This window comes from Ceratotherium simum, chromosome 29, assembly GCF_057802395.1.
Source record: "Ceratotherium simum simum isolate JZ-2026a chromosome 29, ASM5780239v1, whole genome shotgun sequence".
In the NCBI taxonomy this organism is placed as follows: Eukaryota; Metazoa; Chordata; class Mammalia; order Perissodactyla; family Rhinocerotidae; genus Ceratotherium; species Ceratotherium simum.
In genome coordinates, this window is record NC_141928.1 from 30,110,841 (window position 1) to 30,182,929 (window position 72,089).

At 36.8% G+C, this 72,089-nt stretch overlaps 2 protein-coding genes and 4 pseudogenes across 2 annotated transcripts; 3 read left to right on the forward strand and 3 right to left on the reverse strand.

Moving 5' to 3' along the window:
* Positions 1–7,396: 7,396 nt before the first annotated feature.
* Positions 7,397–8,335, reverse strand: LOC101401649 (olfactory receptor 2S2-like). Its single transcript, XM_004423283.2, has one exon. The coding sequence runs from the start codon at positions 8,333–8,335 to the stop codon at positions 7,397–7,399; it is 939 nt and encodes a 312-aa protein (XP_004423340.2).
* Positions 8,336–23,797: 15,462 nt separating this feature from the next.
* LOC101402507 (olfactory receptor 13C8-like) lies at positions 23,798–25,279 on the reverse strand (annotated as a pseudogene).
* A 512-nt stretch (positions 25,280–25,791) lies between these two features.
* On the forward strand, positions 25,792–26,862 carry LOC101401386 (olfactory receptor 13C9-like; annotated as a pseudogene).
* A 16,448-nt stretch (positions 26,863–43,310) lies between these two features.
* LOC101401122 (olfactory receptor 13C2-like) lies at positions 43,311–44,261 on the forward strand. Its single transcript, XM_004423282.3, has one exon. It carries the CDS (start codon positions 43,311–43,313, stop codon positions 44,259–44,261), a length of 951 nt encoding a protein of 316 aa, XP_004423339.3.
* A 14,352-nt stretch (positions 44,262–58,613) lies between these two features.
* On the forward strand, positions 58,614–59,491 carry LOC101402257 (olfactory receptor 13F1-like; annotated as a pseudogene).
* A 7,503-nt stretch (positions 59,492–66,994) lies between these two features.
* On the reverse strand, positions 66,995–67,933 carry LOC101400856 (olfactory receptor 13C9-like; annotated as a pseudogene).
* Between the last annotated feature and the right edge of the window lie 4,156 nt (positions 67,934–72,089).

Genomic DNA, 72,089 nt, shown 5'->3' on the forward strand with positions numbered 1-72,089 from the left:
GTTTTAGGCTGAATTGTGTCCCTCCAAAACTCTTATGTTGAAGCTCTAACCCCCTAGTACCTCAGAACTTGTCTGTTTTTGGAGATATGGCCTTTAAGGAGGTTGACAATTAAAAATGAGGCTGTTAGTGTGGGCCCTCATACAATCTGAGTTGTGTTATTGTAGGAAGAGGAAATTTGGATACACATAGGTACACCACGGATGCTCGCGCACAAAGGACATAGTGAGAAGGTGGCTGTCTGCAAGTCAAGGAGATGCCTCAGAAGAAATCCAACCTGCCAACACCTTGATCTTGGAATTTTAGCCTCTGGAGCTGTGAGCAAATAAATTTCTGTTGTTTAAGCCATCCAAGCTGTGGTATTTTGTTATGGTAGCCTCAGAAAACTAATACAACCTCTTTTTCAGCATAGTTAAGTTTAACAGAAATAATCAAATATTCTGTAAATGTGTAGCTGTGTTTTCCATGTGTGGACATATTTGTGCGTGCAGATATTTGTGTGTGATGTGTATGTCTATGTACAAATGTAAAAGGTCTGCACAAATATATCCTGAATAAAAGTGGGGTGGAGGAGTGCCTCTCAGGAAAAAAATATCGGAGTTCAGTAGTATGTTGTTGGTATTAGGATGCTGATGTTATTTTGTAAATTCAAAGAATCTACAAGGTGTTTCAGTGAAACTACTAGTACCCTTTTTTATTGTGCCCTTCCCTGACGCCTGGTTCCTTAAATTCAAGGGTATAAATGAACCCATTGCACTTAGAAAGAAAAGACACGATATCTATATTATAGAATTGATAATACCCCAAACCCATTAAGTTGGTATAAAATATTGAAATATATGAATATACCTTATTATATAAACCACAATATACAAAGAATTAAAAAATGTACTCTCAGCAGCTTTCATAGTGTTTCTATATCCCCTCTGGACCAGATGACTAAATGTGAAGTCGATGTGCAAAACTTATTTGCTCTTTATCATGGAGTTGTCACCAGAGTCAGTAGAATTGTTGTGATGGCTTGGACCCAGGTGAAGGTTGCCCACTGGTGTAGAAGAAACAGACAGAAGATGTTCTGGGATTAACTTCAGGGCATGTGAGAAAATCATACCAAAGATTTATCTAGTCTATCCAGAGGGTGACAACCTCTTCAAGGCAGTAGTTATATTGGGGTCAGTGTATTGATCATCATTATCCAATGAGAGTCCTTGAAAGCAATGATCTATGCTTACTGGAAGAGTAATAGAAGAGTGAGAGAATGGAGGTAACAGAAAGAAGAAGGAGGGTATGCATAAGTAACAGCTAACACAGTAATAAGACAATGCAACCAGTCATATTCACTAATTCTACCCTCATTCAAAGATTTGACCTTCACTGCTTGGATAATGGCAGGGTGAAACTGATCTATGGATGAGGAGGTAGAAAGTATTCAAGACTCATAAGCCTCTATTTCTATATGCAGCCTTTCTAAGTAAAGTTTGCATTCCTTTTAAAATATTCTGTTGTCTGGCCTTGGGTTTATTATCTCCAAGTGAGTACTTCTTTGCAATTGACTTCACTAACTACCTTTAAGCTTTTGGTGATGCCCTCACTTTATGAAGACCTCTTAGGACTTTTGAAAGGATCATAGGCATTAGTATTGTGGTTTGCTTCGCCTGATTTGTGTCCACTTCAGTAGCACGCACACTAGATCACCATGGATCTCTCATTCTTTTATTGCCTATGACTAGTTTTCATATTTCATAATTGGTTATTTTAATACGTGTAGTATCAGGATGGGATTAGCATTACTTATTACTTTTTAAACACGATGAAAAGGAGAGTGGTGAATTCCAGATTAATTGTATATTCCATATAAGAAATAATCAATGTCTTTTAAAGTCAAAACATAGAAGGCCTCTATATTGAAGAAGCAGTAGGAGCACAGCATGATAAATAAAAAGTTCGTGAACAAAGTGAAGAGCAGTGTTCATATGGTAACGGATATTATTTTTAAAAATCCTGTTTATTATCCTTTCCACTGAACCTTCATTAGTGCAATAAAGTGTATGACAACCAGGTTCTCAGTTAAAATCACAAAGCATATGATTCTACCTAATGTTCTACATATTCCCATTGAAAACAGAAAAAAATTGTGGAAAAAATATTCTCTTTTTCATTTACAATATCAATAATTGGCCAGTTAGTTGCTGCTGCAACAGGAGTGGTGATGTGATATTTTGAAAAATAATGGGCTTTAGAACCAAAGAACTAAAGACTGAATTCCTACTCTTCCACTTCTTATCTGTGTGACCTTGGAAAACTGAACTTGACCTCTCAGTATGTTCGTTACTTCATTTGGAGGATGGATATAGAAATGTCTACATGACAAGGTTGTTGTGACAATCAAATGAGAAAATAAATTTAAAACCAGCAACAAATTGCTACTAATATTTGTTATCAAAGGAAAGGGAAGGGAGAGATTCTCTCAGGACTACTAATTAGCATTCATTTAAAAGATGAAGGTGAAATAGTTTGAGGAGGCTAGATTTTCAAGAATCTTGTACTACTGAGCTTTATTCCGTAGACAATGGAAAGTCAGTGAAGATTTTCTTGCACTCCTGTGATGTGATCAGGTTAAGCTCTTAGGTTAGAAAGATTGGTCCTGTGACAGTAGGGAGGATTGATTGAGAATAGGAGAGATGACTTAGAGATGCACTGCAACAGCACCCATAGAGGCAACAAAGACTTAAACAGAAAGCAAAGGGATGAAGAAAATAGGATGAATATGGGAATTACAGGGTTACAGGATTGGATTTAACGATCTCTCAGATATGGACAGACAATCATCAAAGATGATTCCGTTGGTCTAAGTGAAGAACTTACCATGCAGCCATTGATTGGATGAGAGGAGAAGATTGATGATGACTTCACAAAGATAAGGATGTAAGTTGGTTGACTGGGTGACTATGTATTGTTGGTCAGACTTCCAGGTGAAGACAGTCTATTGAAGTCCAGGAGAGAAATCAGGACTAAAGCTATACGTTGGGAAGTCCTTTGCACAGAGATGAAAGTAGAGCCCTAGGTGTGGATGAAGTTGTCTAGGGAGAAGTTTAGGACAAATGTCTATAGAATGGTTGGCTATGTTTCCCTATAATTGGTCTGAGCTGTGGTATAGAGGAAAGAAGAGTACACTTGGGATCTGGAGTAAAGAATTTTGATTTGGTTTTTCTATACAAGCTGAGTGATCAGGCAATTTCTTAAACATCCTAGTCTAATTTTCTCTTCTATGGAATTGGAATAATTTATTTAATACATTTATACTTATTATTTTAATGTATTTATGATAATTATTTTAAAGTTTTTGCTTGCTAATTCCAAAAGACCACCTGTCAATCAGCTAGAGTAATGGGCTTACACTTTGATGCAATGACTTTTTGATATTTTTTCTAGCTAGACTCTAGTTTCATTTAGTTTGAATTTACCTGTTGTTTGAAATATATTGAGCAACATCTATTAGTGTATTACAAGGCTAGGCCTATCACTCTGCAGCATTTAGAGATAGAAGCATAAGGTACCCCAGGATCTTTCTCTCTCTCTCTCTCTTCCAGCTTTACTCTATAGCCATCCACACTAGAATATACTAAAAAAGTTCTTTTGGGGAAAACAGCCGAGGAGGATTTCTAATTCTGCTTCTGACCAGGATGGAGTAACAGGAATCAGAATTGCCCTTTTACCTGAAACAATAAAAATAAAACAGAACAAATACATGAAAAAATAATTTTAAGATATTGGACATCAAGCAACATAGGGCAATGATCCCTGAGAGATGAGAAACGAATGAAATGAGCCCTATAATTTTCTCAGTTTACTTCCTTGAGTGAGTTTCCAGGTAATAAGATAAGGAGAGGGAACCCATGTGGAGTCTCCCTGAGTTTAGAGGAAGGAGTTGAGTGGCCAAGGATGACAAGGAAGCTAGTTTTCAACACCAGAGAGAGGGAAGCTACAAAGAATAGAACTCTGGAGATCTAAGGGGATGCCCCTTGAGTCTTCAACTGAGTCTTGATCAGGGCAGGTGTGTGAGGAAATTAACTGGGGCCTGGAAAAGAATCACTCAAGAGAACTAGAGGAAATGATTTTCAGAGCTCACACCAGGCTGGGAATAAAATTAGCACATCATACACCTTTAAAAAGTCATGTTATAAAACCTAAGTAGATAAAATTTTTATTTGTTAATCCTACTTCAATAAAGCCAAAAAAAAACAAAGTAAATTTAAACTAAAACAGACACAGAAATGATGCTGATAGAATTACTAGGCAGGCACTAAAAAATTATTCTAACTATGTTCCATATGGTAAGAAGGTAGAGAAAAATGCAAGCATGTCATTTGAGATATAGAAGATTACATTTAGAGATAGAGAAGATATTTTAAAAAGACAAAATCTAAGATTTAGAAATGAAGAATACATCTAAATGAATATACCCAATATACCTTGGATGGAATAAAATAATTGGACGCTACAGAAGAAAATCTTGGTGAACTTGAAATCAGAGCAATAGTAACTCTTCAAAATGAAACACAGAGAGAAATAGACTCAAAAAAGTGAACATACCATTATTGCTGTCAGACAACTTTAAGTGGTCTGATATACATATAATTGGACACCAAAGGAGAAAGTGGTGGCAGACTAATATTTAAAGAAAGATGTAATGGATGGAAATTTTCTAAGTTTGCTGAGAACAATAAACATGCAGACACAAGAAGCTCAATAACCAAAAGAATAACAAACAGGAAGAACACTTCACCAAAGTACATCATAATCATAATTAAAATCAGAAAAAAAGATATGTTGTATTCTTCATAGAGATCTTTGTTCTTCTCTGGAATGATGGGAGTTCCCCTTGGACAGTGCACGCCAGAGCAGCATCATTATGTACTGAAAGAAAAACCTGTCAATGTAGAATTCTATACCCAATGTACCTGCCTTTCAAAATCAAGATTCTTCCCTTCACCGTTTCTAGAATCAGCCCTGGTTCCTTTTTAGTGGAAAACTGCATTTAGAAATCAAGATCAGGTAGCAGATCAGGTACAAGATCATGTACCAGATGTACAGTTAGTATTAGCACATCACTGCTCCCAGGCCCTCTCACTGGGCATATCTGGGCACTAAATGTATGATTTTATACGTATGTATGTATGTTATGTGTATACACACACACATTTACATCCATATTAATTTCTATATGTATACCTATATATAGCCATGATCTATATTTATCTTTCTATATGATATGTACATCACTCTATTATCTATATATACTGAAAACCATGAGCTCACTGTCTCTAATTCTAATCCAACACCACAGGTTTTATTCTAGTTTCCCCCCTTTCCATATTTGTAACTCCTCTGACAGTGAGAAACCTGGCTCTCATTATATCTAAGATGTTTACTTGTTTTTCCTTTTATCTCCTGTATGTAACTGATCTCCCATTTCTTTTGCTTCACATTACTCTCTATCACTCCACTCCACTAACATCCTTTCTAAGTTACTTGAGATCTGACACTTCAGTCAAGGTCGTCCCACTTCAAGGAAGCCTGCTTCAGCCTGATCTGGTGCTGACACACTTGACAATCTTCCCCTCCTCAGGTGTGCCCTTCTCACTCCACTCACTCACTCTTTCTTCAGAGACTTGCTCTACACGTCTCTCGGGCTTAGCCATCCATGATCTGAATCACTCCCCTGTGGACATCTTCCTAATCTACTCAGGCTCTGACAACTCACACCCAGCTACCTGCCCCACTCCTTTCCCTGGCAGCCTGATACTTTCCTTAACCTGCTGTGTTCTAATATGTTCTGCCAGATGCATTCCTTTGCACGTGATCCTCAACCAGGTGCTGGCATCCACACCCCTCTCTTGTGTGTATGCCCCTTTCATCCTGCTTGGGCTCTGACAACCTGAGCTGAGCCATTCCCTTCCATGTTAACATTTCACTCACTTCATTCATGATCCAAAGCATTGTGCTGGCCGGAACAAGCAAGGATGCCCTCCTGAACACTACTGGGTTACTAAAACCTTTGCTGGGTGGCCCTTGAGCATAGGTGCTCTCCTTACCCAGCTCAGGCTGTGACAATGTATCAGGTCAGCTCAACTATATATCACACAAATATATGTGATATGAGATTATACAAAAAGTGCAACCATATATTATTACTCACTAGCAATTTCAAGAGGATTTTGTTAAAGGAAAATATTTGAAATGAGATTATTGCTTCTGAAGGAGTGAAATTGTCAGTGTTCTTTAACAAGGGTTTATGCAATTGACATATTTTTCTCAGCAATCGCTTATTAAAGAATAAAATATAGTAATATGATTTTTGTCTTATCCAGCTCAAATGACCTGTTCAGTATATTTTATTCAATATTTTTTCTGCCCTTATTTTCCATACATTTAAAACCAGCTGATGGTTTACAAAAGCTTTTTGATTTGTCATTGGGTATGTGAAATAATACATAACTTAATGTTCACTTATCTCCCTGTATTATGTCAAGTACTTGGACTATATCTCACTATCCTTTTAAAGGTTTCATTTCTTAATTAATTTAACAGTTAACTATTGCCATTATTTTAATTAATTTGACATTGCGCTTCCTACAGAGAACAGTTAGTTCTGCCATTGGGAGATTTCAGAAGCTAACAAATGATTATAGTATGACAGGAAAATTGCTATAATGAAGATCAAGTTCAAGGCAGCTTAGGGGAAGGAATAACTAACTCTGGGTAAATTTTAGAAGGATTTTCAGAAGAAATAACACTTGAATTGTCTTCAATGAGTTTGCTAGGATGTCACCATAGAAGGAGAAATGTGATGATGGGGAGGAAGTGGCATATGCTATTGTCCTTAGGTGTGAAAGAACATGATGTAATTGGATAACTACATAGTGAATGGAGCGCAGCATGTGCAAAGGGGGTGGAGGAAGATTGGAGAGGGGAAAAAGAAGAGGAAATATGTACCTGAAAAATTAGCTTAGGGCCAGATCAAGTCCCCGGGTAAAAAAAACAATTCAATAATAAACAAACAACCAGAAAAACATGGACTCAAATAATTCTCTCAAAAAAGGGGAATGAAAAATACTAGTTAACCATGTATACTGGATTTTGTTGGAAAAGTTTAATTTCAATTTGTTTCTTGTTTCTAAAAGTTTACTCTTGCTTCTCAGACCAGCTCTCCATACATTTTTATAGGAGTCATTTTCATAAAAAGATAAAGTTAGATTATCATCTTGAAATTTCTTTCCAAATCTTGAGTTCTGTGATTCTACATATTACTTTTATTTCTTTTCTTCTCTTTATGGTAAAAACCTTTTCCTCCAATACATGAACTTATATTGCACATGAACTCAAAGACGAAGTTTCTCATCCTTTCCTCCAGAACCAGTATCTACTTATCAATTTTCTCATAGCTCCATGCACCTCTGTATTCCTTAGGCTATAGATGATAGGATTGAGCATGGGTGTCACTACTCCATAGAACAGGGCAATCAGTTTGTCAGAAGCAGAGTCTTTGGACTTTGGCTTCATATACATGATGAGGATTGTCCCATAAAACACAGTCACCACTGTTACGTGGGCTGAGCAGGTGGAAAAGCCTTTTTTTCTTCCTTCTGCTGAATTGATTCTTAATACAGTAGAAAGGATGAAAATATAGGAGATACAAATCAACAGTAATGGGGTAAACAAATATATTACATTGCCCAACATTATAGTAATCTCATTCAAGGAAATATCTGTGCAAGCCAGCTTGACTAAGGCCAATATTTCACAAACAAAATGATTAATGACATTTTTTCCACAGAAGGGTAACCATATTGCGAGAATAGTTTGTGTCAATGAATTGAGAAAACCCAATCCCCAAGAGATAGCCACCATCTGAATACAAAGTGCCTTGCTCATGATGATGGGGTATCTCAGAGGCTTGCAGATGGCCACGTAACGGTCATATGCCATCACTGCTAGGAGCACACACTCTGTGCACGCCATCGTGAAGGAGACAGACATCTGAACAACACATCTAGTGAAGGAGATGGTTTTTTTCTTGGATAGGAAGTGTATCATTGTTGAGGGAATAAAGGAGGATGTGTAACAAATGTCTAGGAAGGAAAGATTACCAAGGAAGAAGTACATGGGTGTGTGGAGGCGGGGATCCAGGAGAGTTAGGATGATCAAGGTGCTGTTCCCCAGGAGGATCACCAGGTATGTCACCAAGAACATCACAAAAAGGAGTTTTTCAGCTCTTGGGTACTCAGCAAGTCCCTGCAGAATGAACTCAATCTCAGTCCAATTGGTCCTTTCCATTTACTTTGGAGTAATTTCCACTACCTGGAGTAATTCAGAAGAGTAAACTGCATGTGAATTTAAGGAGTCTGTACAGTATTATCACATGAAGAAAGAGATCCCTGGAGTAGGAGGGGCAACAAGTATGTCAGCCCTACCTGGGGTGGTGGTCACAGCTGTGAATTTAGCTGTTCGGATTCCTCTTGTAGCTATTGAGGCAGGGGATTGAAGACAGATAATAATTACCTTGGTAGTTTACTAAAATACAGGCTTCTGTATTCCATTTCCAGAGATTGTGATGCACAAGTTCCAAGGCAGGGAAGAACTATTTGCATTTTTAACAAGCATCTGTTAATTCCAATTCAGTTGACGCACAGGCCCCACTTTGAATATCATTATGTTGTAGAGAGTGTCCTTAATCTGTTTTTAAAAATCCATTTGATTTGATACCATGCCAATCATTAACAATACCATTGGTTTATGGTTTTATAATTTATAAATATGTTCACACATATTACTCATTGTGTAATCTCTATAATTCTCTGAGGAAAATGAATTTCATAGATGTAAAATATAAATATAAATTGAGCTACTATTCAAATGTGCATTTTCTGACATTTAATCCCTTTTTTTTAAACTACACCTAACTGCTCTCCCAGAATTATGCATGATGTCTAAGGAGTGGGAATCAGGCATCTTTTTAAAATAATGCCCTCCAGGTGATTCTAATGTGTCACTCAGAAGGAGAACCAGCTGTCTTGTGGGGTGCGTCCAAATTTTAGTATACAGATGAATCACATGGGGAATCTTTGTAAAATATTCTGAATCAGTGGGTCTGAGGTGGGTTGTAAGATCTGCATTTATTACTGTGTTCCCAGGGCTGCTGATGCTGTTTGTCTATAGAATACACATGAGTAGCAAGACCTTTTAGACCATCTCTCCTCAACACCACTGGAGAGTGCTATTGGTGCTTCAGTGGTGTGTAGGATTGTAATTGAATAGTAGACAATGCAAAACTGAACATTCTGGTGTCACTTGGAGGTGAGATTTCTTTCTAAATGTATTGCAATCAGTTTTGTGTTTTTTAGATTTTTAGACATATGAGCAACCAAATTGCATACAGAAGAGCCTGCCTTTTATTTCTGTCCATATGAAAGTTATTCCTCTTCTAATTGTTGAATTTCCAAGTAGACTCAATATTTTCCAAAAAGGAAATTTGAGGTCAACTCAGGCATCTGAGTTGTGCACCAAAGAGCATGAAGGAAATGACTGTATTTTGAAAATATTTGAAGAGTAAATATTAGTAGGTGATATTCTTCTTTATAGTAAATAAGTCAAAGAATATAATTTAGAAAACACCTCTTCATCCTCAAGGTATTCTAGCTAGCTTTAAAAATATTCCCAGAGGAAAAAATAATTAATCCAATGGATGAGTTTCTACTTAGTGTTTTCAAACTATAGCTGTGTTTCTGGTATAGGATTTGCCATTTCTCTCTATGATAGTCATTTGCCAACAGGTTATGCTGCTTTCTATGAAAACTCCAGTTTACAATGGTGAGACAATTTAATCAGCATAATGGAATGTTAATATATCCGTTGGCTATGGAAAGGAAGATTCTCATCCATTTTAAGCTGCACCCTAATTCATAGGCATACATTCCAAAGAGGGTAGGAAGGGTTGCGTAGGGCAGGATACACTTCTATTTGGTGTTAAGTTTGGAATTTGATTGACTGTAGGGGCATATATCAACCTACTCAATCTGGGAATAAAATTATGATAGAAGATTTGCAGGAGCATCAGTGGTCTAGGGTCTGTACTGCAGGTTTTGCATGGATGATGTGAATCAGGTCAAATGCCCTCTCTTTCCTTTTCTAGGAATCTCCTAAAAGTTGATTCCTATTTGGGAATTACTTGCAGAAAATAATTATTATGTGCATTTGGTACCCTAACAGGCCAAGACAGTTGCTGCAAAAAAACATTTCACTTGTAAACACTTATAAGAGAAACCACTAATCCACTTTAATACTTTCAAAGGAGGGAAAAAAAGATAATGGACAGTATAGAGGAAATTATTTTCATTACTCTTGCAATGCTGGTGTAACTTTTAAGCATCAATCAACAAACACTCTGCTAAAGAGTATTCTGCCTGGAATTTCTTCTCCGTACAACTTTACTTCCCTAAAATTGATTCCAAAAATCTGGGAACAAGGGAATGAAGATTTTTCAGGTTCATGATACTTTCTAATAAATCACTTTCCACGGTATATGTATATTGGATAATTCCATTTTTTCTAGATCTTTGCCATTATTGGATATTATCTTTTAAAACAGTTTTTCATTCTTGGCTAATTCTAGGGAAATTGTTAAATAATCACAGTACACTCATTTGATGGGCCATTATGCACCTATTAATATGGCATTTGCGAGAAATTTGTGTTAACACAAAAATGATGTTTAAATTATGTTAAAATGATTAAGTGAAAACAGAAACAGAACAACAGTTACAGCATTGTTTGCAAAACCAAAACCAAAACCTAAACAGGAAAATCTAGACAGAACAGAAAGAACAGAAAGAAATATCTAGAACATTAATGATTATCTTAGAGATGGAGTTTTTTTACTTTTCTGAATTACTCAAATTCTAAAATAAATATGCATAAGGGAAAAATATATTAAAAAAGGAGAAAAGCCCTGAAGCAGGTGTCCAATTATGTTAGGAAGATTAACTCAGAGTAAAAAGTGTTAAATCACTTTAAATAGTACAGGGGTTGTCTTAAGTGTGTAGAGACTACACGTTCAGGCTGAGTTATACTGGTGTGCCCTGACCATGGGAAATACCATTTCTGGTGAACCTAGAACATTCATAATCTTCCAGATCATAGTGTTTATTGTTTTTAGGAGGTACACCAAGGCAAAGAACTTGACATCTTGACTTAATTGTATGATCTCAAAATAGATTGCATACCACTGATTCCTACTACACAATTGTCACTAGAAGATGAAATTCCTATTTGTAAAGGCATTGAACTGGCCTGGACACTAGACATCCTCTAATTCGTGTCTTCCAACCCTTGGTCTTTTGTAAGAAACAACCACTCTGTGGTTCAATACTCTGGGACTTCATCGGGGCACTGATTTCATGTTGTAATAGACCTAAGGAAACTTGGTGACTTTTTATCCAAGCCAGAAGTTAAGCTCTCTAAATTCCTGTAAGTTTTTTGTTTTGTGATTCTTCATTAATTTAGCTACTTTAAGATGTAATATTTAAAGTACTAAGTTTTTCAATGAAAAACACAAAGCATGGTACTCTAAATTCTCAATAGAGAAAATAATCCTGTTACCCTCTCCAATTCTTCTAAAATATCAATTAAGACAATTGATATTGTGCAAAGATTAATGGACTTGTGAAATCTCAATAGATAGATTTTTATGAACTCTAATCTTCAGTTAATATACCACGAGGAAAGATATATTATTTTAGCTCACTAAGAGAAGAGTAACTGACAACATGTGTGGTCCTGGTATCCTAGTATGTATAAGGCACTTCATAAAATTTTTGTCATTTAATCTTCAAAATAACCCAAATATTATTAAGAAATTTTTACCTTTAGGTAAGTTAATTTGAGATTTCAAAGGTGAAGTACAATTTTCCATATCTTATAGTTGGTAAATACCAGAACTATGATTTAAAACCTTATCTTTATGATCCCTAAACCCCTATTTTTACCACTATAATACGTTTAGTTATTTATAATGCCACAATTTAATATGATGCACTTAAGTTTCATCAAGGATGCATATGATAAATATACACGTAAAAATATATTTACCTCTTCTGGGGCGGGCCTGGTGGTGTAGTGGTTAAGTTCGCGTGCTCTGCTTCAGCAGCCCAGGGTTTGCAGGTTCGGATCCCCGGTGCGGACGTATGCACTGCTTATCATGCCATGCTGTGGCAGGCGTCCCACATATAAAGTAGAGGAAGATAGGCACAGATGTTAGCCCAGGGCCAGTCTTCCTCATAAAAAAGAGAAGGATTGGCAACAGAAATTAGCGCAGGGCTAATCTTCCTCACCAAAAAAATGTATGTGTGTGTGTATATATATATATATATATATATATATATATATATATATATATATATATATTTACCTCTTTTGAGAAAATTGAAGACATTAATTGTCTTCCACTTATGAAGATGGTATCCACAATAATGAATTCAAATGAAACATATGCCTCAAATCCTTTTGGGTGTGGTGTGGAGAATAAAGGTCTAGGACAGTGTTATTTGATTTAGTATATAAATGAGAATATTTTTTCCTTTGCCCTGGCTGCCTGGGACTCAGACTAACACTCAGTTATAATTACTTCTGCTCACTGTTACATATTTTTTGTTTCTATTCCGATTTTTACCCTAACCACCTTTAATTACATGTTTCCTCAAACACTTATTGTGCACAGTTTATGTGTCAATAATGTATAAATCACCATGAGCTCTTTCTCCAGATAATTTTTACTTAAAAGTTTAGTGAACCAGATACTTAAGTACAGTAGCCATTAGCCTATCATTTATAAGGGTCTGTTGCATTGCAAACAACTTTCCTTACTAGTCTTTTTCATGGACTATTTAGAATTAAAAAAATATTTCAAGAATATCCTTGTCTTGGCGATGATGCCTGGGGTTTTGTATTTTTTTCTTGATATACATATTTTTTTTGAAAATCCCACCAGCAATGATCACCTCAACTCAAAAATCTTTATATTTATTGATATGATGATTTTCTTTTGAAATAATTTTAATAAAAACTTCTCTCTTTCTCTTACCTCCTGATTTGTTTTTAAAATCATCTCCACCATTCCATTCTATTAAGTAATAGACAAATTCCTAGGAAGTTGAATTTCATTTGCATTTTTCAGATGAGACCAGAAGATTCTCAATTTGAAAGATGGTTGTTCCCCCTTCCTAAAAAGAAAAATGAGAAAGAAAAGCCACAATCAGAGAATTTGTCTGTACATGAATCTTCTTAAGAGGGTGTCAAGAAAACAAAATGTATTAAAAATAATTATCAATGATGCAACTCTAGTTTCCCATGATTTTTCCTAAAGTTGACGTTTACTCCAGAGAGACTTTTTTTGGAAGTCAACTTCGCACTCATTTTTACAAACATCTTCAGTCTCGAGGGTTGTGAGTCAGAGACTTAGGATTCTCTAGAGATAAAGTCCCTGACTTCTGCACATTCCAAAGACACAATTATCCTGACTTAAAGAAAACCTCCCCCAGACATACATTTCTTGGAGTATTCATTGAATATGTCTGTATTAGATGGCCTCAACATAAGTTGGGGCTGGAATCAAAGTAGATCCAAAAGTTCTCGGAATGTTGAACTTTCCCCAAGCATTTGTTTTCCTTTTATTCCACAAATAATACTAGACCTATCCTAATAGAATCTGAAATAAATCATTCCACCTCTTTAAACTCTTATCTTTCATATTTTTGTTAATTCTACACCACACACAATTTTTCTTTATACTGATATAAATGTAGTGCAGATAAATTTTAATTAGTATTTGCCACTTTATACCAATAATTTTCTGTGATTTTTCATAGTTTTGGTAATATTCCCTTTTAATATTTAAAGACTGTTTTATTAAGTGGAGTTAATATAATCTAGCCTACAATTTTAATATTATTGGATAATTTGATTCATTTCTAATTTTTTGAGATTTTGATATAATGACCATTGATATCTATGCATCAGGCTACCTAATCTGCTTTTCCTTGTACTGCAAATAACTTAATGTAAATATCTAGGAGGACCATAGAATGAAAGGATGTGAATGGTAAGTTCTTTGTACACATGTAAAAATATCTTTCAAAAATTAACAAAATTTACACTGCTACTGAAGTATTTGCACAAACAATTTTTTGGTATATTTTCTAGAACTTGACGTGTGTATTCTTTCATTTTTGCATAAATCATTACTTTATTTCAGGGCCAGCCCAGTGGCATAGTGGTTAAGTTAGGTGCAGTCCGCTTCAGTGGCCCGGGGTTGCTTGTTTGATCCTGGGCGCGGACCTACACCATTCATCAGGCCATGACTTGGCAGCGACCTATATACAAAATACAAAAAAAACAAACAACAAAAACCCCCAAAACTATTACTTTGTTTTAGTTTTTCATTTCTATGATTGCTAGTTAGACTGAAAATTTCCTCTATCGTTATTTATTACTTTTATTTTCTCTTTTGTTGTCCATCCACATCCTTTGCTTAACTGTCTCTTGGTAGTTTGATAGTTTTCCTCTTAATTTCTATGAACTCTTAATAGATTAACACCTTGACCTTCAAATTTTCTGCAAAACTTTTCCGACTTGTGGTTTTCTTTCTCTCTCTCTCTCTTTTTTTTTTTTGGTGAGGAAGATAAGCCCTGAGCTAACATCTGATGCCAATTCTCCTCTTTTTTGCTAAGGAAGACTGGCCCTGGGCTAACATCCATGCCCATCTTCCTCCACTTTATACGGGACACCGCCACAGCATGGCTTAACGAGCAGTGCGTCAGTGCACGCCCGGGATCCGAACCGGCGAACCCCGGGCTGCTGCAGTGGAGTATGCACACTTAACTGCTTGCGCCACCGGGCCGGCCCCTTCTTTCTCATTTTTGACATGCTTTTTAAATTTTCATTGAGGTAAGATTTTCATATGATTCCTGAAAAAAATATGAATGAAATTTTTTTCTATGACTTGATTTTTTTTGTTTAATCTGTATGATAACTATGTCATTATATGCTTAAGACATGGAACAGACTGATATTTGAAAAATATTAACTAATTTTTCCAAGATATGATATTCATTCACCAACTATTCATTGAGCACTTGTTATGGGCCAGGAATTATGGCCAACATGGAGGTGAACTTGGACATAGTTGATAGAAAAGTATAGGTTAAAAAATTTTAAAGATAAACATGAGAAGCGTTATATTATAGGATCTCTCTTTTGCATTATGTTTCTAGTTACTGATTTTTCCTGAATCCACAGGAGCAAAGCATTCTCTGTCAGTTAGGAGGCAGAAGGGTGAGATGGTTGAGAACATTGGATTCTGGAATTAGACAGCCCAGCTTTGTCAAACACTACGTCTGTGACCTCAGTGAAATCACTGCACCTCTCTAACACTCAGGTTCCATGTCTGTAAAATGAGGAAATAAAAATTCCTACCCGATGTTGTTAGTCTGAGAATTAATGAGGCAATGAGTATGAAGAATTTAATATAGTTATGGATGCGGAGTAGGTACTCAATAAAAGTGCTTGCAACTCTAATTATATTGGTGATTTCAAATATATGAATATATGAAATATGAATATATGAAAAAGTATGGCTTTGGAGTTGGATGCACCTGTGTTAGGATCCCAGTTTCCTGACTTGTAGCTTGTGAGCCTGACTAACCTATTTAAGCTGTAAAATCAGTATTATCGCCACCTTGTAGGGATGTTATGTGATAAAGAGTACTTATCTTGGTTCTTGGTATTTAATAGGCACCTTAAAAGACAGCATTATTATATTTGATTATGAATAAGTGAATCTTAGTCTAGGTTGCCTGCTGTTGACGCTACAAATAATCACTTCCACTTGGTTTTGGTAAATAAAACAGACATGCAATCATTCTGCTTCAAATGAAGCTATAAAAATCAATACAAATAGTATCATAATGAATCACTCCCACCAAGGAATGGAATCTATTCCTTAATGAGCTGGGGAAAATATGAATTGTTTGTAAGAGACAAAATTTTATGACATCAAATTTGATTACATGAAGTCTTGGCAAATCATTTAAGATAATTCCATCTAAGTTAGAGAGGGTCTTTTTCCTCATAAGTGTATTCAAGTCATTTTAACTCAATTGCACATTGGCAGACCAAAAAAAGCCATGGGAGAACAAAGATGAGTAATGCACAGCTCTGACAAGTCCAGGAAAGACTGCATTTCTGCACTAGCTTCCTAACTGGTCTCTCAGCTTCAATCTTGCCATCCTTCAGTATATTCTCCAGAGAGCAGCATGGTGAATCTTCTTAAAATGTGATACAGATCAAACCACTACTCTGCTTATAGCCTAATATGTCATTCCAGCTGGGTATCTATTCTATTCTATTTGATCTTGCCTATGCCTTATTTGTCAAATATTTTTTTGTATAGCATACCCTGTCAAGGCCCAGTTTCACATTCATACTAAACTGGGAAATGGTCACAACTTGATATCTTGTGAGGACTATCTTCTAGACAGTAAAGTTTGTCTTAAGATGAGAGAAGATGCTGAAGTTTGACTACATGTTCTCTACTTCCATGTGCAGCACAGGTTCCTAAAAAACAAACTGGAGAGTATTTGCAAGAAGCAGAGCTCATACCTTCAAGGGTCAGGGCTAGCATTCCCACGCTCATCTTTGGGTGTTTCATTTGCAGCCAGGGCTAAGGTCGCACATTTTACTTTTCCTGGAGCTTTGTGTGGAGTGGAGGTGGGTGAAGAGCAGGGTACGGCAGGAATAGAGGAGCTGGCAGGTCAGCATGGCCCAATTCCCTTCTCACTGCAGATGCCTCTGTCCAATGCTACCAGATACCAAAGGGACAGATGCTGATAAATTTTTAGTTGTGATGAGTGCTAGACAAAGTTAAAAATGACATGTTTATTTGAGACTTTCAAATATGAGTTCTCTAATATTACCAATTTTTACAATATTGCAAATTTGAGCAATCATGAAAAATCCCCAGGAAAAGACCAAGTGGTTTGATCAACTCTAGTGTCCTCACTCACATTTGTGTAATAGTCAGTACACATATACTCTCAATGGATCATCTCATGAATATCTAAGCATATAGCCACTGTTGGTAACCTTAGGCATCCACATATTAAATTTTCTGTAATAGATGCTCACATATCTAGATGCAGGTCAACAAATAGTTTGTTCATCTGTATCCCCCAAAAGACCCCTAAAAGAACCGGTTGCTCTTTCGGAGTGTTCATGACTATTCTACAGTGATTCTGCATCAACACGATGAACAGTCCCATTACAAAGATGTGCTGATTATTACGATTATTTATTTATCATTCTTTTAATTTCCATTTTTCATCTTATTGGCTCTGAGTTAAGCACTGCGTCATATTTAAATATCATTGTAGATTATGTAAATTCAAAGTTAGAAAACAAATCTTGATACTTATTGAATCCTGCTCTACATAGGATGATCCAACTAAGGATTCTTTTTATACTGTCTGGACCCGTGGTTGTCCTGGATTTACATGGAGAAAAAAAAAATTCTCCAATTCAACAATTAGATCATTCTATTTCCAAACAACTGTAATGATTTTTTGAAATCACAACATGAATTACATGGACCCTCAATTAATTTCCCAGGGTGAAAATGGACTATCTGCATGATTTCGTGTCTCTGGGAGTCACGAACTCAAAAATCTTCAGTGCTCTGCAGTGACTGTACTTGAGTACAACAAGCTGAGTAAAGCAATATGAAGGGGTGAGGACTGTGGCAAATCTCTTTAATTCTATGTGACTGAAGAACATGCTTCTGCTGTAATATTCCCTTTCCCACCAGTTTATTACCTCTGACTCTCTACTCAATGCTTCCATTAGAATGTCTTCTTTACCCTGTCCAGTTGCATTTTATGCATGACGGAGTGATGGCAGTGCATGGAGAAGTGCTTTCTTTTCACAGAATAAAATGATTCCACTTTTAGAATTTTCCACTTGATGATGTCATATACTCTTTTCTTTCCGGTTCAGTTTTAACTAAGGAGGAGAAATGAATCTGCTAGGGACGGCTCCAGATTCCTTCCAGAAAACATGTGGATGGAAAAGTGCTTTTGTTAAAAAGTTACAAGTTTACTTTAACAAGCTTGACTTTAGTCTGTTGAAGGCACATGGGATCCCATCCCTATGTAATCTATTTGGACTTTAATGTCAGAGAGAAGTGGATCAGTCAACTTTTAGTGATGTCCACTGAGATGTCATTCGCTGCTCAGGTGTAAATGTCAGACTGTGTTTTATCTTCCAGGAGATTACCAGGCTATGAGACAGCAAGTAGAAAAGAAATAGTGTCTTCCTAGGTCAACTGGCCTCTTTGGAACCACTGTGTTTTCATGGCTAGAGGTCATATAGGGCTGAAAATTGTCCTTTGTCTATTTGCTAAAGAGATGGATAGGAAAGTCTTTTAGCCACCAAAAAGACTGAGATATATGATGAGGTGACAGGAAGTGTATGGATTTTGGAGTCTGTTTGGCGCTCCAATCCCCAGTGTGCCACTTCCTAGCTGTGTGACCTAGGGCAATTTGTACAACTTTTTTGGGTCCACAATCCTTTTTGTATAAAATCATGTCTATCTTCAGGTTTTTATGAAGAATAAATTTATCATCAACGTAAGTGATGTTTAGTGTGTCCCCTTCCCTGAGCTACAGAAGACATTGGTCACTGAAGTGGTTGCTTCATTTTTGATTAATCTGTAACAGGCAAGGAGGCTCTTCCTTCCTTTTCCCATTTCTCTGGAAACCTCATGGGTGTTGTTCAGAGACAGTCATAAGAATTTCCCATCTGCGGTTAGTAAAATTATTGCTCTTTTATCTTTGTTTAGGGTCCTACTGATCCTCTGTCTACTTTGTCTACACTGGTGCCTCTCCAGCCTGCCCTAGAGGAGCCGTTCATGAACCAACTGGATCATTGGCCCTCTTCTCCACATTAATATCTCTGATATTGCCAAGGTCCCTATCTCCAATTTCCTTTCTTAGAGTTAGGATATTCCCTTTTAGGCTTCTTGAGGCCCTCCCTTTTGTGTTCTTGGTGACTCTACACAGACATGCCTCTCTTTCTACCTCTTGGGTGCCTACTTGCCTCCCCTTTTAGTGGTTCTATTTCTTTCTTCCCTAAAAAGTGAGGTGCAGTTAGTAATGGTTTCTCTGCTTTTCTCATATACTGGAAAGAGATTACCTATAGTATTTGCATCAAAAATCACGCTATCCACAGCATCAAATGGGATCATTAGTGTTTAAATTTGCATCTTCATATACTGCCTAGATGCCATTAACATGGCAATCCACCATCACCACAAGCAAATCTGGTTATAACTGAATTCTCTCTACTCCTCTGGCTCCTTGGTTTTCAAAGTAAGACCCTTTCTCTAGAGTGAGAGAACTGCTGTAGAATGTGAATGAATGAACTGATATATTTAATACTCACAACAAGTGGGACACTGAGGTTCAGAGAAATTAAATTACTTGCATAGGCTATATTAGTAAAGTAGATGTTGAGATGTGATCTTAATCTCAACAATTTCACTTTACATCCAGTCTCCTAACCAGTAATATTTCATGCCCCGTTGATAAATAAAAAATTCTTGCACCCTAAAAATTCATCTTCCTTAAAGTGCCTCACATTAAAAACCCATAACACTAGATTTATTAAGCAATTTTCTAGTTGGTTAAAGCACTTGGTTCCTGGTGATTAGTGTCTGTAACCTGCAAGTATAGGGATATCAATGAGTTTCTCAGGAGGATGATGCAACACTGGGCTCAAGACAAAGTCAAAGTACTATCCACTCTTAGCTCATGGACTTTGCCGCAATCATTGAGGACTTGATCATCATAGTCCCCTGAATTCACCTATATGTCCAGTTAACAGCTCTGGAGAAATTCTGAGGTTAAATCCAGTTGGGATATCTTAACTTTCTTGCCCTCTAATATTTTTGGATTAATTTTCCTGATTCAGATGGAACTGGACTTCAGGATATTTCCCTCCTGTAGAGGAGGCAGTAGAAGAAATATTGTCTGTGTAGAAAAAACTATGGTTTCAAAACTAGATTTCTCAGAACCTGCATGATCTTAACTTCTCTGCATCTTAGTCTCTTCATTTCTAAACTAAGAGCAGGGAGATATACCTTTTAAGATTATTGTGAAGATCTTGTAAGAAATGATTAGATGTAGCACAATGCCTGGCATATTGGCTTTGCATTCAAATTCTCTAGATAGTTCCTTATCCTTATCTTCCTTTTCTTTTTGTTTCCTTCCTTTTCTCTTCCTTATGAAGCCAAGTTTCCCATAGAATTTAAGTGTGAAATTTACCCACAAAGAATTTTTTGTTCTGTATCCAGTAAACTTTAATTTGCAATATTCAATTATATTTCATTTCTTAGCAGGGTTGCTATTTAAAATTTTACCAAGACTGTGGCACAGCTAACAACCAATCAGAAAGAACACTAACTACAAACAACCAGTACAGCTGTGCCATTGAGTACAAGCTCAGGACTTATTTTGGGGATGTAATTTTTTCTCTGATCTATAAGCAAAGCTGAAATTTAACTGGCATATGTTACTATGGCCACGTTGCTTGTTTATGGCAGGCGTTCTTTCTGATTTATTGGAGCACTTGCCACAGAAGTTGTTAAATATTTTGAATAGCACCACTAGTTATTAGTCATTTATAAGTATGTTTTAATTATCTCAGGTTATGGAGCTGTTTAATTAATTGCTGTTAATTTAATTGAGAGAATATGGATGGTTTAATATCATTTCTTTGAAACTTGCTGATTTTTTCTTTAAGCCTAACAAAATATCAATGTTTGTACACGTTCCATATGTGATTGGGAAGAATGTGTATTCCATATTGTTAGGTTGTTAAGATTGTTAATTGTTTTATTCAAATCAAAGACTTAGCACATCCAGGTTGTGACTTTGGATATTTCTACATTTCTGGAACTAGATTTTCTGTTGTGTAAAATTTGGGAAAATATGAGCTCCTTGAAGAGTTCTCATGAGGGTCCAAAATATGATCTTGATAAATCATTTTGGAAACTATATGTAGCCTCCTGAAGATACTTTTCATCCATTTATTTACTTATTTATGCATTAATTCAATAAATTTATAGAAATAGCATGTGGTGTGCCAGGCATAGAACCTAGGTGAGTGCTAGGTATGCCTTGGTGAAAGAAAAGAGTTATACCTACGTATTTACATACTTATGTATTTCTTTCTCTCAAGGTCCTAAGTTTATCCCTTCTCTCATGTATTTCAGGGTTTTGTAAACTTCCCAATGTTTTCCTTTCATATGATCACATGATTATTATGTCAGTTCCGAATATGCTAAAGAAATTTTCGCAATCTGCATTTTGGACACAAGAAAGCAACTGCAGAAGAAACACAAATGTCTTGCCCAGGACCTTCTATTATTTAGTTGTGTATGGAAATGATGGTCTGACAAAAAGTATTGCTTGTGCTCTATCTGATTCACTACATTTCTCAAGCAGAGAGTTGCATATTTCATTGCTTTTAAAGATACCTCAAGACAGAGTAAAGATTTGATGGGGCTGTTCATTTACCAGAAGTAAAAGCCGAGTGACAGATTCAAACCTCTGAGGATGTGGCACTGGTAGGCAACTCGTTCTGGGTCATGGTTACAGAAAAGAAGAAATAAAAACTGAAACCAATACTGGAAGCAGCTAAGGAGCTGCCTTGTCATTATGAGGAACCATAGCTGGGGTGACGCTGACAGGACAAGAAGCAAATATGGAGGCTCAAGTCCCTTGTCTTCATCCAACCTTCCACTTTCTCTCTAGAAACTCCTTTGGAAGAGTTTAACAGAAGCCTGCTAACAAAGGAGAAATGTAGTTTTCAGTGTCCCAATCCTAACTTGTAAAGCAGAGCATAAAAAATAAATGGATTTGAAGCTGAGAGACAATAAATTAACAACATCAAAATTACTCCATAAAAATTAAGGATGTGAGCCAACCATGATGGCCTAGTGGTTAAAGTTTCGCGCACACCACTTTGGCAGCTCTGATTCGCTTCCCGATCATGGAACCACACAACCTGTCTATCTGTTGCCCTGCTGTGGTGGCAGCTCACATAGAAGAACTAGAAAGAGTTACAACTAGCATTTACAACCGTATACTGGGACTTTGGGGAGCAAAAAAAAGTGGGGGGAGAGATCGGTAACACATGTTGGCTCAGGTTGACTCTTTCTCTGCAAAAAAATAAAATAAAATATGGATGGAAATCTTGTGCCTACTCAAAGCATTATAACCTATTAAAGTACACCCAACACTCTTAATAAAAAAAACAGCCAATTATTGGACGTTTAGGATGTTATAGGCACTATTTAGTGTTATGCGTGAATTAACTTTAATCTTATGAAGAAACCATAATTACCTGTTAACAAGAAAGGAAGATATTATGGGCTTACTTTTACAATTTGGAAGTAGCTATAGTCTTTTACTTTAGATTTGTGTTCTATATTTCAACTCTCATAGACTCCTCAAAGGGCTAGGAAAAAGGACTGATTTCCTCTATTGCCATATCTAACTCCATTCCTTGGGGCTTCCATTCCTTATGTTGGTACTGCTCCACATGGCTGCACTCTTTAGACAATAGAGATTATGTCATTTTGGGGCCATCTTTGTCTTATCCTCCAATGCCCCAAACGCTGTAGCTCCTCAGTTCATTAAACAACTTGACTCTTTCTCTTTTGCCACTTCTTATCCTCTTATTGCAGTTTTTGTCAGTTACCAGTTCTGTCTAGTTCTCCTACTGATTAGGAGCTGTATGGTCCAATGGAGAGAAGGAAAGAAGTCTTCATTACAACCTGATCTCAAAGTCCAAGAGGAATTCTCTGCTACCATGTCTCTATTTTATCTATTTTATCAGGTTAAAACTTAGAGTGTATTACTAGAGTACATTTCAGTTACCTTTGTTTCATTATATGCCAAATCCAGAAAAGTTATGGCAGCTAGTAAATAAAACCTGTTCCTCTACCTCATAATACACATCACACAGAAAAGAACAGGTAGCACTTTATTAAGGGAGTTCATATGACAAAATTCCAATCTAGTTTATCTAGAAAATATTTCTTTTGAATAATCTTTTTTTACCTCAGATATGGCAGATATACATTTCTATTTTATACATGCTATAGTTTAATTATTTATTCAAAAATATTTATTCAACATCTACTATGTGTCACACTCTATCTAGGTCTTTGGGATGTTGTAGGGTAAGAAACACACAAGTTCCTACTCTCAGAGAGCTTATATGTGTGGTGGACTCAGACAGTAAAAATAATGAACAAATTAAAAATGAATATACAATATATCATGTGCTGATTAACAATCACTTTGAATAATTAACTAATAATGTACTTATTTCAGGTTACAAAGTATTTTTTAGAACACCTTACTCCTTTAAGAATGATTATGTTTTGCTGGGACTTCCTAAGAGATTTTCAAATTTTTACATTTCCATAATAGTATTTCATAAAAGCACAAGCATGTTTTATTTCTTCAGTTAGAACAAAAACTAATAATAACAGCAACGAAAATATTTCTATCATATAATTTTGAATGACACATGAAAAACTTGTTTCCACAGGGTGATATTCTCTATTTGAATTTTGTGTCTACACGAGCTTTGAATACTGAATCACATGGTGTAAATCAGTATTCATATTCCCTCAGAGAAGTTTTTCCTACCCAGCATGTTCTTCACAGCAGCCTTTACATCCTTGTTTCTCAGATTACAGATGAGAGGATTGAGCATGGGGGTCACGACTCCATAAAGAAGAGTGAGATGAGGGCCTCAACCTTGTCTTGATTATCTGTACTAACAGAGCTTTTAGACTTGGGCTTTGTGTCCATGAAGAAGATGGTTCCATAGAATATAATCACCACTGTCAGGTGGGCGGAGCAGGTGGAGAAGGCCTTACGTTTTTCTTCAGTGGAAGGGATCCTTAGAATAGTGCAACAATAAAAATGTAAGAGATGGAAATTGCCAGCAATGGAATAACCAGAACGGTCAGATTTGACCCTGCCATACTGATCACATTGATTGAGATATCAGCACAGGCCAGTTTTAGGATAGCCAGAATTTCCCAGACAAAGTAGTTAATGACATTGTTAGCACAGCATGGTAATTGCATTCTGAGAGATGTCTGCACCACTGAGTCCACAAGCCCAGCAACCCAGGATCCAGCTGCCATGGGCACGTGGGTACCTTTGCTTGTGATGATAGGGTATCTCAGTGGGTAGCAGATGGCCATGTAGCAGTGAAGTGCCATCATGCCTAGAAGCACACACTCTGTGGCCCCCCCATGGTAAGGGAGAGAAGCATTTGCACCGTGCACCCAGAGAAGGAAACACTTTTCCTTCCTGTCAAGAAGCTGTCCAGAATTAGTGGGACAGAGGAACTTGTGACGCAAATGTCCAGGAAGGAAAGATTACAGAGGAAGAAATACATGGGGGTGTGCAAGTGAGAATCATAGTTGATTACTGAGAAGAGGACTCCATTTCCCAGTAGGATCAAAATAGCTTAGATTCATACCTTTTCAAGATACCTCAAGACAGACTAAAGAATGACAGGGCTGTTCATTTACCAGAATTAAAAGCCGAGTTATAGAGTCAAACCTCTGAGGAGGTGGAACTAGAAGAATCCAAATGTCATTCCACAGGTGAATAGATTAACAAACTGGAGAACATCTGTACAATGGAATACTACTCAGCAATAGCGACTTAGATGAATCTCAGAGGCTTTACGCTAAGTGAAAGAAGCCAGACACCAATGGCTCATATGATTCCATTTACATAACATTCTGGGAAAGGTAAAACTACAGGGATAAAAAGCATATTAGTCTTTGCCAGGATTTATGAGTGGGTGAAAGGGATAGCACAAGGGGGTTTTTAGGGTGATAGAAGAGTTCTATGTCCTGATTATGGTGATAATTGCATGAAGCTATACATGTTTTAAAATTCATAGGACTGTATTCTAAAAGAGACAAAATCAATTTTACTGTATGTTTACTGTATGATAATTTTTAAAATAAAGTTAAAATATTACTCTATAACCCAGCAAAAAAAAGGTATTAGCATTATAATGAGAAGACTTCAGATTATCGGGCTTTACATGAATTGCACCCAGTTTCTGGGCCATCAGGCAGTCAATAAACACTGGCTGGGTTTATTGCTGACCATTCTCCCATCAGATTGGCACACTTCTTTGAGGTGTTTTGATATATAATGGGTTACTGTTGAGTCTTCCTGATGTAGGAGCTAGGCTGCCTTTGTAGGTTAACTAGCCAAATCTCTGATATAATGCACTCAGTGTTGCTCTTACAGTTCATAAAAAAATCTCAGATAATTATGGACCACAAGCAGGCTTGAGTTTGAGCCTAGCCTTTGCTACAGGTTAATTGTATGACTTCAGGCTTGAACTCTCTTAGCTTAATTTAGTTAAGTTCCCTATCTTTAAAATGATAATAATTTGGGTGTTTAAATGAGGTAATATGTGAAAAAAAACTCACAAAGTTGCTGGCCCAGAAAGAGTGATCAACATGATAGCTTCTCCCTCATACTTCTCTTCCTGTATTGTTTATTTCTTCACTCCTTTCGCTTTTCTCCTCTTCCCCTTCCCTATTTTCTTTTTCCCTCCTTCTCATTGGGTTCATGGAAAATTTTTATACACGCGCATTGGTGAACTTGGACTTACCATATTTAGAAAATGATAATTATTTTGTTTTTAATTTCTTGAATGCTTACATGTAAAAGAGAGGAAGTAAAACAGAATAGGAAAACAAAACCTTTCCGGTAGAAACCGTTCTTTTCAAAGGGGATTTCTGGTGACCCAAGGCTTGAGCTATTCTTTTTTGTGCTCGTCTTAATAATGTATGTGGTCATCCTTCTGGGCAATGGCACCCTTATTTTAATCAGCATCTTGAACTTGCACAACCCTCTGTACTTCCTGGAGAACCTCCCTTGCTTAGACATCTAGTACACCACCACCTCCATTCCCTCTACACTGGTGAAGATCCTCTTGGAAAGAAAGAACATCTTCTCTGGCTGTGCAGTGCAGATATTCCTCGGCTTGTCCTCGGCTTGTCATGGGGAAAACAGAGTGTGTGCTCCTGGGCATGATGGCCTTTGACCGGTATGTGGCTAACTGCAACCCTCTGAGATAGTCTGTCAACCTGAGTAAGAATTCCTATGTGCCCGTGGCAGCTGGGTCCTGGTTTGCAGGAGTTGTCAACTGTGCAGTACAAGCTGCATTTGTGTCACAATTGACCTTCTGCAGGAAGAACATCATCAATCATTTCTGCTGTGAAATTCTGGCTGTCATGAAGATGGCTTGTGCTGACATCTCAGGCAATGAGTTTATCATGCTTGTGGCCACGACGCTGTTCACATTGATGCCACTGCTCTCGATTGTCATCTCTTACTCTTTAGTCATTTCCAGCACCCTCAAGATCCATACTTCTGAGGGGAGAAGCAAAGCCTTCTCCACCTGCTCAGCCCACCTGACTGTGGTGATAGTATTCTATGGAACCGTTCTCTTCAGGTACATGAATTCTGAGTCTAAAGAGACTCAATTCAGATGACTTTGATAATACTGAGAAACTTATATCCACATTCTATGGTGTGATGACTCCCATGATGTATCCTTTAAGCTACAGTCTCAGAAACAAGGGGGTGAAGGAGGTAATAAAATATCTGTTTAACAAAAGATTCTTTAGCAAGTGAATGGAAATGATATTGGATTGCAAATACATTAAACATTATTGAAACTTGAAAATTATGTTGTAATTTTTTTACTTTTACTTTTTTTGCGCTTTCATTTATTATTTAAAAATTTTTATAATGACATATAGGATGTCAGAATTATTGCATGCTCATTATAGGGAATTGGCAAGATACAAAACAGTAGGAGGAAGAAAAGAGAGAGATCATCTATTACTCTAACGTTAGGAGATGGCCACGTTTGAACATGTTGAACAGTATCTTTCATATTCTGTATTTATTCTAGCATTGGAATTGGGTGTTATATGTCTTTTTATGTTCACTTTTTTACATAACATTATATCATAGGCAACACCTCATTAAATCTTTCAAAATTAATAAAGCTCTCTGTTGTGAAAAAAGCAAAAGAGAAAAACCCTAAAACACAGCACCCACATTTTCCAGTGGAGAGCCTTGTGAGATAAGTTTCACATTAATCTCCAAATCCTCCTAAGCCATTAAATACTTTTCTTGTTCAATATTTAGAATATTTTTCCTGTGGAACTGTAAGGATGCTAGGCATTTAGGACTATTTAGAGAATGGGTAAGTGAGGCTTAAGGGCAGGGCCTATGCAATCACTGTAATATCCTTATTTTATCTCCTTTCTTTGTTTCAGTTTATTTGTTTGCTTTAGCATAAAGAAAATTTTGCAAAATTAAAACTGAGTTTGAAAACCAGTATACTGGTCCAGATAATAGTAGACAAGTGCTGGTTTGGATGGGGGGGGGTCATATCATTGCCCATTTAGAAGAAGCCAGATTTCTTAGATATCCTGAGGAAATTCCAATACTTTTCCAAATCTCAGAAGAATATCCAACCTCTTGATTTGTAGTGAGTAGACATGCATTCATGTCCTCTTTCTGTTACTAACTACCCTTGTGACTTTAGTGATCTGAGGAGCAGAGGACTGGGGGATGTCCGACAGGAAGTGACATTATTTGATTTTCCTTTGCTTTCTTTTCTAATTTTTACTCTATCTGAAGAACACTTCTAATTTACAGCCCAAGATGAATGAGAGAGTGTGTTCAGGAGTGAGCCGCGTTGTAGGAAATCCATTTGCCTGGATGAATTTTATGTTGATGGATCAGTGCAGTCAGAGGATGTTGTGCATAAATATATTTTACATAGACAAATAAGAGTTAAATGTTTGTGGAATTTTAGGTATATTGATTTAATTTTTCCAAAATCACTTTTTAATTTTAGTGGCAGGAATTTCAAACAGTCATGAACCATATTTAATTACCTCTAGCTTCCATCACAGTTATTCACAGATTAAATCTCATAGTAAAGGCCGAGACTTTGTATCAGATTCACACCCTGACAACATTGGCTATAAGAACCTATTAATTCTCATACACCAGACCACAGGATTTTTACCCTCTAGGAATTCCAGGAATGCAGAAGACCTCTGGAGTCAGACATGTTGTGTTTGACCCACAGGCCATCCTGGACACTCAGAGTCTAATTTTTTGTTATTTTTCTCACAGCTTAAGTCCAACTGCTTCTGCAAACTCTCTGGGATGACTGATCATCAAATTATTTTAAAATTTATGTCAGATTTATAACATTTGATAGAAAACTAATTAAAGCAAGTAGAAATTTTAATATGCATATTTTTCCTCACCAGAGAAGACTGGGAGTGTTTGTCCTCCCTCACAGGGTTGTAGAATCAAAGTCTGAAGAAAAGAAAGGCAAGTCACCTGTCTTGATATCCTCATGTATTCAGATTCTCTAGGCAAATACACTACTGTTATAATACTGATGTGCTTTATTTAATACTTTAGCTTCTAGAGGGCTTCTCATTCAGAAAATTTACTTTGAAAGCTTTTTATGTTTTTCTGATTTCTGACTTAATTTTTCTTAGGATTTGTGATTTGGAAAATATAAATTTTCTGAGAATTCTGGAAAGAAAGTACTGCCTGAAAACACTCCCAGACTATCAGTTAATAATAATACAAATGAAATAATTCTTTTCTGCTTAAACAATCCAGAGTGTATTCTGTTGTTTGTCACTCAGCCCTGGTTGACACTGATGGCATATGAGGCCCCCGTTGCTGTGGTCTGTTTAGTTTCATCTTCCACCAACCCCCATCTGCCTCTCTATGTTCCTGTGATGCTGCGTTTATTTTTATTTTCCTGCCTTCCTCATGCTATTTCTTGTCTTTCACCATTGGTGTTATGGTTTCCTCTTCCTGGAATATCCTTCCCTGTATTACTTGCCTCTCAATTTCTCACTCACAAATTCAGAATCAGTTCAGGTATCATCTCTCCTAGAAATTATTTCCTGATTCTGAGTTACTTGTCACTTATGCTTCCATAGCATGCTGCACCATCATTTTTATTGCACATTTACCAGCTTTTCTTGAAATCATCTGATTACATAGATATTTTTCTCACTACTTATGGGATTCTTGGAGGTAGGGACTGTATCATGGGCATTTTTATGTTCACAGAGATTCTTACTATGAGCTTCATTGAGTAGGTGTTCAATAAATTTCATTTAAACAGAGGTGATTAGAAAATCTAAATCACAAATAGAATTATGAGTAGAGGACATGAGTGTATAACACATATAAAGGAAAATACAGCTATTTAAGACACATAAAAAAGTTAAATATGTCTAATAATTAACAATGTCATTTAAAGCAATGTGAGGTATCATTTTAAGCCCTTTAGATTAGAAAAAAAATCTACACAATTGACAATATCCAATGACAATAAGAGCAAGAGAAAATCAGCAACACCATCCCACTGGTGGGAGCATGTTAGTATTATCTTTTGGATTCATAAAAATCTTCAATTATTTTTGACCCACTCATTTCACATCTAGAATTCAATCTGGACAAAATAATTTGAACTTATTTTGTTAAAAATAAATTTACGAGGAGAGGAAGTGAAGATGGTGGCGTAGGCAGACTCAACTCACCTCCTCCCGCGGACACAGCCAATTTACAGCTACTCATGGAAAAATTGCCCCTGAGACAGAACTGAAAACTGGATAAGAGGAACTCCTGCAACAATGGACAATCCTGGCTGAGGTGGAAGAGGCAGAGACTCCCTTCCAGAGAGGAAAAACGCTGCCTTCACAAGCCGCCAGCGTCACGGCTGCCCGGCAGCAGCCCAAAGGTACAAAGCCTCCTTGGAGGCGCGGGGACCGGAGCCAGGGAGCGCCCCCGCTGGGGGCATTTTGTGGACCCAGCATAATCGAGACGAGTGGCATAATATCTGACTTTGCCTGCTACTAAAACATTGGGGAGAACCCCCAGAAAAGCTGGTTCACAAAGAAATGAAAACCGGCTCTTAAAGGGCCCATGTGCAAACTCACCCGTTTGAGAAAGCAACCTAAAATCACCAGAAAGAAAGGTGCACAGTGCTTTGGTGAAAAGAGACTCACCTAATAGGCCCTGAGTGCATCTCGGTGAGGGGTGAGACCTCTCCAGGGACTGGGAGATTGGCGGCGGCCATTGTTGTGGCCTGGTGTGGGCGTGCTGACGCAGACACCATTGGAGTTCTCCCTGTGGCCTGCTAGCCCAGGGTCTGCCCCACCGGCTAGAGCACCGATTTAATCCAGCTCAGCCAGGGCAGGCAGCCCACCCTAGAGTCTGGCCCCACCCAACAACAAGCCCTCAGGCAACGTGTGGGCCTGCATAGATTGGTGACTGGATTCTCTGCAGCCTGGCAACTGAGCCAACTTCAGTGGGGCAGGGCATGCACAAGGAGCGGGTGGAGAGTGTGGGGTGGTGGTAGAGTGTGTGGGGCTCCCGCCATGGAGACTGGGTCTTCTTCAGGAGGTTGGGGCACGCACATGGGACAGGACTGTGTTGACTGTGTGTGTGGACCTGTGGGCGGCAGGGCTTGGCAGCTGCAGAAGACTTGTGCTTCTCAAAGACCCACATACGGGATTTGCCCCACCTTCCAAAGCCTGAAACAATTGGGTGCTCCCATGCCTAAGGCCAGCCCTACCCAGATGCAATCCTCAGAGAGCTGACAAGAGACCTAAAAGCTGGAGGCTTATAGCAATTGTAAGGCCCTGAGCCTAACAACCTGCCACGCTGGGGGCCTACTCACTTAAAAGAAATACTGCAACACAAATGTGGTATTAGAACTTGCAGCCAACTGTTCTGGGGCTCCCCACACCTGATAAAGAGACTGAAGGGCCCACAACAACTACAAGCAGCTGAGCATTACAACAGCTGGCCAGGAGCATAACTCTGCCAACCTGGGCACCTACAGGGAGAGAAAACAGGCCACAACAGAAGGACAAACGTAGCCCATATAGAGGTCACCCCTGGAACATTGAGAACTGAGGGAAGCACACGGCAGGCCTCCTAAGCCATCACTTACATAAGGTCACCTATCCAAGAGCAGGAGACGTAGCTGACCTACCTAATATGTAGACACAAGCACAGGGAAAGAGGCAAAATGAGGAGGCAAAGGAATAGATTCCAAGTAAGGGAACAGGACAAAACCCCAGAAAAGGAACTAAGTGAAACAGAAATGAACAACCTACCCGACAGAGAGTTCAAACTAAGAGTGTTAAGGATGCTCACTGATCTGGGGAGAAGAATAGATGAACTCAGTGAGAATGTCAACCAAGAAATGGAAGATATAAAAAAGAAACAATCAGAAATGAAGAATACAATACTGGAAATGAAAAATTCACGAGAGGGACTCAAAAGCAGAGTAGAGGATACAGAAGAACGGATCTGTGAGCTGGACAAAAGACTAGAAGAAATTACCCAAGCTGAACAGGTAAAAGAGAAAAGAATTAAAAAGAGTGAGGACAGTCTAAGGGACCTCTGGGACAACATCAAGCAACCTAACATCTGTGTTATAGGTGTCCCGGAAGGAGAAGAGCAAGACAAGGGGGCAGAGAATCTATTTCAAGAAATAATAGATGAAAACTTCCCTAACTTAAGGAAGGAAACAGACATCCAGGTACAGGAAGCACAGAGATCTCCAAACAAGATAAACCCAAAGGGGCCCACACCAAGACACATCATAATCAAATTGTCTAGAATTAAAGATAAAGAGAGAATCCTAAAAGCTGCAAGAGAAAGTCAAGTTACGTACAAAGGAAACCCCATAAGGCTATCAGCTGACTTCTCAGCAGAAACCTTACAGGCTAGAAGAGAGTGGCATGATATAATTAAAGTGCTAAAAGGAAAAAACTTACAGCCAGGAATACTCTACCCAGCAAGGTTATCATTCAAAATGGAAGGAGAGATCAAAAATTTCCCAGACAAGCAAAAATTAAAGGAGTTTGTCACCAAGAAACCAGTGCTACAAGAAATGTTAAAGGGACTGATTTAAGGGGAAAAGAGAATACCACAAATAGGAAAAATTATCTATTTCCACAATAAGAGGGTAATGGATACAAATGCACAAAAAAAGAGGTTAGATATGATATCAAAAACATAAAAGGAGGGAGGAGGGGAGTTAAAGAGTAGAGCTTTCAGACAGAGGTCAAACTAAAGTGACCATCAATTCTGTATAGAAGAAGATAGGAACAGAGAAGGACTACTAAAACACTGAGAAAAACAAAATTTAAAAAATGGCAGTAAGTACATACTTATCAATAGCTACTTTAAACGTCAATGGACTAAATGCTCCAATTAAAAGGCATAGGGTGGCTGACTGGATAAAAAAACAAGACCCACATATATGCTGCATACAAGAGACACACTTCAGACCTAAAGACACTCACAAACTGAAAGTGAAGGGAGGAAAAAGATACTCCACGCAAATGGCAATGAAAAGAAAGCTGGGGTAGCAGTACTCATATCAGACAAAATAGACTTTAAAACAAAAACTGTAAAAAGAGACAAAGAAGGGCATTACCTAATGATCAAGGGAACAATCCAACAAGAGGATGTAACACTTGTAAATATCTACGCACCCAATGTAGGTGCACCCAAATATATAAAGCAATTATTAACAGACATAAAAACAGAAATAGACAGTAACACAATAATAGTAGGGGACTTTAACACTCCACTTACACCAACGGATAGATCATCCAAACAGAAGATTAATAAGGAAACACTGGCCTTAAATGATACACTGGAACAGATGGACCTAGTAGATATATACAGAGCATTCCATCCAAAAACCGAAGAATACATGTTCTTTTCAAATGCACATGGAACATTCTCCAGGATTGATCATACATTAGCCCACAAAACAAGTCTCCATAAATTTAAGAAGATTGAAATAATACCAAGCATCTTTTCTGACGACAACGGTATGAAACTAGAAATCAACTATAGGAAGAAAATCAGAAAAGCCACACATAAGTGGAGATTAAACAAAATGCTACTGAACAATGACTGGGTCAACGAAGAAATCAAAGAAGAAATCAAAAAATACCTGGAAACAAATGAAAATGAAAATACGACATGCCAGCATTTATGGGATACAGCAAAAGCGGTTATAAGAGGGAGGTTTATAGCAATACAGGCCTATCTCAACAAACAATAAAAATCTCAAATAAATAAGCTAACAATGCACCTAAAGGAACTGGAAAAAGAAGAACAAACCAAGCCGAAAATCAGCAGAAGAAGGGAAATAATAAAAATCAGAGCAGAAATAAATGAAATAGAGACCAACAAAACAATAGAAAAAAATTTATAAAACCAAAAGCTGGTTCTTTGAAAAGATCAACAAAATTGACAAACCTTTAGCTAGACTCACTAAGAAAAAAAGAGAGAAGGCACAAATAAGTAAAATCAGAAATGAAAGAGGAGAAATTACAACAGACACCTCAGAAATACAAAAGATTATGAGAATACTATGAAAAGCTATATGCCAACCAATTCGACAATCTGGAAGAAATGGATAAATTCTTAGAATCATACAACCTTCCAAAACTGGATCAAGAAGAAGTAGAGAATTTGAATAGACCAATCACCAGTAAGGAGATTGAAACAGTAATCAAAAACCTCTCCAAAAATAAAAGTCCAGGACCAGATGGCTTCCCTGGTGAATTCTACCAAATATTCAAAGAAGACTTAATACCGATCCTTCTCAAACTCTTCCAAAAATTGAGGAGGGGGGGAAGCTCCCTAACTCATTCTACGAAGCCGACATTATCCTGATACCAAAACCAGACAAGGACAACACAAAAAAAGAAAACTAAAGGCCAATATCACTGCTGAACATCGATGCAAAAATCCTCAACAAAATACTAGCAAATCGCATACAACAATACGTTAAAAAGATTATACACCATGATCAAGTGGGATTTATTCCAGGTATGCAGGGATGGTGTAACATTCACAATCAATCAACGTGATACACCACATTAATGAAATGAAGAATAAAAATCACATGATCATCTCAATAGATGCAGAGAAAGCATTTGACAAGACATAGCATCCATTTATGATAAAAACTCTGAATAAAATGGGTATAGAAGGAAAGTACCTCAACATAATAAAGACCATATATGAGAAACCCTCAGCTAATATCATCCTCAATGGTGAAAAACTGAAAGCTATCCCTCCAAGTGCAGGAACCAGACAAGGATGCCCACTCTCACCACTCCTATTTAACACAGTACTGGAAGTCCTAGCCGGAACAATCAGGCAAGAGAAAGAAAGAAAAGGGATCCAAATTGGAAAGGAAGAAGTGAAACTGTCACTATTTGCAGATGACATGATTTTATATATAGTAAACCCAAAAGAATCCACCAGAAAACTTTTTCTATACACTAACAACAAAGTAGCAGAAAGAGAAATTAAGAATACCATCCCATTTAGAATTGCAACAAAAAGAATAAAATACCTAGGAATAAACTTAACCAAAGAGGTGAAATAGCTGTACACCAAAAACTATAAAACATTGCTCAAAGAAATTGAAGAAGACACAAAGAAATGGAAAGATATTCCGTGCTCTTCGATTGGAAGAATTGACATAGTTAAGATGTCCATACTTCCTAAAGCAATCTATAGATTCAATGCAATCCCTTTCAAAGTTCCAACAACATTTTTCACAGAAATAGAGCAAAGAATCCTAAAATTTATATGGAACAACAAAAGACCCCGAATAGGTAAAGGAATCCTGAGAAAAAAGAACAAAGCTGGAGGTATCACACACCCTGATTTCAAAATATGCTACAAAGCTATAGTAACCAAAACAGCATGGTACTGGCACAAAAACAGACACACAGATCAATGGAATAGAATTGAAAGCCCAGAAATAAACCCACACATCTATGGACAAAGGAGCCAAGAACATACAATGGAGAAAAGAAAGTCTCTTCAACAAATGGTGTTGGGAAAACTGGATAGCTATATGCAAAAAAATGAAAGTAGACCCTTACCTTACACCATACACAAAAATTAACTCCAAATGGATTAAAGACTTGAATGTAAGACCTGAAACTATGAAACTTCTAGAAGAAAACATAGGCAGTACACTCTTCGACATTGGTCTTAGCAACATATTTTCAAGCACCATGTTTGACCGGGCAAGAGAAACAATAGAAAAAATAAACAAATGGGACTACATCAAACTAAAAAGCTTCTGCACAGCAAAGGAAACCATCAAGAAAATGAAAAGACAACCTAACAATTGGGAGAAGATATTTGCAAACCATACATCTGATAAGGGCTTAATCTCCAAAATATACAAAGAATTTATGCATCTCAACAACAAAAAAAATAACAACCCAATTAAAAAATGGGCAAAAGACCTGAACAGAGATTTCTCCAAAGAGGATATACAGATGGCCAACAGACACATGAAAAGATGTTCAAAATCATTAACTATTAGGGAAATGCAAATCAAAACTACAATGAGATATCACCTTACGCCCGTCAGAATAGCTATAATTAACAAGACAGGAAACAACAAGTGTTGGAAAGGATGTGGAGAGAAGGGAACTCTCATACACTGCTGGTGGGAGTGCAAACTGGTGCAGCCACTATGGAAAACAGTATGGAGATTCCTCAAAAAATCAAGGATAGAACTACCATATGATCCAGCTATTCCACTGTTGGGTATTTATCCAAAGAACTTGAAAACACCAATTTGTAAAGGTACATGCACCCCTGTGTTCATTGCAGCGTTATTCACAATAGCCAAGACTTGGAAGCAACCTAAGTGCCCATCAAGGGACGAATGGATAAAGAAGATGTGGTATATATACACAATGGAATACTACTCAGCCATAAGAAACGATGATATCCAGCCATTGTGACAACATGGATGGACATTGAGGGTATTATGCAAAGTGAAATAAGTCAGAGGGAGAAAGTCAAATAATGTATGATTTCCTTCATTAAGTAGTAGATAATAACAACAATAAACAAACACATAGAGACAGAGATTGGATTGGTGGTTACCAGAGGGGAAGGGGGGACGGAGGAGGGCGAAAGGAATAATTCGGCACATGTGTGTAGTGATGGGTTGTAATTAGTATTTGGGTCGGGAACATGATGTAATCTATGCAGAAACAGAAGTATAATGATGTACACCTGAAATTTATACAATGTTTATAAACCAATTTTACTGCAATAAACAAAAAATTGAAAAAAATAAAAATAAATAAATTTAAGAAAAGAAAGAAAGAAAAAGACAAAAGAGAAGAAAAAGAAGAAAATCATTGAAAAGTGTCTATCCTTAAGGTGCCTCATTGGATACTCAGGAGAGAGGGGTGAACCATTTTAGCCTGAGTTATTATATTGTTTTACAACGAAGATCAGGCTCCTTTTGAACTATGGCTTATCATTAGGTTAATTATAATTTATCTTCAGCCTTGTTCTTTACATCTCTATATACTGCCTGAGGATATGATTTCTTTCCTTGTCTTGCCTTCTTTTCCCTTCTCTTCCCCCCTTCCTTCCTTTCTTCTTTCCTTCCTTAAAAAAGAATTCTTTTTTCTTTTATACTTAGTGTGTATTACTGTTGGAATATTTACAATATAAATGTTTATTTAAAAACTTTTACTGTAAGCTAAATCTGTAGAGTGAACAGAAAATGTGTACAGTAAATAATTAATTATACTTCAAAAATACTGTGTTTGTGTGTGTGTGTGTGTGCGCATATGTGTGTGAGACAGAGAGAGAGAGGAGAGAAAGAGAGAGAGAGAGAGACAGGGAGAGAGGGAGACACTGGGAGTTTGAGAGACTGAGAGAGAATTCACCTGGGAAAACTTGGATGACAATAGAGGAGCCCTCTTCTGATTTTGTGTATGAAATAGAGTAACAGGCCTGCTATAATTAGGTCTTTAGGGCTTTATTTCTGAAGTGTCATAAGTTTTATACATATTTCCTTTCTGAAGCAATTTAAAGTTGTGCCTAGAGTTTCTTAAGAACCTTTAAATTGTGTCCTAACGCCTGAAGCAGATTCTTTAGGTATTTGTGGGTCTCCACAGTGGGACAATGTTTCAGCCTGCGCTTCAGGGTCAAATTTCCCTATTCCTAAAATTTATTGCTAAATTTTAATTTTCTTTCTATTTTGAACTAGAGGAATCTAACGATGCTTTTTCTGAACTAGAGGAATTTATCCTAGTAATCACACCCATAACAATCTTGATGCTATAAATGTCAATAAATCTATGAATTTCTATGAGAAAATGATTACTCACCAGTAGCTGTCTCTTTGGAGGTTCAGCTGCTAGTGAGGAGTCGTGAAGATTGGCTGTACATAGAAAACCAAGATGAGAATATCTGTCATTGCTGCAACCTAGCAACCTCTCTCTGATTTGGAGGTAAGGTACTGCAAAGACAAGAGACAGATTTTTGTCAACTATAAAGAAGAGTTGGACTGATGGGTTAAAGGTGTCAAGTTTGAAAATGGGATGTTTTTCTCACTGAGGAGAGAATGATTATTGGAAATAGAATTTATAGTCTATTCACTGAGTGTAGTAGGAACAAAAAGGGCTATAAGATTAACAGAGCAGCTCTGCATGCAAAGACACTTGGGCAACAAACTGAAAGGAGTTTGCCCTGCAGGTGTGAATTACTTTGTCTCAACATGTAACTTTTTAGTGCAGTACCAAGTATTTGGGTGCTCTGCCATCTGCTTTAGCTAATTGAGGCTTACTACACAGTAGACAGTTGACTCTGTGTTCTGTAGGATAAAATTCTTAACAAACAAGTCTTTGCTGGTCCCCTTGCAACAACTCAATTCCATTTGGTTCAGTCGACTGGGAACCAGGTGAATTATGTGCCAGGTACCGTGCTAGAGACTCTTTTTACAGAGGTAACATGTGAAGAGGATAACATGTGAAGAGGATACTATGACCAATTTGGATTAAAAAAAAAAAAAACAACTGAACATAATCATTTTCTGAAATCTGGAAAAGATAATTTACCAAGGCAATGAATAACCATAAAGAGACCCCCTTGGGCATTATCCTACTGTGTTTGCATGCAAAATTGGTGACTATTTTGAATATTTGCTTTTCTATTAATAGGTTATTATGGTAAAAGTGAGTGATTTTCCTTTTCTTTTTTATGTTAAAAGGCTTGCTAAAAATGTTAAAATATTCTTAGTCAAAAAAAAGTTAGCCATATATTATAAGACAAGGAAAATGCTGACACCTTTCTAAAACCCTATTTTTCTTAATGGATTTAATTAACTCTTGAGTGATTTTTCCTTTTTGCCACCTAATTTTCTGGCATCCAAAGGATTGGAGTGAGTGTGATAAAGTGTATTAGGATTTGTATGTGAGATGAAAATAATACCATTTATCAGAACACTGTGTATGATCTGTTTAAGCTTTTAAGCTACATATACCTGACCTCATGGAAAGACAATGATAACTGCTTCTGGGATGTCAAAAGACTTAACAGAAAGAAGAACCATAAAAGAGAGGCAGAAAGGAAACTACTAACGATGGGAACCATTATTGTGCTAATTGAATTATGTACGTATACCATCTCGTTTAATCTTATTAAGAAATATATGGTATAGGTGCATCTTTATCTTCATTCTATAGTTGGGGACAGTGATGATCAGGAACATTCTCCGGTCACCTAGTTAGTAAGAGGCAGAGATGACATTTGAAGTAAGCCTACCTCTAAAGCCTCTTGACAATATTACGGAATGTGATTGATAGAATATTGGGTAGCACAGAGGTAGCTCATGGAACAATGGTTTTTGCAGAGAAGACTTTTACAGGTGCATGTATAACTTCCATTATTCAATGAACTCCACATGTACCTAGTGCTCTTTGGGATTTCAAGTGGTTTACACCCTAACCCAGAAAATCTGAAAAATTCTATAAAATGCAAATTTTATATAAAGCTACCGAATGTTAAGAGCTGGAGATAGAAAGAGTTGTTATTGTCATTAGTGCCCTCCAGTCAAAATTCCCACTCCTAGCGACCCTGTGTACCGCAATGTGGAACTCTACCTGGTCCTTTGTGCCATCCTCTTACCTTCTGGTCCTGTATCAGGCAATGCTCTGCTGCTATTCATAGGGTTTTCATGGCCAATTTTTTCAGAAGTGGATGGCCAGGTCCTTCTTTCTAGTATGTCTTAGTCTGGAAGCTCTGCTGAAACCTGTCCACCATGGGTGACCCTGCTGGTATTTGAAATACTGGTGGTATAGCTTTCAGCATCACAGCAACACTCAGGTGCCACAGTATGACAACTGACAGATGGGTAGTGTGATTCCCTGACTGGGAAGCAAACCTGGGCCGCGGGCGATGAATGTGAGAAATCTTAACCACTAGGCCACCAAGGAGAAGATTAGAATAGGGAAATCAGGTTGGGTTTGGAGTGACCCTATTATGTCCTGAAATTGAGAAGATGGACCTGAGATTTAGAGCAAAGTACCTCATAAAGTTAGGTGGACAAAGGATTCTGAAGAGGGAAGGCTCTTTGGACTTGAGAATGGAACAAGAATAATAGCTAACATTTGTTGAGCTGTAATTTTGTTCCAGGAATTTTACTAGCTCATAAAAGCAATAACACATCGAATGGAAAGGGAATGATATGGGATAGAAGGATAGACCCTTAACCAGGTCAAAGAACAGCTTACAGCTTGATGGTAGGATAGAAGATGCATATGGGCCTGGAAATCCTAAGGATACCATGTAAAGTGTATTGCGTATTGAGAATGTGATGATGTTTAAAGTACCCACTAGTCTTCAGTAATTCCCATTTAGTGTGTGATACTGAATAAGTTAGAACAAGTTTCAAACATATGTGGTTGTGTTCTGTGGCAGTGGATGGGTTTATGTAGTGTACCATTGGAAAACTGAAAGGAGAAAGGTTGTGAATCTCACAGGCAAGAACTCTTTAGCTTAAATGCTATTTACTTTATAAATTGGTAATATATTCACAAGGTTCAAAATTTTAAAAAGGTACTAAAGGATATACTGTAAACAGCCTATATTCCATTCCTGTTATTAAGTTATCCATTTCATTTCCTAACAATAACAAACTATTCTTGTTTATTTTTCTAGAGATATTCTCTGTGGGAGCAATCAGATTTATGTATACACAGACACACACACGCACACACATATATAATCGTTTTTACACAAATTTTAGTGTGCCATATAATCTGTTCTGAACATTACTTTTCCACTGGATATTTCTTGAAGATCTTTCTATATCAATGCACATAAAGCTCCTTATTCTTTTTTATCAGCAGAATAGTATTCCGTTATTTCTATGTCCCCTTTTCATGGAAATTTAAGTTGTTTTCACCTCTGCTATTACAAACAATACTTTAATGAATCAATTTGTATGTAAATCACTTTACACATGTGCCAGCATGACTGTGTGATAATTACCTAGAAGTAAATCTGTGATCAAAGGTTATATGTATGCATTTGTGATTTTGATACACCTTGCCAAATTGTCCTCCACAGAGGATGTATCAATTTGTGTGTCTGCTGAGAATGTATGGGTGTGCCTATCTCCTCATCCTTAGGAGGCAAGGTCATTAGAGAGGAAACCATGCCTCATCCCTATGAGATATCAGTGTATAGCCACCTGAAGAATAGGTCACAGTCAGAGGTGTTAGGAAATTTCTCTGTTCGGAAATTCCCTGGGATTTTGGTCGCTGAGTTTTTTAAACACCCTTTTCAGCTAATGTATGTACATATATTTATGTATGTAAACTTTTAAGTTCCAAATAGAATAAAGAACATCAATTAACAATAACAGTCACAATTCATATGTACATATGTATGTATATAACTAGTATATATTTTTGACTTATATATTATATGTTATGTACTATACATAAACTTGTTATATATAACTATACATTATATATAATTTATAAACATGTATATTATTTCCCTAGGATATATTCTTAGATGTAGACTTTATAGGTCAGAAGTCATGCACCTAAACAGATAAAAAAGAAGATATTTGATGATCTATAAGAATTCAGATAATATATTACTCACATTTTCATCTGAGGAAAATTCTGTAAGTATACTCTAAGCCAACCAAAGATAAACTAAAATACAGTCCTCAAGAGAATAAAAGAGAATGAGAAGAGAGAGATACCAATGGTGATCAATGAGTAGATATATACAGAGGTAGGTATAACGATAAATAAAGACTGACTGTCCAAGTTTGTGTAATGTAAGGGTCCACGAAGAACTCTCAACAAGACATAATATAAGGAAATTATAAACACTTCTAAATGATCCCAGTAACATGCAGGAATTTGGGGATGGGAATAAAAATGGAGGAATAAGAGTAATCTTTTGTTCTATCTTCATTTAGTGTTTGAGGGATAATTTAGGAGATTAGACTGCTCTCTAGTGGAGAAAATAGTTAATCTTTACGAGCGAATGGCTGGGTCCTGCAAGTCAAATTATGAGAGTAGAGAAAGAGGAGGTACCAGTTTTGGAATGCAAAAACTGAGCAAAATGTTCAAATTAGTGAAAACAAATAGTGAATGACAATTTAACCAGCAAAGATAAGGAAGTAGGAAAAAAAGAGAATGCAGTAATAATGCAAAATAAGTCTTAATAAAAATAATGTGTGTGGAAAGAAAAATTGAAGTACATTAATAATTATATTTTATAGTGAATGGACTGAATACTCTCATAAAAGAAACTGTAAAACATGTACAAAGGTAATCTATCCTAAACCTTTTGTTTTGGAGAAGACCTATAATATAGGAAACCCCCTTGTGACAGACATTAACAAAGAAAAAAAAAAAACAGTTAAGAATAGTAATGAAAAAGGAGATAGAACTTCTCATACAAGGGAGACCACAGAATTATAAGGATTAAATGCAAATCCATGACAACACATTTGTTGTCATTCTATGAATAATTTCCTAGCAAAATATAAAGTATCAAAATCAACTGCTCTCAAATCATCATGTTGAAATCGTGCTTCTTTCTGATGATCAGCTTTTTTGGTCTGATATTTTTTTGACATGTTGGTACTGTCAATTAGATGAGAAGGTATTGTAGCCTGTGAGCCAGGTTCTCTGCAAAATGAACAATTAAGAGCTTGTACTCTGCAGCCATATGGCTTGGGCTTAAGTCCTGGCCCTACTGTTTCTTTAGCTATATGACCTTGGCCTTAAGCACATTACTTAACTTTTCTGTGCCTTAGTTTCCTCCTCTATATGATGAGGAAGATGATGATAATGATAACAGCAGTTGTCTAATAGGGTTGCTCTTCAGACTAAATTAGGTAATGCACCAAGAAAACAATTAGTAAAGGATTGGTACAGAGTAAGAAATGTTAGTCATTATTTTGTCATTGATTTTACTCATTTACTCAACAAATATTTTTGAACCTCTATCTCTGCGTCCTCTCTATTGTAGATATTGGGCCTGTGGCAGTAAAGAAGAAAAAGATACCTGCCTGTATAAAGTTCACATGCTACTGGGCAAGACCAATAATAAACATAACACAGCATAATTTAAAGGAGTGACAAGATTGTTGATCTGTTGTGTGGTGATCTGTAGCCAACAAAAATGGTTTATTGATCAGTTATACATAATCCAATACCCATTTTTATTATAACCTCTAGTTAACATATGTGATGACAAATATGAGAAAAAGCTCAGGCTTCAGCAAGGAAGGCTTAGGTTTGAATCTTAGCTCTGGCTTTAGTCAAGGTTCCTTAAGATTTCTGCTTTGAAGTACTTATCTGTAAACTGTGGAGAATAATTCCTGTCTCCTAGAACTGGGATGAGATTAAATGAATTACGTGGCATGTTGCATGTAGCTTGAAACATATGAGTTACCTCTTCCCTTCCCTTTCTCCAGTCATACCTTCCCCCTCTTCAGTCCACTTTTCTTTATTTCTTCTCTTCTTTCTTTGGTCTTTTATTTTTTTATAATTTTTCCTCTGGGGGTATATGGTACTTGTGCATTGGTACACAGTTGAAAGTAACCACAGTAAAATACATACTTTGTTTTAACATACTCTAATGTCTTACAGGTAAAAGAGAAACAGTAAAATGGAATGGGAAACCAAACCATTCTGGTGGAATTTTTTCTGAAGGGGCTTTCTGGTTACCCAAGGCTTGAGCTACTCTTTTCTGTGCTCGTATTAATAATGTATGTGGTCATCCTTCTGGGCAATGGCACCCTTATTTTAATCAGCGTCGTGGACTCTCACCTTCACACCCCTATGTACTTCTTCCTGGGGAACCTCTCCTTCTTGGACATCTGCTACACCACCACCTCTATTCCCTCCACGCTGGTGAGCTTTCTCTCGGAAAGAAAGACCATCTCCTTTACTGGCTGTGCAGTGCAGGTGTTCCTTGGTTTTGCGATGGGGACAACAGAGTGTGTGCTCCTGGGCATGATGGCCTTTGACCGGTATGTGGCTGTCTGCAACCCTCTGAGATATTCTACCATCATGAGCAAAGATTCCTATGTTCCCATGGCAGCTGGGTCCTGGATCATAGGAGTTGTCAACTCTGCAGTACAAACTGTGTTTGTAGTACAGTTGCCTTTCTGTAGGAATAACGTCATCAATCATTTCTCCTGTGAAATTCTGGCTGTCATGAAATTGGCCTGTGCTGACATCTCAGGCAATGAGTTCATCATGCTTGTGGCCACAACATTGTTCACATTGACACCACTGTTCTTAATCATTATCTCTTACGCATTAATCATTGTCAGCATCCTCAAAATTCACTCTTCTGAGGGGAGAAGCAAAGTCTTCTCTACCTGCTCAGCCCACCTGACTGTGGTGATAATATTCTATGGAACTATTCTCTTCATGTACATGAAGTCCAAGTCTAAAGAGATACTTAATTCAGGTGATGTGGATGCTACTGACAAACTAATATCCATGTTCTATGGGGTTGTTACTCCTATGATGAATCCTTTAATCTACAGTCTTAGGAACAAGGAGGTGAAGGAAGCAGTAAAATACCTACTGAGAAGAAAAGTTTTTGACAAGTAAACAGGAAAGGGACAGGAAATTTTTATAATCACAATGTGGAAATCAGTTAGGGAGACCCAAGAGTCATATAGCTAGGTTCTCGCTGCTGTGTCAAATTCACCTCTGAAGGCTCTCAAGTTCCAAAATATTCTTTTTTGTACAGTGCATAGTGAAAATTAAAATTTCAGTGTTTTAGGAGTCAATGATTGTAGTTTCTTGTTGTCATTGTCAAGGAGCTTGATTGTGAGGGTAACTAGAGGGGTAGTGTAATAGGGAGAGAGATTTCCAGACGGCAAAAGTTATGCTAGTATTAAAACTTTAAGAAATTCTTTTTCATAAAATTAATTTAACAATTTTTACTTCCTTTCCAAGACAGAATGAAACGGTTTCAGATTTTTAAAACTTCATTTAAATTATGAATCTCTAATAATGTAATTGCTAAAATAATTTAGTTTACTTGGAGTCTATTCAAATATGTAATGCTAATTGTCCTCTGTCTGCATGGTTGAATACTATTAAAATTTCTTGTTCTAGAATAGTATTATTTTCATAACTTTGTGTTCATCTCTAACTATGAGACATTAAATTATTCTTTTCTGCTTTCAACATATCTACTTTGGCAGTCTTCTTTCCAAACACCTTTTGATACATGGGATCTAACTGCTTTGGACTTGGAACCAAATAACTGATTTTTAAAGCTGTTTGAAAATTAAATGTAAACAACTTCTGAGTCAATTACCTACTGATAAATGTAGAGCTATATCTTTCCCGTGTCCCATTGACTCTCTGTCCACAAAGTCTATTGCTGATCCAAGAGGAATCTATTATTAGGGAATGCTGGATCTACCTTCTAGATGGTTTTTACATTTGATTTTTATCTATGATTTTTATTTCTTTTCTCTGTTATAGTAACCTTCAGGTTTTAAAAACATTTACTTTCATCATTTTATTTCTTCTTGATCTGAATTTTACACTTCAAATTTTCATGATAGATTTTAATGTTTATTTTAATATTACATCTCTTTTTTTCTTTACTTGTTACCATATTAGCTTAAGAATTTTTATTTTAAATTTTATGTTGTTTAGCTTATGTTTCTTTTAGAATTTTAGAGAACATTAAGATATTAAGTTACTTGATTTTATTCTTTAATATCTGTTTGATGGCTTTCACTTTTTAATGCTAATTAAAATCCCACATTATTTGTTAATTTTTATTTAGATTTTAAAATATTCTTGGTTTTCTATTGTCTCCTTTAAAAAATATGTTAATCTTGTTTTACTTTTAACAGTAAATTAGAATATCCATTTTCCTCCTTATAGTTCAGAAGTGAGGCAGCAGGGAGTGTTATATAGAACATCACACCACAAAGAGGGAAATTGAATGGCTCTTTTATTTCATTGTCATTCTACATCTATCTCTGTCTCCTTGTATCAATCTTCTAGCTTTGTTAGTAATTATTTTCTGAGAATGTCCCCCAAGATTTAAAGAACTACAAATTAATCCTTCCCAATTCCTTTATCTAACTTAAGAAAAAAGAGACCTAAATGACTTCTGACTTCTCTTGGAATGGTGTGCCTTATGAAACTATATGCAGGATAAAATGTTTTAAGATGTAGTTTCTCCAATATAGCATAAAGCTGTTAGATTTGGATAAACTGAGCCAAAATTTGTCCCAAACCAGAAGCTGTCAGGATACTCAAGGAGGTCATGAAAGATTTGATTGACAAACCACAGTAGAGGTTTTATATCCAGGTTCACAGCCTACTTTTGCATCAAATATATTTCTTCCCAAGATGAAGTTCTTGGGAATTTCTTTTCTGGAAAGGTCATGTATGTTATTTTTTTGTGTTTTTCCTTTGCATTACTTTCTTTCATCATAATGGTTAATAAGAAGCTGACTAGAACTCAGTTTATCCAAAATAAGATTAAAAAAAATGGCATCAGAGTTGTTCCACTGGTTCATGGTTTAGTGACCTTGTTGGATTCAGTACTGGTCATTGTACACCTGCCCAGAAAGTGGACCCACTATATTGAAGATTGGTCTTTCTTTGGAAAATACTTAGGGAATAGAGAGACCAGCAATTGTTAACCTTTAGTTGACTTTCTTAGGAGAGAACAGTGTGCCATTCAGAGGGAGATAGAATACCTGAAGGATGACTGAATGGAAGTCTTTAGATACTCCTAGATGTAGATCACTCCTGATCATCTCCTGTTCTGGACCACTATTTAGGCTTCATTGCTAGTCATTTCTTCAATGTCATCAATATTGAGCAGTTATTTTTCCAGTTTGTTTCATCCCGTGCATGGATTTACCTTCCCTTCATTCCCTGAACTACAGCTAGCTCTGGGCTTTTGTTTAATAACTGAAGATTTGAGGAAGATACATACAAGGGAATAACAATGCAGAAAAGGAAAAAAGAAAACCCTAATTACACATCAGATCTCACTCTTCCTAATCTCCACCATAAGTTTTCATGAAAATTCCTTATCATCCAACTCTTTCCTTTGCCCCTGGTCTCCTGTTATGTTAACAAGGTTCATTGAGCCTCTGATAAGAGTTATATCTTAAATTTGTTATCACCCAGAGTCCCACAGAAGTGTGATATCTGTCCAGGGATTGTTTCCCCACCCTGACTCCCTGAACTTAGGTCTGGTCTTTGAAAGTGATCTGGTGCAAGACAAAGCTGAAGTAGCTGCTGTCATGCAGTCCACCAACAGTACTGTTTTGAGGTGCTAGTAACAAAGTATGATGCCTACTTTTTTTTGTAAAACATCTTGTGGCTTGGGAGCATTATGGCTGTAATGGAAACAACCCGAATGGTGACCATACATCTCTATTTGCTCATAACTAGTCTAATTAATATCAGTTGCCCTGGCGTAATTAGTAATAGTTCTCCCTTTCATTGTCAAAAGTGTCCTAGTTTGGATAATCTAACGTGGTCACCCTAAACAGTAGGGACTATTAGAGGCAGCAGGAGCATCAGATTCCAGGCAAGTGATAGGAATAGCAGATCATAACATTGTGATGGCAATGTCCTGAAGGGGACAGAGTGGACCCATAATACTCAGCACATGGGAGATACTCCCAGGGAGTCTTCAAATTAAGTAGGTGGGTCTTTCATTGAGTTTGGAGATACTCCCTTTAAAAACATGCTACAAATTGGATTTTAAATTGTCACTGAAAAATTGTGTAATGCCCACCCATAATAATAACTTTAGATGGATTTGTGGACTTTCTTTCAGGCAATAATTCCCTAGAATTGTTATTATTTCTCATAGTTTCTTGTCAGGATGAATAAAACTATATCATCTGTTTATTAAAAAAATTGTTTGTCCTTTTCTTCCTTATTATGGAGGGACTGGCAACCAACTCATCTGAAATGATATGTGATCATTAAATAACAAGTTAAAAAATTAGGGTCCAAAACAAAGCAACTCAGTGTTTTCCCACTGGAACATGTTGGCTTTTTCATCAGAAGATCACTCTTATTGGCTCTGTCTCTTCTGAGATGAAGAGTAGGTAATGGGAAATCTATTTTGAGCTTTAACCTTGGCCTATTACTCATCTTTAACATTAAATATTAAAATATAATGGAGTAATATCTACAGGCAAATAGGAATAATTTCAAATACTTCACTATTCAACATCTTTGATAGGGAGTCAACAATTCTCTTAAGGTAAAATTGCCCAATGGTCACACATCTGCACATAGATTTTCTTTTGTTCTATCCATTTGTGTATCTCACCACTTAAAGTCATTTTTTTATAAGACATCCTTGATATTCTTCTTGCTCATGGCCTTTTAAGGCCATGATAGACTTGCCTATTATTTTAAAAGCTAAATAACTTGGAATCTTCATAAATGAGATGCCATTTGTGATTCCATAAATTTTGCAGTAGCTTGAAAATGTCAAAGATGTGTTTGCCATGACTCTGAAAAGACTGACATTAAAACCACACTTGCCACTCTCCATTAGATTGGAGAAATGAGTTTCTGGAATCTATATAAACCTGGAACAAAATGACTTATTTAATATGATGTTGAGTTATCACATCCATTTAATATCTTGAATTCTTAAGGGTAACGAGTTTCTCTATTTTCTATGAATGGGCTATTAACTGCCTTCTTTAGGTTATCATGAGGCTCTCTACTATGTCCCACATAGAGAATGGACACTGAGGATAGATCAACTAAGGCTATAAGTAAAGTAATAGTTTTCTTCCTGAATTCTTCCATGAGTCATAAAGAGCATTACTCTGGACAGATGTAGATTTGTGTCTACAGCCTGCCTGATAACCTGTGGAAAATATTGGTCTGAAATATAAAATTTGTCAAGCATTTAGTGTATGTTAAATCTGGTAGAATTTGGTAGAATTTAATAAAATAATAGATCCATACGTATTGAGGAGTATAGGTGTGCTCATTTTTGAATGTTTGGATCTAACTAGAAGAGGCGTCAGCCTATCATTAGTAACACTGATTCAGTTAGTGTAAATCAGAGCAGTTTCTCATCTTCTCTGGAAATAAATCCTCAGGTACATTTTTGTCATCTTAGGTTTTTATTTATTTTATTTTTATTTTTTGTGAGGAAGATCAGCCCTGAGCTAACATCCATGACAACCCTCCTCTTTTTGCTGAGAAAGACTGGCCCTGAGCTAACATCCATGCCCATCATCTTCCTCTACCTTATGTGGGACGCGCCATAGCATGGCTTGACAAGCGGTGTGTTGGTGCGCACCCAGGATCTGAACCTGGGCCGCCAGCAGTGGAGCGCGCGCACTTAACCACTACGCCACGGGGCTGGCCCCCATCTTAGGTTTTTAAACAAGCTCTATGATATGTGAGAGCCCATTAACTGGACCCCAGGCAGAAAGTAGCTGGGGATATATAATCCTCAGGACAATTGACCTTGGGTCTGTGCTGTAATATATGAAGCTTTCTACCAAGGTCTTCGGCCTCCATCCCCTTAACACAAGTAATTGTGTCACCAACTCACTTGCCTGAGTAACTCAAAGGAAGTTTCAAAAGCACCTAAATATTTCTCAAAGTTTTTTTTTTAGTTATGTTAAGAGATGGATTAACCAAGTGCCCTGAACCAGTCCAAACCCCACTGCAAGAGTGACACGTGAGAAATTAGAAGCGACCACAGATCACCTTCGATTCATGTTAATGTTAAGATCTCTGCCCCAAGAGGAGTTTAAGCTTTGTTAGCATAACATGCAATGTATACCAAAGACTGTTTGCCTGTTTTCAAACTATGCCTGTGCAAACTTATACCCACCTCTACATGTGTGACAAAAGTTCTCTTTTGACTATTCACTCCCCATCTGAAATAAAAGGCATCTGCTTTGCCTTGCTTAGGGAGCCACAGATTTGGAAGTGATTCCCTGTGGTCTCCTTTGAGACTTTTGATTTCAACTCACCAAGAAGTGAACCCATTTTGGTTCAATAACAATTCAATCTCAGAATTTCTCACTTTGCATATCTGTTGGACAGATCATATCTACCCAGATACTCTATTATAATGATGTTTTTCACAATTTACTTTGAAGTTTGTGATTTACTTTACATTTACTAGACACCAGATAGTGACTTTTACTTTTCTTTTCTCTGTTCTGTCTCACTAAAATAATTATAAATATGTTTTATAGGATTCCTGGGAGCACATTTATACCTGGTACTAAGAAAATGGACTTGACATTTGCTGTAATATTTTGGAGCTAGAAACATTTTATGTTTTCTCCAATCTACTTGTTTTTGTTACAAGGGTAATCTTGATTTTTAAGGAATCTAAAACCTAGTTTTGAATAGTCCATAGGCATTTTCAGGCAACAATAAATTTTTCAAATAAAATTCTCTCACTTTACTATATTTTTTTCTCAGATCCTGAATACTCCACTGTAATAGTAAATATTGATGATCTCTACAACAATTATGCCCAGGGGTAAAAATTTCTTCCTAATATAGAATGTCTATTGTAACAGAATAGGGTAGCACAAGGGGGCAAACACTAATACAGTCTAAAGTAGTAGTTGTTTGCAGAGCAATAAGCTGGAAGCAATCTTCCTTTCACAATAGCTCATGTATTAGATCCCAAAAGACATTTGATTCAATTCAAATAAATTTTCTGGTATCTAATGTTTTCTTAGCACTCCTCCAGGCACATACGATATATCAGTAAATATAACAGACAAATATTCTTGCCCTCATAGGGATTACACTCTAGTCAAGGAGATGGATAAAAGATGTAAAAAAAAAAAATGTTAACAATATTGAACATCTGAGTGGAGTATCTAATGGTCCCACTAAGAAAACTAGAAAAGCTGGATACTATAATTTTTGAAAAATGAATTAGATTGTTTCTGAGGAAGTCGGGATATGAGGAGCTAAGATTCTGGAGAGAAGGAAAGCTCATTTAAGTGATCCAAACATTCTATGCTCACCTTTCTCTCTCTTGGAGCATTTGCTGATTCTTCATTGTTGCCTGTTGGCAAGGTAGAAACTGGGCAGAGGGATGCTGTTGTGAGGAAGAAAAGGGAGAAGAGATTTTGACAATCTCACGGGTCTGGGAAGAAAAACTTGAATTTTGGACCTGCTGAGACATCCCATTCTGAAATGAAGGGAGGCCAAGGTCCTGAATACAAGAGAGGTACAGATAAGTGATCCGAGGAGTTGTCATTGGTTCTTCACATGGGGCATTTGCTGATTTTTAGCCTGCTCAGAGTAAGAGGAAATTAAGCACAAAGGGATTAAACACATTAGGTGAGGTTTCAGCAGTTCCACAGTGGTTTTGAGATAAAAATCAAAGTCAGAGATGCATGAAAGAGAAATCTCCCTTACACAAACTCCATCATCTCAATTTGGACCCTAGAGGGATAAATACAAAAAGGAGATGAACCAGATTTTGGCTAACTCTTACAAAACGTGAAATCCAACTCTAAATTATCTCAATCCCTCTTTGATATAAGGCAATCTCCTCTACTCTAGGTTTCTATCAGAGGGTAAGGTAAATTCTCCTAGTATAAATAAAATGTCATCCACAGATTCTGCATTTTTTCATATATAATAGATGACATTTAATAAAAAATTACTAGGCATACTAAGATACTGGATCAAAAGACAAAAACAGACAATTGAAGAAGACTCTCAGATGGTCCAAATACAGGAGTTACCAGACACAGATTTTCAAGTAACTCATATTAATACATCCCTCAACATATATAAAAAGATGAAAAGTTCACTGGAGAAAGGGAAATTATACAAAGAAATCAAGTAGAAACTATAGACTGGAATTAGGAACTAAATAGATAAATTTAAGCACAGATTAGACAAGGTTGAAGAAAGGCTTAGTAAACTGGAATATAGATCAGTAGAAAATATCCAGACTGATACCTGCAGAAGAAAAGGGAAGGAAAATACAGAAAGGACTGTAAGAGCTACATGGGACATGCTAGAAAAGTGTAACATATGTATAACCTGAACACTCAGAGGGAGAGGAGAAAGAGGAAATGAGGTAGCAGAGCAAATGGCTAATACTGAATGATTTTCTCAAACTTAAGCCACAAATTCAAGGAAATCTACAATGTCAACAAGGGTAAGTTAAAAGAAAGCCAAATTTAATAAACATTGTAATATTTCAGGAACTAACAATAAAGACAAATATGAAAAACAGCCAAAGGAGAAAACAAAGACGTTTCAACAAAGAAGCAGGAACAAAACTTAGGAGTAACTTCTTAACAGAAACAATGGATACTAGAATATAAAGAACAATATTTTTTGATGGGAAGCAACCTAAGTGCCCATCAAAAAATATTGTTCTTTATATTCTAGTATCCATTGTTTCTGTTAAGAAGTTACTCCTAAGTTTTGTTCCTGGACGAATGGATAAAGAAGATGTGGTATATATACACAATAGAATACTACTCAGCCATAAGAAAGGACGAAATCCAGGCATTTGTGACAACATGGATGGACATTGAGGGTATAATGCAAAGTGAAATAAGTCAGAGGGAGAAGGTCAAATACCGTATGATTTCCTTCGTTAAGTAGTAGATAATAACAACAATAAACAAACACATAGGGACAGAGATTGGATTGGTGGTTACCAGAGGGGAAGGGGGGAGGGAGGAGGGTGAAAGGGATAATTCGGTACATGTGTGTGGTGATGGGTTGTGATTAGTATTTTGGTGGTGAACATGATGTAGTCCATGCAGAAATAGAAGTACAATGATGTACACCTGAAATTTTTACAATGTTATAAACCAATGTTACTGCAATAAACAAAAAATTAAAAAAAAATAAAACAAAATTATTTTTTCTGATAAAAAAAGAACAATATTTTTTGATTTGAAAGAAAATAATTAACCAATAATCATATACTCTATGAAAATATCCTTCAAAAGTGAAAAGAAAATGAGAACATTTCCAGACCATTTCTTCCAAATCCCCCTACAAACACACACACACACACACACACACACACACTCACATAGCATTCATCTCTAGCGGACTTGCCTTGAAAGGAATCCTAAAGGGATAACTTTTCAGATGGAAAGAAAATGAGCTCAGGTGGAAACAAATATTAAAGAATAATAAGCATGGGAAGGGATGAATATATAAGTCTATCTAAATGAATATCAAGTATAACAATCAACAATCATAATGTTTTCAGCTTCTAAGTTAATGTAGAACTAAAATTTATAATCTCAATAACACAAAAACTAGGAGTGGTTAAGAGGAGTTAAAGGTTTAAATTTAGCATTTTCTAGGAAGTGATAAAAGTATCCTCTATATATTATAACCTTATAGTCAGGAATATAGATTTTTATCTCTAAGGTTAGCATCACCCCCTACATAGTAAAAAGAAAAAAAAATAAATGAAGGAGAAATGACAAATTGCTGCCAAGAAAGCAAGAAAGGAGAGAAAAAGTACTACATAGAACATTTGGGATTAATAGAAAACAAAAAGTAAACTGTTAGATAAAAACTCACAAGTATCTGTATTTATAATAAGTGAAGTAAAAAATGACCAGAATGCATGCTGTCGTCAATTATATTCACTTATATTGTACTAGAATTCATAATCAGTACTATCAGTAATAACAAAATATATAAATGAGAGAATAAAAGTCTGTCATTATTTACAAATGACAGTATCTGTACATAGAAAATCCAAATGGTCTACAAACTATTGGAATTAATAAGTGAATTGAGCAAGATTGCTGAATACAAATTTTGCATAGAAAAACCATTACATACCAATAATTAAAAAGTAGGAAATGGAATTTAAAGCACAATTTATAATAGCGTCAAAAACATAAAAATATATGAATAAATCTAATATAGTACATGCAAGACATTTCTTCAAGAAAAACCAACACATTATTGAGAGAAATTAAAGAAACTCTAAATAAATGGAAGACTGTATCTTCCTAATAGATTAGAAGATTCAATAATATAAAGATGTCAATTCTCTTTGAATTGACATGTAAGTTCAAGGCGATCCCAATCAAAATTCTAGCAAGTATATTGTGAAAATTGATAAGCAGATGCTAAAATATATGAATGCCAACACCAGCCAAACTATCCATAAAGAAGAAAAAATTTACAGCACCAGAAATCAAGACTTATTATAGAAGTATAGTTAATAAGTCAGTGTACGATTGGTACAAGATAGAAAAATAGGATGGTGGAATAGGACAAGAGGCCCAAAACAGATCCACACATATATGGTCAATTAGTTTATGTCAAAAGTGACACTGCAGTGCAGTGGGGAAGGGATCTTTTCAATAAATCATGTTGAGTCAAATAGTATCCACATAGTGAAAAGTAAATCTTGACCCTTGCCTCATACTCTACACAAAAACTAATTCCAGATGGATTGTATTAATTCCATATCTCAATATGAAAGATAAAAATGTAAGGCTTCTAGAAAGTAAGATAGGAAGCTTGGACTACTCAGGCTACTCTCCTATAGATAAAAATGGGATAGACAAATGAATAAAATTGTGATTCTTTTAGGAGAATAAAGGCCTAAGTGAGTCAGCGTTGGACAGGTAATGAAAGCATCTATTGCTACCTCAGTCTTACGTTGCTACAATGAAGCAGCCTAATAAACAACCATAAAATCTCAGCGGCATACCAAAATAAACATTACTAAAGTCTACAAGACACAGCTTATCTGGGCTGGAGCCAGGTGATCTCACCTGGATTATATTTGCATCTCAAATCAGCTGTGAGTTGGCTTATTGATTGCTTTTGGGCTCACTGATTTGTTGGGGATTGACTGACTGCTGGCTCACCTAGAATGGCCTCAGCAGTGACTCTGGGACACCTCAGTTCTGCTTAATGTGCACTTCATCCTCTAGTTGGCTACCTTGGACATGTTCTCATGACAATAACAGAGATGGAAGAGAGAGGGCTAACCTAATTGTGTAAGTGCTTTACAAGTCTCTGCTTGCATTATATTTGCTAATGCCCAGTGACCAAATCAAGTCACATGCTTAGAGCTAAAATTAGAGTAGGTGGGCCTAAGAAGGAGTGAAGAATTGAGGTCATTAGTGCAGTTAATATACAACGACTGTATAAGATCACTTGGCTTGTCAATAGTTGAACTGAGGTTCAATCTGCAACTCTTTTACCTTACATCCAGTGCTCATTCTAATGCATTATTTCTTCAAGGATTATTATATAATCTTTATAAAAACAAATATTGTGCTAGGATCTTAGTCTATTCAAGGGGCATTAGATACTAAATTTTCTGATTGATTAATGCTGTTCTTCACTTTGTGGCCATTTAAAAGCTCAATAAGTGTGTTTTGTCTTCTATTACTCAGATAATGGAGATAATTCGAGAGATTTCTGAAAATAAATGTCAGTTTACAAGCTCAGAGGCCACAGTTCTGTTAATTGCAGTGTTTGCTGTGTAATTCAAGGGCAATGTACAGAGGGAACGGAATAGGCAAATCATCTCCTCCAGGCCTGCTTGCAGAAATGCTGCTCAAGAACCAGACTTTTACTGGGTGAAATGACTTGAAATGATTTAAAACTTTTTTTAAACCTATTTTTTTTTGTCCTGAATTAGTTAATGTAACTTGGAGAATTACACCCTTGAGAACTGGTGAGTTTCTTAACTTCTTTATGTTTCAGAATCACAACATTATATTGTTGAGGGAGTTGGAACGTCCCTAATAGCGACAAGAGACTTTAGTAGTCTGAGTTCCAAGGACAACACTTTGGAAGTTTTTTGGAGCAGATCATAGCTGGGAATTTGGCAGAAGAAATCTTCAAGTCATGATTTTTCTTAAGAAATTATTTTTAAAATTTTACTTAATAAGAGCTATGTATGTCGAGACTTTGTGAATCAGGCAAGATTTGGGTTGATCTTTTGCAAACCAAGACCATCCATATCCTTTTTCATTGCAATCTTCTGAATGAAATACCTCTGCACAACCAACTTTAATATAGTTTTCATAGAATATTATCATAATTACAAAATTCAGAATCTTTCACTATTTTGAGCACTGCACCAGATTCATAAGAAAGACTGTGCTGAAGATCAACTTTAACTCTAAATTACCTGCTTACCAACTTTAGCTCTAAGTTACATTAAACAAGAAGGAAGATGCTCATCACATGTGCTGAGGTAAATGAGAGCAGACATTATTTATCTCTTTCTGTATTCTCAGATTTATGAAATTTATTGATAGGTCTCAGCTAGATTATGAAACCAGAGTAGAGATATTTCCATCAAAAAGAAGTACTAGTTGGTAGGAAAAATATTGTGTTGAAGAAATGAGTCCTGAATGTGAGATACAACTTTTGGCTATAAGTTTCACATTTTCTCATATACCTCAGTCAAGTCATAAACCCCTCCAAGCATCTCTTAACTTTAAAATGAGAAGGTTGGATCAGAAGTTCTCTGAGTTTATAGTAGCTCTCATATTCTATAAAAGAAGAGCTGGAATGTGTTGGAAAACATTTAATTATCTTAGCGATAATTACTTACTTAGGGAAAGTATCTACATAAAATGACTTGGGATAGTTGAGATTCTGACAAAGAAGTAAGACAAGGGTATGGGAATGATGGGGACTCAATCTGCTGGAGAAAAGGAGAAAGACTCCATTGTTTTTGTTTCTGAAAGGGAGGACAGGAGCATGGTAAAGAGAGAAGAGAAAGGAGAGGTCAAGAGAGGAGCCAGAGCTAGAGCAAGAATACTGGGTTCTGGCTGGGAAAGACCAGTAGAGAAACCCTCAGTGGAAGTGGTCATGTGTGCTGACCAAAATGGACTTCGAGGACCAGAAATGTCTAACTTTCACCTTTCTGGAAATAATCAGTGAAGTGTTTCACATTCATCTGATTGGGAGTTGAAATTTTAACAGATTATGAAGAAGGTGTGAAGTTTGTTATTTGAGTCAATGTGGGCGACTGGAGCAGCATACAGGTAATTATGGTTCTGGAAATCAGGGAGACCATGAAATCATGAATGCTTTGTGATTCTCTGAAATATTAGAGAGGCCATGGAATTGGGGTGGTTGAGGGACAATTGAAAACAAGTGAATCTAGATCCCTGAGATCTGCACAAGATAGGAATTATTGTCCTCCTTGTATAGACTAGACAACCAAGTTTCAAAGAGGCCAAGTGAGTTGCCTAATTTTGCATACCGGTAAGTAGCATGGTTGGATTTAGAGTCCAGGTCTCACACTCTGAGGACAGTGCTGTAATTCCCTACAGAGGAGGATTGTTTGGGAATCATTTCTACATCTTCTCAGAGTACCAGTGGTCATTGTCTTTTCCCCCACTCACTCTACGTCAAATACTTAAAGCTAATAACTCATCATATTTGTTTCATAATTCAGCTAAATCTTTAATGTCACAGATAAGATTTCAGATGTAAATGACAAGTTGAGAGGTTTTCAGGCTTTTATGTCGGCACAGAGAACTACAGGGAAAATGTACTTATTTTTAACAAGTATCAAAAATTTACCATGTTCAAGGCAGCAATGTGTTATTAAAAATCTTAAATGTGAGTTATTACTTTGCTAGTATTGTGGGGAACAAGCTCTTGAGAAGCACACAGTTCAGTGGTGGGAGCAATAGGCAGGTACACATTTGGCTATAGTTCTGTGTGATATACTTGAGTAACATAAGTATGTACAAAGATAAAGCTGTACTTAAGACCATGTCATACAGTCCTGATGATTGAATAAAACAGGCAAGAGAGACAAGATTGGAACTGGGAAGGAAGGGCACTCCAGGTAGATAAACTGTAGATTAAAGACATAAAAATGTAAATAATATTTCATATAAAAATATAAAATAAGTTCTTATTCAAACACAGCTCTCACTGATACCAGCTAGATTTGCCACTGTGCCTACCTTGATGCCTCAGTAGCATTTATTCAAGGAACCAAAACCCACTTATGATGGCACCATTGTTGCTAGTAGTTCAATTCTTGTGGGAAGCAGACTAAGACTAACAAACTCTGTTTCCTGAACTCACCCCATTTTAAATGACAATGAAACAAAGATAGAAGGATTGTAGCATGAGGAACCACAAGATGGTTGTTGTTTCAGACCAGAGTGTTGGGAGATGAGGTTGGAGAAGTAGACAATGATGAGAATGTGAGGCTTGTGTATCTGACTGATTTCATTTTAACTCAATCTTGTAGGACAGTGATTTTTAAACACGTTATCTGTATGTGATCAGTTGTGAGATATGTTGCAAGTAATTTGATTTGCATTATAAAATATTTAGCTTTGAAAATGATTTTCTTTTCAAGAAAATATGGGTTCAAGGTAATCACATATTCAAAAATGCCTTTTTGAAGACAGAAATCAGGTAGTGTTGCAGTGTTTGGACTCTTATCTATCTTCTATTTATATTCCTTAGTATGCAGCGTATCCATCTATCTTACAAAACTTCAGCTTTATAAAGTGCAACGAAATCCTTTCTAATTGCAACTTTTACAAAACATTTTCCTTTGCCCAGAAAACCTCCCCAGTCCTTAACTTGATTAGGTCCAATGCATTTTTTTATTGAGCCAAGTCTTAAAATGTCTTGCTGAGCAGTGCCCCAACAAAGAGTTAGGATTCTTACTCTGTGGTTGCCTAGTACCCTGGGGCATACTTATATCACATTATTATAATTATTTATTTACTTGACTGGATCTTGTACTTTATTGTGTGTTGTCTGAGAGGTGTCATTATGTAATTCAGCTCTAGATCTTCAGTGACTATGAGTGTACTCAATAAATGTTGGATGTCTGAATGAGTAATTAATATGGTATTGCCAGGATAATGATCCTTTTAATGTATCCCTAACAAAAACCTCTTGAGAGTTGGTAGAGCTTAAAATTTTATATCTGCAATGTATACTTTTATTCACTCCAACAGAGGAACAAGAAGGAATAAAATGATAAAGACAAACGTGGCAGTCACTTCAAATTTTATTTTTCTGGGATTTACTCACTACCCCAAAGTTGAAATCACTGTATTTGTGCTGTGCTTGCTGATGTACCTGCTCACCTTGCTGGGTAATATGATTCTGATCTCCATCACCATCCTGGATTCCCGTCTACACACAGTTGTACTTCTCTCTTGCATGATCTCCACAGAGTGTGTGCTCCTGTCCGTGATGGCATATGACTGGTATGTGGCCATCTGCAACCCCGTGAGATACCCCATCATCATGAACAAGAGAGTTTGTGTGCAGATTGCAGCTGGCATCTGGGTGACAGGCTGCCTCACTGCCCTGGTGTCACAGCACCATCTGTGCTGCATCGGTCTGTCTGTGGAAATAGCATAATCAATCATTTCACCTGTGAAATTCTGGCTGTATTGAAACTAGTTTGTGTAGACACTTCCAAGGTGCAGTTAATCATGCTGGTTATCAGCAGACTTCTTCTTCCTATGCCGATGCTCCTCGTTTGTATCTCTTATGCATTTGTCTTCTCCAACATCCTGAGAATCAGCTCAGTGGATGGTTGAGGCAAAGCGTTCTCAATGTGTGCCACTCACCTGACTGTGGTGGTTTTGTTCTACGGGACAGCTGTCTCCATGTACCTGAAGCCCTTGGCTGTAGATTCACAGGAAATAGATAAATTTATGGCTTGGGTATGTGCTGGATTAACCCCCATGTTCAGTCCTATCATCTATAGTCTACAAAACAAAGAGGTGAAAGCAGCCGTGAAAAAATTGCTGATTAGGAACTCTCTTTGTGCTCTTTTAATCCATAGTAGCAAATAATATCAATAAACATTTATCTAAGGGATGTTTAGTGGTGAGTATACGCTAGAACTTTGGGATAATGGGCGAAGACACTCATTTTAAATGAGATGTGTGATTTCCTAAGTCTCTTCCTTGACCGACTACTGAAAAATCGAAGATAATATAGATATATCTTACATAGGCATATCTGAAATCATATATAAATAGGTCTCATGATGAAAATTTTAATGTTCGTTTTGGGTTATAGAGTGTCAATATTACTTTAAACATTGTTACTGTACTGTTGAGTATTTAAAGTTGTATGCATGTAATATACAATTGTAATAACTTGAGTAGTTTTTTAGTTAATTCATGATTAATCTCTGTTTGGCTGAATTGTGTCCCTAGACACATTGTGTCAGAATGTGTCTGTATGTGGAGATATGGCCTTAGAGGAGGTGATTAAGTTAAAATGAAGCTGTTAGTGTGGGCCCTCATACAATCTGAATTCTTTCGTTATAAGAAGAGGAAGTTTCTACACACATACACCAGGGATGCTCACACAGAGGAGAAAGGACATAGAGAGAAGGTGGCTATCTGCAAGTCAAGGAGAAAATCTTGGACTACGAGCCTCCGGAGCTGTGAGCAAATAAATTTCTGTTGTTTAAACTACCCAATCTGTGGTATTTTGTTATAATAGCTTAAGAAAACTAATACAATCTCTTTTTCAGCCTGGTAAATTTAATGGAAATAATCACATATTTTATAAATGTGTGGCTGTGTTTTCCATGTGTGGAACTGTTTGTGCATGCAGATAGATGCATGTGATGTCAATGTCTTTGCTCAAGTGTAAAAAGTCTGCACAATTATATCCTGCATAGGAGTGGGGTGAAGGAGTGCCAGTCAGGCAAAAAATATCAGTAAGTGCAGCAGTATGTTGTTGGTCTAAGGATGCTGACCCTATTTTGTAAATTCAAGGAAGCTACAGGGGGTTCAGTGAAACTGTTAGTACCCTTTTTTATTGTGCTTTTCCCTGATGCCTGGTTCATAAAGCCAAGGGTATGAATGAACCCATTGCACTTAGAAAGAAAAGACATGATATCTGTATTAAGAATTTATAATACCCCAAGCACACTAAATTGGTATAAAATATTGATATATATGAATATATCTTATTATGTAAACCACAATGTACAAGGAATTAAAAATGTAATCTCAGCATCCTTCACAGTATTTGTGTATCCCCTCTGGACCAGATGACTAAATGTGAGGTCAGTCTTATGCTCTTTATCATGGAGTTGTCACCAGAGTCAATAGATTTCTTGTGATGGCTTGGAATCAGGTGAGCATTGCCCATTGTTATAGAAGAAAGATACAGACAATGTTCTGGGATTAACTTTAGGGCATGTGAGAAAATCATACCACAGATTTATCTAGTCTGTTCAAAGGATGACAACCTCATCAAGACAGTAGTTAGACTGGGGTTAATGGACTGACCATTCATTATTCAATGATAATCCTTGAAGGCAATGATCTATGGCCATTGGAAGAATAATAAAAAAGTGAGAGAATGGAGGTGATAGAAAGAAGAAGGAGAGTGTACACAAGTAACAGCTAATGCAGTGATTAGACTTAAGGAAATTATTACTTCCAACTAGTCATATTCACTCATTCTACCCTCATTCAGTGACTTCACCTTCATGCCTGCATAAGGGCAGGGTGAAACTGATCTATGGATGAGGATGTAGAAAGTATCCAAGACTCACAAGCCTCTCTTTCTATATGGAGCCTTCCTAAGTAAAGTTTGTATTCCTTTAAAAATTTCTGTCTTTTTTTATTATCTCCAAGTGGGTACTTTTCTGCAACTGACCTCAACAAATATCTAAAAGCTTATGATGGTGCCTTCACTTTGTGAAGACCTCTTAAGGCTTTTGATAGGATCATAGGCATTAGTATTGTGGTTTGCTCTGCCTGATTTGAGTCAACTTCAGTAGCACACACACTAGATCACCATGGATCTCTCATTCTTTTATGGCTTATGACTAGTCTTTTTTATATATTATGATTGGTTTCCTATACACATAATTGGTTATTTTAATAAATTTATTAACAGGATGGGGTTAGCATTACTTATTACTTTCTAAATACAGTGAAAATGAGATATTATGTCAAGATTTTTCCTATATTCCATATTGGAAATAATCAATGCCTTTTAAAGTCAACATATAGAATGCCTCTGTACTGAAGAAGCGATAGGAGCATATCATGACAAATAAAAAGTTTTGTGAACAAAATAAGGAGCAATGTTCAGATGGTAAAGGATATTAATTCAAAAAATATTTTGTCCTTTCTATGAAACCTTCTTTAGCACAATAAAATGAAATATATAAGATCCTGATTCTCAATAAAAATCACAAAGCATATTATTCTACCTAATGTTCTATATACTATTGTTGAAGAAAGAAAAATTTGAGGAAAAAAATTGTGGAAAAATTTACAATGTTTATACTTGTCAACTTATTTATTGCTGCAACAGGAGTGGTGATGTGGTATTGCGGAAAATCATCAGCTTCACAACCAAAGAACTCAGGATTGAATTACCTACTCTTCCACTTCTTAGGCGTGTGACCTTGAAAACCTGAACTTGGCCTCTCTGTGCTTTGCTTACTTCAATAGAAGATGGACACAGAAATTTCTACATCATGAGGTTGTTGTGACAATCCAATGAGAAAATAAATTCAAAACCAGCAACCAATTGCTACTAATTTTTGTTATCAAAAGCAAGGAAAGGGAGAGATCCTTTCACGACTATTGATTAGCATTCATTTCAAAGATGAAGGTGAAACGGTTTGAGTGTGTCAGCTTGTCAAGAATCTTGTATTACTGAGCATTATTCTGTAGAAAATGGAAAATCAGTGAAGATATGCTCACAGTCTTGTGATGTGATCAGGTTAAGATCATAGGTTAGAAAGACTGGTCTTGTGACAGTATGGAGGATTGATTGAGAATGGGAGAGATGACTTAGATGTCCATTGCAACAATGTCCATAGAGGCAATGAAGACTTAAACAGAAAGCGTTGGGATGAAGAAGATAGGATGAATATGAGAATTAGAGGGTTGTAGGATTGGATTTTAGGATCTCTCAGATATTGACAGTCAAGAAAGATGATTCCATTGGTCCAAGTAAAGAACTTACAATGCAACCATTGATTGGATGAGAGGAGAAGTTTAAGGATGATGACTTCACAAAGGTACGGGTGTAAGTTGGTTGACTGGTTGACTGTGTATTGATAGTCAGACTTCCAGGTGAAGAGAGACTAGTGAAGTTCAGGAGAGAAATCAGGACTAGAGCTATACATTGGGAAATCCTTTGCACAGAGATGAAAATAGAGCCTTAGGTGTGGATGATGTTGTCTAGGGAGAAGTTTAGGACAAATGTCTATAAAATGGTTAGGTATGTTTTCCTATAATTGGCCTGATCTGTGATATATATGGAAAGAATACACTCGTGATCTGGAGTAAAGAATTCCAGTTTGGTTTTCTATACAAGCTGAGTGATCTTAGGCAATTTCTTAAACATCCTAGTCTAATTTCCTCTTCTATGAAACAGGAATGATTTATTTAATATATTTATAATAACTATTTAAATGTATTTATAAAAATTATTTAAAAGTTCTTGTTTGCTAATACCAAAAGACAACCTGTCAATCAGCTAGGATGATGGGCTTACCACTTGGATACAATCAGTTTTTGATCATTTGTTCCTGGCTAGACTCTAGCTTCAATTAGTTTGAATTTAACGGTTATTTCAAAGATAGTGAGCAACATCTATTAGTGTATTACAAGGCGAGGCATGTCACCCTGACAGTACTTAGGGATATAAGCATAAGGTACCCCAAGTTCTCTCTCTCTCTCTCTCTCTGTGTCTCTTTCTGTCTCTCTCTCTCTTCCAGCTTTACTCCATAGCCGCCCACACTAGAATATACTAAAAAAAAAATAGATTAGAATAGATTTCTGCTTCTGACCAAGATGGAGTAACAGGGACCGGATTTGCCTTTCTTCATGAACAAATAAAAAAAAATTAAATGTCGCATTGTACAACTTAAATAGATAGAAGTTTTATTTGTTAATAATACTTTATTGAAGAGTGAAAAAAAAGAATGCAGATTTAAAATACGTACACAGAAATGACACTGATAGGATGACTAGACAAGGTGTTAAAAGTTATTCTAACTATATTCCATATAGTAAGAAGTTAGAGAATAATGCAAGCATGTCATTTGAGTTACAGAAGATTACCTGTAAATATATGGAAGATATTTAAAAAAGACAAAATCTAAGATCTAGAAATGAAGAATACATCTAATATTAACATACCCACTATACATTGGATGGAATTAAAATAATTGGATATTGCAGAAGAAAAGATTGGTGAACTTGGAATCAGAGTGATAGTAACTCTTCAAAATAAAACATAGAGAGAAAAAAAGACTGAAAAGAAGTGAACAGACCTTTAGTTGCTGTCAGACAACCTTAAGTGATCTGATATACATGTAACTGGAGTCCAAAAAGGAGAAAGTAGTGGCAGAATAATATTTAAAGATATGATGGATGGAAATTTTCTAAATTTGGTGAAAACAATAAACATAAGAAGAGAGACACAAGAAGACACAATAAGCTCAATAACCAATGAGAAACAGGAAGAAAATCACATTAAGGCGCTTCATAATCAAGTTGCTTAAAACAAGAAAAAAAAGGTATGCTATATTCCTGAGAGAGATCTTTGTTCCTCTCTAAGAATGATAGCACTTCTCCCTGGACAGTGCAAGCCGGAGACAATGGAGTTGCATCATTAAAGTACTGAAAGATAAAACTGGCAATCTAGAATTCTATACCGAATGTACATGTCTTTCAAAATCAAGATTTACCCCTGCACCATTCCTAAAATAAGCCCTGGTTCCTTTTTAGTGGAAAACTGCATTGATAAATCAAGATTGGGTACCAGATGTACAATTACTATTAGCACATCACTGCTCCCTGGGCATATCTGGGGACTAAATGTATGATTTTATAGGTATGTATGTATGGACGTGTATATACACACACATTTACAAACATTGCATCCATACTACTTTATGTACATATACCTGTGTCTAGCCATCATCTCTCTATTATCTTCCTTTATCTATGTGTATATCAATCTATATATTTATCTATATTGCAAACTATGAGTCCGCACTATCTCCAATTCTAATCCAACACCCAAGGTTTATTCTACTTTCCTCCTTTTCCATATTTGTAACTCCTTCTCTGACAGTGAGAAACCTGGCTCTCATTATATCTAAGATGTTTACCTGTTACTTGTTTTTTCCCCTTTATGTAACGGATCTCTCATTTTCTTTGCTTCACATTACCCTCTATCACCCCATTGTCTCCACACTAACATCCTTTCTAAGTTACTTGAGACCTGACACTTCAGTCAAGGCCGTCCCACTTCAAGGATGCCTGCTTCAGCCTGACATGGTGCTGACACGCTTGACCATTTCCCCCCCCTCAGATGTTCCCTTCTCACTCCATTCAGGTCTTTCTTCAGGGACTCATTCTACACCCCTCTCAGGCTTAGACATTCATGATCTGAATCACTCCCCTGTGGACATCTTCCTCACCTACTCAGGCTCTGATGACTTACGTCCGGCTACCTGCCCCACTCCTTTCCCTGGCAGCCTGATACTTTCCTTAACCTGCTGTGTTCTACTATGTTCTGCTGGCTGCCTTCCTTTGCATGTGATCCTCAACCAGGTGCTGGCATCCACACCTCTCTCTTGTGTGTATGCCCGTTTCATCCTGCTCGGGCTCTGACAACCTGAGCTGAGCCATTCCCTTCCACATTAACATTTTACTCACTTTGTTCAGGCTCCAAAACATCATGCTGGCCAGAACAAGCAAGGATGCCCTCCTGAACACTATTGGGTTACTAAAACCTTTGCTGGGTGGCCCTTGAGCATAAGTGCTCTCCTCATCCAGCTCAGGCTATGACAAGGTATCAGGCTGCTCAGCTATATATCACACAAATATATGTGATATGAGATTATACAAAAAATACAACTATATATAATTACTAACAATGTCAAGGGAATTTTTTAAAGAAAATATTTAAAATGAGACTATTGCTTCTGAAAGAGTGAAATTGTCAGTGTTCTTTAAGAAGGATTTATAGAATTGATATATTTTTCTCAGCTATTACTTTTTTTTTTTTTTTTATTTATTTTCCCCGAAAGCCCCAGTAGATAGTTGTATGTCATAGCTACACGTCCTTCTAGTTGCTGTATGTGGGACTCAGCTTTAGCATGGCCGGAGAAGCAGTGCGACAGTGCACGCCCGGGATCCGAACCCGAGCCGCCAGCAGCGGATCGCGCTCACTTAACCGCTAAGCCATGGGGCCGGCCCTCAGCTATTACTTATTAGAGAATAATATACACTAATATGATTTCTGTCTTATCCAGCTCAAATGACCTCTTCAGTATATTTCATTCAATCTTTTTCCTGCCCTTATTTTCCCATACATTTAAAATTAGGTGATATTTTATGAAAAGCTTTTGAATTTGTTGTTCAGTCTATGAAATAATACAAAACTCAAGTTCTTTTATCTTCCTGTATTATATAAAGTACTTGGAACATACTTTACTATCCTTTAAAAATTTTAATTAGTTAACTAATGCAACAGTTACTACTGTTTTTAATTAATTTGACATTGTACATCATACAGAGAACAGTGAGTTCTGCCATTGGGGAGATTTCAGAAGCTAACAAATGAATATAGTATAAAAGGAAAACTGCTATAATGAAGATAAAGTTCAAGGCAGTGGAGAGGAGGGAACAACTAATTCTGGGTAAATTTTGGGAGGCTTTGCAAAAGATAAAACACTTGAATTGTCTTTAACGAGGTTGCTAGGATTTCACCATAGAAGGAGAAATGTGATGATGGGGATGAAGCGGCATATGCTATTGTCCTTAGGTGTTAAAGAACATGATGTAATTGGGTAACTACATAGTGAATGGAGCGCAGCATGTGCAAAGGGCGTGGGGGAAGCTTGAAGAGGGGAAGAAGAGGAGAAATATGTACCTGAAAAGTTAGGTTAGGACCAGATCAAGTCCTGGGTGAAAAAAAAACAAAAAATCAGTATAAACAAACAAACAAACAGAAAAAGACTAACTCAAATAGTTCTCTCAGAAAGGGGATTAAAAGTACTTGTTTTATATGTTAAGTAGTCCATGCACTGGATTTTGTTGGAAAAGCTTTATTTCAATTTTTTTCTTGTTTCTAAAAGTTTACTCTCACTTCTTAGACCAGCTGTCCCTACATTTTTATAGCCGTCATTTTCAAAAAATTATAAAGTTAGATTATAATCTTGAAATTTCTTTCCAGCTCTTAAATTCTGTGATTCTACATATTACTTTTATTTCTTTCCTTCTCTTTATATTAAAAATATTTGCCTCCAATATATGAGCTTATTTTGTGCATGATCTCCAAGATAAAGTTCCTCATCCTTTCCTCCAGAACCAGTGTCTACCCATCAGTTTTCTCATAGCTCCATGTACCTCTGTATTCCTCAGGCTATAGATAATAGGGTTGAGCATGGGTGTGACTACTCCATAGAAAAGGGCGAACTGTTTGTCGAAAGCAGAGTCTTTGGACTTTGGCTTCATATACATGAAGAGGATTGTCCCATAAAACATAATCACCACAGTTATATGGGCTGAGCAGGTAGAAAAGGCCTTTTTTCTTCCTTCTGCTGAATTGATTCTTAATACACTAGAAAGGATGAAAATGTAGGAGATACAAATCAACAGTAATGGACAAAACAAAAATATTACATTGCCCAACATTATAGTAATCTCATTTAAGGAAATATCTGTGCAAGCCAGCTTGATCAAAGCCAATATTTCACAAACAAAATTATTAATGACATTTTTTCCACAGAAGGGCAACCGTACTGCAAGAATGGTTTCTGTCAATGAGTCAAGAAAGCCCAATCCCCAGGAGAGAGCTGCCATCTGAACACAAAGTGCCTTGCTCATGATGATGGGGTATCTCAGAGGCTAGCAGATGGCCACGTAACGGTCATATGCCATCACTGCTAGGAGCACACACTCTGTGGAGCCCATTGTGAAGGAGACAGACATCTGAACAACACATCTAGTGAGGGAGATGGTTTTTTTTTTGCATAGGAAGTGTATCATTGTTGAGGGAATAAAGGAGGATGTGTAACAAATGTCTAGGAAGGAAAGATTACCAAGGAAGAAGTACATGGGTGTGTGGAGGCGGGGATCCAGGAGAGTTAGGATGATCAAGGTGCTGTTCCCCAGGAGGATCACAAGGTATGTCACCAAGAACATCACAAAAAGGAGTTTCTCAGCTCTTGGGTACTCAGCAAGTCCCTGCAGAATGAACTCAATTTCTGTCCAATTGGTCCTTTCCATTTACTTTTTTATACCTGGAGTAATTCAGAAGAGAAAACTGCACGTGAATTTAAGGAATCTGTACAGTATTATCACATGAGAAAGAGATCCCTGGAGTAGGAGGGGCAACAAATATGTCAGCACTAGCAGGAATGGTGGTCACAGCTGTGAGTTTAGCTTTTCAAATTCTTCCTGTAGCTCATGAGGAAGGGGCTTGAAGACAGGTAATAATTACATTGGTAGCTTATTAGAAATACAGGCTTCTTTATTCCATTTCCTGAGATTGTGATGCACAAGTTCTGAGGTAGGGAAGAACTATTTGCAGTTTTAATAAGCATCTTTTATTTCCAATTCAGTTGATCCACAGACCCGACTTTGAATATCATTATTTTGGAGAGAGCATGCTTAATCTGTTTTTAAAAATCTATTTGATTTTGTATTATGCCAATCATTAACAATATCATTGGTTTAGGGTTTTATAATTTACAAATACGTTCACACACATTACTCATTGCATAATCTCTAGAATTCTCTGAGGAAAATGAATTTCATAGGTGTAAAATATATATATAATCACATTTAGTGAACGAGCTACTGTTCAAATGTGCATTTTCTGACTTTAAATCCCTTTTGTTAAACTGCACTCTATAGCTGTCCAAAAATTATGCATGTTGTCTTAGGAATGGGAATCATGCATCTTTTTTAAAATTTGCACTCCAGGTGATTCTAATGTTCTCTGAGGAAGAGAACCACCTATCTTGTGGAGTGCTTGCAAATTTTAGTATATGGATATATCACATGGGGAATCTTTGTAAATGATCTGAATCAGTGGGTCTGAAGTGGGTTATAAGATCTGCATTTATGACCATGCACCCAGATGCTGCTGATGCTATTTGTCTATAGAACACACATGAGTAGCAAGTCCTTTTAGACTATCACTCTCCAATACCCTTGGAGAGTGCCTTTGGTGCTTCAGTTGTGTGTAGGATTGTGATTGCACCAGAGTACAAAACTGAACACACTGGTGAGACTTGGAGGTGAGATTTCTGTCTAAATGTATTACAATCAGTTTTTTTCTTTAGAGTGTAGATATACAAGCAACCACATTGCATACTGAAGAGCCTGCCCTTTATTTCTATCCATAGAAAAGTCATTCCTTTTCTAATTGTTGAATTTGTGATTAAGGTCAATATTTTACCAAAAGGAAATTTGAGGTCAATTCAGGCATCTGAGTTCTGCAGCAAAGAGAATGGAGGAAATGACTTTATTTTGAAAAAAAGTAAAGAGTAAATATTAGTAGATAATCTTCTTTCTTATAGTAAACAAATCAAAGAATATAATTTTGAAAACACATCTCCATCTTCAAAGTATTCTGTCTAGCTTTAAAAATATTCTTAGAGGAAAAAAGAATTGACCCGATGGATGATATTCTACTTAGTGTTCTCAAACATGGCTGTCTTGGTGGAGTGAAGTCAACATCATGGTGGAGGGAGCTGTTCCCTTAGCCTCTCCCCCAAAGATACAATCAAATGGACATTCATTAGCCAACAGAGGACACCCACACAGCAAGTAGGACATCTGAGAGATCCACGCAGCCATATGTCTGAAGGTGAGGGTGCTGGATCACCAAGAAGCAATAGAAGGAGGTGAGCAGATCTCCTCCTCCTCCCCGGTAGCAGCGATCTGAGGCATGGGTCCTCATGCTGTGATGAGTGCGTGACTCTGGAAGGAAATGGGGTGGCAGGCAGGCCTCTGTGGGAACACTTTCACTTTTGGAATTGCATCCCAGCTGGAGGGAGTGCTCCACACTAGGGTGGCTTGGCTCCTGCTTGGGTGCTCCCACCAAGACCAATAGCCCAGGGGGGCTGCCAGTGAGTGCAGAGCAGGCTCACGCACGTGAAAGAAAGTGTCCCTCCTCTCCCCTACCACCTGGAGCACCAGCTTAGCCGGTCAGTCAGGGTAGTTGATCTGCACCAGAGCGCTGGTGCCTGCATGTCAGACCCACCAAGCTGCAGCGGCCAGCAAATGCAGATGAGCCCTACCAGCACAACTTCCAGCAGATGGGCACAACTCCCAGAGGATGAGGCAGGTTCAGAAAACATAGCTCTTGTGCCCTACCTCCAGTGGTGGCAGATGGAATGCTACCAGATACTATGACTATGAGCCAGCAAATGTCCACTTTATCAAACACTATGAAGAAATACATTAACACTCCACATCAGAAGGAAAATGACAAGACAGAAACCAATTCTGAAGACACAGAAATTTATAATCTAAGTCATAGAGAATTCAAAATAGTTATCATAAAGAAACTCAACAAGTTACAAGAAAACTCAGAAAGAAGGTTCAATGAACTCAGGAATAAAATTAATGAGCAGAAGGAGTTCTTCACAAAAGAGATTGAAACTCTGAAAAAACACCAAACAAAAATGCTGGAGATGAAAAACATAATGAATGAGATAAAAAGCCATATAGAATCCTTAAAGAACACAGCTGACATTGTGGAGGACATAATGAGTAATTTAGAGGACAGAAATATAGAAATGTTTCAGATGGTGGAGGAGAGAGAACAAAGATTAAAAAAAACTGAAGAAATTCTCCAAGAAATATCTGACTCAATTAAGAAATGTAACATAAGGATTATGTTACATTTATATAACCTATGTTACAGATATATCTTCTCCAAAGTGATAGAAGTGAGACAAAGGAACAGACAGCTTGTTCAAATAAATAATAGCTGAGAACTTCCCAAACCTGGGGGAGGAACTGGAATTATAAGTACATGAAGCCAATAGAACTCCAAATTACATCAATGCAAAAAGACCTTCTTCAAGGCATATATTAGTAAAACTGGCAAAAGTCAAGGACAAAGAAAAATATTAAGGGCTGCAAGGCAGAAGAGAATAATCTACAAGGAAATCTCTATTGGGCTTCCAGCAGATTTGTCAGTGGAAACCTTACAGGCCAGGAGAACGTGGAATGATATATTCAAAATACTAGAAGACAAAAACTTTCAACCAAGAATACTCTAGCCAGTGAAATTATCCTTCAGATAGGACAGAAAAATAAAAATTTTTTCAGGTAAACAAAAGCTGAGAGAGTTCATCGCCACAAGACACTCCCCACAAGAGATGATCAAGACCCTCATACTTGAAACAGAAAGGAAAAGTTTTACAAAGCCTTGAGCAAAGAGATACATAGACAGACAAAATCAGAAAATTGCAGCTCTTTATCAGAACAGGTTAGCAAATACTTAATTATAACATTAAAGATAAAGGGAAGGAAAGCATGAAAAATTACTATAAACACTTCCTTTTAATCACAAACTCACAACACAAAGGGGAATAATTTGTGACAACAATGACATAGACAGGGAAGAGGAAAGAGATGGAACCTGATTAGGCTAATTGTGATAAGAGGCTATCAGAAAATGGACTATCTCATCTATGAGATCTTTTATACACACCTCATGGTATAACAACTAAACAAAAAATCAGAACAAAGACACAAATGATACATAAAGAGAAAACTGAGAACACCACCAGAGAAAATAATGAAACTGAAATGGCAGTCAGAAATACATGTGAAAAGAAACAAGGGAGATATAGAACAACTGGAAAACAAGAGCTAAAATGGCCATATTAAGCCCTCATATATCAACAATCACTCTAAATGTAAATGGATTCAATTCTTCAATCAAAAGACACAGAGTGTCTGGACTCAAGACTCAATAATATGCTGCCTCCAGGAAACACATCTGAGCTCTAAAGAGAAACACAGGCTCAGAGTGAAAGGATAGAAGTAGATACTGCATGCAAATGGCAAACAAGGGAAAGCAGATGTTGCCATACTTATACCAGACAAAGCAGACTTCAACATAGAAAAGGCAATGAAAGACAAAGAGGGGCAGTATATAATGATAAGAGGGACAATCCACCAAGAGTACATAACACTTATGAATATATATGCACCTAACACAGGAGAAACGAAATACATAAAGCAACTATTAAGAGACTGAAAGTGAGAAATTAACAGGAACACAATAATAGAAGGGACCTCACCACCCTACTTACGTCAATGGAAAGATCATCAAGGCAGAAAATCAACAAGGAAATAGTGGAATTAAAAGAAAAACTAGACCAGATGGACTTAATAGATATATATAGAACATTCCATC

Coding starts and splice junctions, on each gene's coding strand:
- LOC101401649 (XM_004423283.2), bottom strand. CDS start 8,335: ATGGAAAGGACCAATTGGACTGAGATTGAGTTCATTCTGCAGGGACTT.
- LOC101401122 (XM_004423282.3), top strand. CDS start 43,311: ATGGGAAACCAAACCATTCTGGTGGAATTTTTTCTGAAGGGGCTTTCT.